This window comes from Carcharodon carcharias, chromosome 4 (genome assembly GCF_017639515.1).
Source record: "Carcharodon carcharias isolate sCarCar2 chromosome 4, sCarCar2.pri, whole genome shotgun sequence".
NCBI classification, from domain to species: Eukaryota; Metazoa; Chordata; class Chondrichthyes; order Lamniformes; family Lamnidae; genus Carcharodon; species Carcharodon carcharias.
The window spans coordinates 53,585,413-53,657,501 of record NC_054470.1 but is presented as its reverse complement, the minus strand read 5'-3'; positions in this window follow the sequence as shown (position 1 = coordinate 53,657,501).

Sequence of the window (72,089 nt, the reverse complement as noted above, 5' to 3'; positions counted from 1 at the left end):
TAGGAGTCATGATCGTCCCCTCCCATTCCAACCTAGAGCTTACCTGAGGGCTGCTGCTGACAACGCTGGTGGCCACAAATTGCTTCCTCCCATCGGGTGAACTGTCTTTGGGGGGTGCAACCTGCATCAGCAGCTCATCGCAATTATTCAAGGACCAACTTCTATCAATCCTCAGGCCTCTTGTTTCAGGTTTCTGTTCCTGGCTGTTCTGGGACTGAGATCTAATAATCTTTAAAGTTACCATTTTAAATTGATTTTTTCTCTTTTATTTTTACATTTGCTGTTCTGTAACCTATTGTCTTTTGTTGACCTGCGAATAATGCAGTTCTATTCCAAATCTTTGCAGTCTCCTTCCAGTCTCTTGCTATTTTAAAAGATGCATTATCATCTGCGTAAGATGTCTTGCAAGACAATTTATCAGGTTAGTAAAAAGAGAGCACAATGATGCACTTGGGAAGCAATGAGATCATCACATCACAGATCAAATCTACTCCAAAAGTGAGATTAATAAATAACACTAATAGAAATATTCTGGTAACCAGATTGTAAAATTTCATGCTGTGGTGCCTGCAGCATCTATTCTTTCAGATTGCAGTATTTTTCTTTGAAGAAAGGTGCTGCTGATTTTTGACTGAGTCTGAACATGGACAGGAAGTCTGCTGATAGCAGTGAAACCTCTTTAACTTGCTTCAACCTCAAATACAATAGATCGGTCAGTAAAGAAGTGAAAGGAAGAGTTTGAAGCCTGAAATTAGCAATATTCATCAAAATCAACCAAGAGGCAGCAGGTCACAGAATGTATGTGAAAAGAGATTATGTGCTGGAACTGGGCTCAAATGGGAAAAACAGAACTTTGGTGAAGTATAGCAGAGTTGAAGGGAGAACAGTGGAACCAAGTGAGTGTAGGATGGTGTAGTAGCTCAGTCTAATTAATATTAATAAACATGCAAGAAAGAAAAGATGGCAGGGCTTTGTGTATTCTAGCAGTAAAGTCATGCATGCTATTTTAAAGAAACTCGAGAGCAGAAGAGACATTTGCCTCCTGGCTCCAGAACAGATCATGTGTTAGCCATCTGGTGCACCAACACAATTTGATGTAGGTGTGTGCAGTACCCATCTTATTAGCCCCATATAGCGTTAATCATCATGATATTTATATTGTGTTATATCACATGTACTTATTTGGTAGTTTTTCAGGCTTGAGCTCACATCCATTGTTTTTCAGATTCCTAAATTATTTATGCTTTGGAAAAAGCTTGCGTGACTGCAGTGTGCTATAGATAGAACTGTTTTATTATTTAAATTAGTTCAGGGGTTCCTCAGAGTGCTGTTCTCTCTCTAGTTCTGTTCTCCCTTCATTTCAATGACCTCTTTCACTCATCATCTAATACTGTCCACTCTTTTAATGCAGACTCTAAATTGGCATTTTTTCAGATCACAGCTCCTTACAGGATACAACTTGCACACATCTCTCAGTAGAATGAAGAAGTCTTTACACCATTCCTTACCCTTCAATGGGTCATTTTAAATTTAGGAACTTTTAATATGAGGGCTCTGGCTACTCTTAAAGCTGTGTCTCTCTCAAAAATGGTTAGGGCAGAATAGTGGCAATCAAAAAGAAGAATTAGAGATCCTACTGAAAAAGATGACCCCATTTGGAGGAAAGTACTACTCTGAAATAAGGACTAGCACCAGACCTGCATTGTTAACAGGGGAAGTGTGCAAACATCTTAATAGTTTATCTTGAAAGCTTTGTTATTGCTCAGCACTATAAACATGGTGCACTAGCACAAAAGGAAATTACAATGCGCATTAACAACTAAATCTTTTTAACTGCACAGTCATGCTCATGTACTTTGTGATACTGTGTAATGTTGCAATTTCAAAGTCCTGACTGTGTTACCCATTAAATGTGATAAATAACACAATACAATGTCAGCACAGGGTTTCTTAATGCTTACACATGCTGGCTAGTGTCTGTGGAACTTGAGATGGCACATAGCTTCTGTCAAATTCCTCTTTCTAATTTATGTCCATTTTACATTGTTACAAGGACGTGCTTTTTTTTTTAAAAAATACAATTTCTAATTTTTCTTTTCTCTGGCTGGGTTTTTAAAATAAACTGGAACTCTTTAATGTCAATGGAGGCTACCCAGACAGCTACAAGGTACAGCTCGCATTCCATCAAGTGGGATGGAAAGAAAAGACACTCAACCCCCTGAGGAGCCTGAAAGACTCCATCTCCTGTTGGCTTCACACTATCCTGAAACTTGCAAATATTTCTGAGGTGAAACATCAAAATGCAGTTACCTGTTCTAAAACAATGACTGCAGCAGGCATGGGCTAATAGAATTTCTCTGGAATATACAGCCAGTGGAGTGCTTTAAGAGACTGGTATTACCAAGCAGGAGAGAGAGATCAAGAGCATGCTGTACTGAAACAGGCTGAAGCTGTTTGCCCTCTCTGTCTCTTTCTCTCTCAGAAATATTATGGCCGATTTGCAAAGCAAAGCAGCTTGAGAAGAGAAATCTACTGCAAACCAACATCTTTTGGAAATAAAATGTGGAAATCTGCTCCATACAACTACTCCCAGGAAGACAACTGAACAAAATGGCTGCAACGTGGAATCACTGCATCAAGACCAGCCACAGGATAGCTAACCGTATACCACTTTGTTTTAATCTCTTTCATAAATTGTAAAAAACCCTCAAGTCTATCCTCTTATTCTGCCATCTGTAGTGGTGTGTGTGTGTGAGCCCAGACGAGTGTGTGAGATGTGTGAATGGTGGTAGTCTTTTTTTTTAATTCAGGAAATTGTTTCAATAAACGTATCTTGTGCTTTGTTCGACCTGACTAATTCTTTACAATCTGAAGTGTAAATAGTTGGTCTCCTGCAACGTTAGAAAAGCACATCCTCTCGAAATTCATTAAAAAATCCGTTATGGTCAGACCTAGAGATTAGGGGAGTCATTTCACCCCTCCAGACATGGTGGTAACAACATGTTCATGTGGAAGAAGGCTGCTTATAACAGGAAGCAGTACATACAGAGACCAGGTGAGTCACCAAAGTTATGATCCTTGTCCCTTTATAAAGAGAGGGAAAAAAAGATTCTAGACATTGAGGCAATATTGGGAGGTGGAGAGGGAGTGGAGGAGGCTGGATGCCTTCTTCAATCTCATGTTTAGTACCCTTAGCTTTTCATTCTTTATCTCCTTACTAAATCATGTATTCATTCATTCAGATAGACATTTCAATATAATATAATGCTAAGTCTATCCACATGAAGCAAGGTTTCATGGGGTCTTACTCTCAGCATTGTAAAATATGTTCACCTTCTGCTCCTTCAGGTAACCAAGAGCAGGAGGTGGTTGAGCACAACGTACAGTCTCAACTAAAAATCTCACCATGTCTGAATCACCCATTCCTGCAGTGGCAATACCAATCTTCTTCATAAAAAAGATAAAAACAAAAAACTGCGGATGCTGGAAATCCAGAACAAAAACAGAATTACCCAGAAAAACTCAGCAGTTCTGGCAGCATCGGCGGAGAAGAAAAGAGTTGACGTTTTGAGTCCTCATGACCCTTCGACAGAACTAGGTGAATCCAAGGAAGGGGTGAAATATAAGCTGGTTTAAGTTGGGGTGGGGGGGGGGGGGGCGGGCGGGGTTGGTGGGGGGGTGGGGGGGGGTGGGTGGGGGGAGAGAAGTGGAGGGGGTTGGTGTGGTTGTAGGGACAAACAAGCAGTGATAGAAGCAGATCATCAAAAGATGTCACAGACAACAGAACAAAAGAACACATAGGTGTCGAAGTTGGTGATACTATCTAAACGAATGTGCTAATTAAGAATGGATGGTGGGGCACTCAAGGTATAGCTCTAGTGGGGGTGGGGGAGCATAAAAGATTTAAAAATATTTAAAAATAATGGAAATAAGTGGGAAAAAGAAAAATCTATATAATTTATTGGAAAAAAACAAAAGGAAGGGGGAAGAAACAGAAAGGGGGTGGGGATGGAGGAGGGAGCTCAAGATCTAAAGTTGTTGAATTCAATATTCAGTCCGGAAGGCTGTAAAGTGCCTAGTCGGAAGATGAGGTGTTGTTCCTCCAGTTTGCGTTGGGCTTCACTGGAACAATGCAGCAAGCCAAGGACAGACATGTGGGCAAGAGAGCAGGGTGGAGTGTTGAAATGGCAAGCAACAGGGAGGTTTGGGTCATTCTTGCGGACAGACCGCAGGTGTTCTGCAAAGCAGTCGCCCAGTTTACATTTGGTCTCTCCAATGTAGAGGAGACCGCATTGGGAGCAACGAATGCAGTAGACCAAGTTGGGGGAAATGCAAGTGAAATGTTGCTTCAGTTTAAAGGAGTGTTTGGGCCCTTGGACGGTGAGGAGAGAGGAAGTGAAGGGGCAGGTGTTACATCTTTTGCGTGGGCATGGGGTGGTGCCATAGGTGGGGGTTGAGGAGTAGGGAGTGATGGAGGAGTGGACCAGGGTGCCCCGGAGGGAACGATCCCTACGGAATGCCGACAGTGGGGGTGAAGGGAAGATGTGTTTGGTAGTGGCATCAATCTTCTTCTTCCTCTTTCACCTTTTCCTGTGTTACGTGGGGTTGCCACAATGCTGATTGATCACCTCCATATGAATCATAACTTTTTGGATTTGGTGGATGGTTTTATAGCTGGTTGCCCTTTCTGAGTGGCAAATTCCACTCTGGGAGAGTCACTTAGTACATTGCAGGAGAGGATATTTCTGAAGCATGAAGCACAAGTGAGACCGAGTTAGTTCAAGTGGAATTATAATAGCCTTATTCTGCTAGAGGGGTATCTCAAAGTCTACAGTGGTTGTTGAGCCCAGAGATTCTAGGAACATGGCAACACAGGAACATAGGAACAGGAGTAGGATAATCAGCCTGCCAAACCTATTCTGATATTCAGTGAGATCATGGCTGATCAGCAATCGAACTCCATTCTGACCTCATAGGCCCTGACTACAAACATGCCTTGGCAACTCAATATCAGGAAGAGCTGATGAAGCTACTTAGAAGTGTTCCAAGAATATGACCACCCTAGGTGCTTTGCAGCTGAACCCTTCTTCACCAACAACATAGTAGCAGCATAGGTACCATCGTGAATGGTCCGACTCGGCTCTATAGGCATTGTGGTCCAATCTATATTAGTCTGTTTTGTTTGGATTCATCAGGTGGCATCACAGCAGAAATAGGGTGGAATTGATTTACACCTGAGTATAGTTTCTGGAATCATCTTAACTGGCTTATTTGCAGTGAGCTCCAAATTCCAGAAACATTACAGACTCAGAGCTAGTACATAAGGGGATAGAAATTGTCATGTTATTATAATGATATAATACCTTGGGCTTATTTACTGTACATGACACGACACCAATCACTCATAGACGATGGGGTAAACACTTGGGTTTATTTATTAAGATTAGGCACATGGGAACAATTATACGTAAGTGCGAAACTTGAAGACATCAAAGCTGTGTGTGCTCTACTTAAAGCAAAAGTGAAACTAAGACTGGATCACATGACACATTTCACATCTAGTGATGTCATGCTGATATCGCTTAAAGGCATATTACAACATCTCCCTTTCTTCTTAAAGATAATTTCTCCTCTTCCAAAGAAGTCTAAGTATTTACAATGCATGTTCATGTTTAGTTACCATTACTTAAGTGTATAGGACTGGTGAATCTATGAGTCTCTGAAGTGTAAAGGTAATCTGCTGCTACACACAGATCTTGTGCTAGTAATCTTGTCTGGAGGTTTTTTAAATTGCTCACTGTGATCTGTAGGATTGTCATTCTTGTATGTTGCTCCTAGTTTCATTCGGGATCTGAACCTTGATGCAATAGGACTATAGAACGGTTCAGGAGCCGGAATAGATCTGATTTGCCCTCGGTTATGCCTCATTGTTGCACCTTTGTATGTAGTTACTTTATATGACCTTGGTTCCGAACCAATCCTTCTCACCTCAGTTGGTTGCCATATACCTTCTGTGGGATCCTGGGCATGAACTTCTTGTCCTAACTGTAAACTTGGCAATTCTATACCTGCATTTTTATCATGCACATTGGTCATTTTCACTCATAGTTTTAAAAGTTGCTCTCTAGTTTCTGGGAAAGTAGAATGGGGAAGAGTAGGTAAATTGGTATGCACTGGTCTGCCAAACGTGAGCTTTACCAGTGATGGAATAGTTGCTCTTAAAGATGTTGCTCTCAGGTGTAGCATTAAAATGTGCAGATCTTGCCTAACCTGTCTACATTCGAGAATTAGGGATTTCACCACGCAAATCATTCAGTCAGCTAGGCCGTTAGATCCTCCTTGAGGATGACTTCAATATCATTGTTCGGATCGGCCAATAGACTGTCTCTCTTGCAAGTCTTCTTGCCTGATCTATGCATCTATGCCCATGTGTGACTGGTGAAGTTGTTGAAGAATATCAGGTTGCAAAGATTCCAGTTTGATGACCTGCCTGCCTTTAAAAATGATTCCCCAGAAGATGCCTAGTTTAACCTGATAAGGCCAAAATGGTCTCACTCGTTCGTGGACATATGATTTGAATCAAGCCATCCTTTTATTGATGATTTTCCATGGTTTCTATAGTGTAGAATCTTTCACCATTTCTTCTTGTAACTGCTAGCATTTGTGTTGCGCAAAATGTACCAGATCAATTTGGAGAAAGTCTTCAAGTTCAATGTAAATGAAGTCAACTTGTAGATCTAAAGATATATCTTCTTTTTTCACTGGGTTAAGCAATCTTCTAATTCAATATCACCACCAAGTTACCCGACTTGTACCTAATCTCACAGTTGCAACCTTGAATCTTTATCAAGAGATGCTTCAATCTTGGTGGTGCACTGGTCAATGGTTTTTGCCAAATCATCTCCAGTGTCTAATGCTTCGCCTCTATCACAAATCTTTTGCCAAATAGATAGGTATGAAAATGCATGATTGCAAACACTAAAGCTAATATTTCCCACTCAATGTTGGAGTATTTGGATTGTGTTACAGACAGAGATTTTGAAGCAAATGCGATCAGTTTGCCTTTTTGTAGTATGCATGCTACAAGAACTTTCTGTGAGGTGTCAATCTCCAGGGTAGTTGTCTGCTTAGGATTGTAAAATTGCAATGTCGATGCTTCTGATAATGACTGTTTTAGTGTTTCAAAGAGGTGTTAGTGGCCTTCGTGCCACAGGAAAGAAACATCCTTTCTCAACAATTCCCTTAGGGTTGAAGATTTTTGAACAAAATTAAGAACATATGGAGGCAAGGAAGTAAAGGGATCTAGACATCTTCGAAGATTGTCCTTATCTTGAGGAGTTGGCATGGCCTTAATATTCTTTATTTTACTTGGATTGGGACATATGCCAGTACTGGAATAAAAAGAACCAAAAAAATTGATCTGCTGCACGTTGATGTCGCATTTCAGACTGTTGAGTTCCAATTCTTCATTATGTACCTCTTGCAACAATAGTCACATTATGGTCATGCTTTTGCTTTGATCTTCCTGTAACAGCTATATCATCTGTAATGCAGGTGCATTCTGGAATGATGCAAGTAATGTGGTCCATCTGAGCTTGAAAGAGATCTTGGCTAACAGCTCGAAAGGAAGTTGTTGAAAACAGTATTTTATGAATGGGGTACGAAATGTAGTAAGCACTTGGAACTTCTCCGTGAGATGTACTGACCAGTAACGATGCTTGGCATCAAGGCTTGAGAAGAGTTTTGCACTTGCAGATCTCTGGTTTAACTTTTCTAATGTGGGTATTTTGTAAGAGCAATGTTTTAAAGTTGTGTTTAAACATCGTGGATTGAGGTATACTATCAGTGATCTATCATGCTTTATGAAACATGTGACTGAGCTGCACCAATCTGTGTGCTCTTGTACCCTTCTAATGATTCCATCTTTCTCTATTTTGTCTAGTTCAGTCTTCAGTTTGTCTTGTATGTGGATACTGCACTTGTGTGGTGGATCAATTAATGGACTTGAATTATCCTGAAAGTAAGTTGCAGCTCCCTTGAAGCTGCCAATTCTGTTGACCATTCTGAATATTTCAATGTTAGGTCATGAACTGAGGTGATAGGAGAGGTTTCTGAAGTTGATCTGCCTTGTGATGTCTGACTGATTCTATGGAATGTTACAAGTGTGAGGTCAAAACTTGCCAGTAGACCTGCAATTACTAAGCCTTTGCTTTCCATGATGTAGAACGTTTTTGACACCCAGGAGGATTGATTGAACTGGTACTCCAGGAATATGAATCCTCCATATGGAATTAGTGAACCGTTGTATGCTGAAAATTTTGCAGTAGTAGCTTTCGCCATGGCCATCCACATCTGTGGATACTTGTATCTTATAATTCTCAGAGGTAGTATGTCTGCACTTGCTTTGTCAATCTTGCCCAATAACAAATAGTTACCAATTTTCCTAAGGCAGATAATTCAAATCTGGCAATCACTTTGGACGGAGTGATGGCATCTATGTTTTCCATGAGATTGACAGTTTGAAACATGTGTTCATTGCTCTTTGTCTTGTCATGCACATCATCATAATTTTCTGCTTAGTGAATCACCTCATGTATATATTTCTGACAGGATATTGGATGGTCATTCTTATTGCTTGAAGATGCCCATTGTTTATGGTCTGTTTGGATCAGTGCACAGCTCTTTGTAGCTGCATCGGCCTTTTCCCTAGTACACTGCTGCGGTCAATGCCTCTTTCTGCCATATGCCTTGCAGAATTGATGAAAATCTGGGCATTTCTTTGATGCATGCAGAAGTCAGCACCTCCCCCTTGCTAGGTTTGATTGGTCTAGCAACTGCGTCAACAATTGGGGTTGTACATAGGGTCTGTAAGCTTTGTTGACCTGTGAGGATCACTTCATATTTACATCCATCCTTGAATCAACTTGTAGAGATACTATACATTTGGGGTATGTCTACCAGATCTTTCTGGAATGCTTCCATGGGAGTGGATGTGATCACCAGCTCATTAATTCTGTCTGCTAGCTCTGCATTTGAAAAATCACAGAACGGACCCTTTTCTCTGCATCTGCTGACAAAGTGGTCTATGGATTGTAGGCAGTTGTCAAAATGACATGAACTCTAGTCGATGAATGTGTAATTTTAACCTGATCCTGAATCAGTCTTCCAGTGTAGTCCATATCTTTTGGGGATCTTTTAGCTCTTCTTCAGTTAATCCTAACATGTTCAGACTGTGTAGAACTCCAATCTCAATTACTAGGCGAATTTCTATGGCTTACTCGTCTGGTTCAGACACATCTGAGTCAATAAACCATAGCTCTGTACACTGTTTAAACATTTTGAATTCAGATGGTAAGTCAGCTACATCCCAATTCAAACTGAGGAATTTTGTGGACATTCTGACACTATCGCTTTAACTTTCCTTCTTCTATTGCACCTGTAGCCGCTTTCGCGTGCTTTTCCTTAACTCCGCCCAAGAAGATGTGTTTTGGCAGGAACGCATCACAGAGTAATAGTGTCCTTGCTTTTTATTCAATTTATTGTTCAGCACCTCCTAAAGCCATTATACTCACAACCTTCCCTGGTCTGATTTTGATTACAGTTTCGGGTTTTTTTTGTTTGACTCCCCGTTGCTCACTATCGATCTGGCCCACCTTCGCCTTTCCCTGAGCTAACCTGGTGCTGGTCCTTTCGACGCACTTTCCCACTCATGGAACTGCCAGGCTGTGTTGCAATCTCAACACAAGGGATCTATCTGTTTACCAGCTTTTTACTTGAGCATTAATGCAGCACTGTGTCTCCAAAGCTTTTTTTCAGTCACCGTGCTGTATTTTCAGCACTCTCCAGTGCTGCGACTTCATTGCAGCCTGACCAAAAGGTCAAGGGTCAAGTCATGCTATGTAGCATGATCTAAGACTCTTCACCATGTTGTATCTATACTTAATCTTGCTACCACCTATCTTACCACCACTGACCACCATGTCATGTTATATAATGATATAATACCTTAGGCTTATTTACTGTACAAGACACAAGGCACCAATTGCTCAAAAAGAATTGGGTAACATGTTGTGTGTTCATTTAGGCACATGAGAACAGTTACATATAGGAATAAAGCTTGAATGCATCAGAGCTGTGTGTGCGCTCTGCTCAAAGCAAAAGTGAAACTAAGACTGGATCACATGACACTGTTCCCTTCTAGTGATGTCAAACAGAAATTAGCGTTCAATGGCCTGGAATACATTCATAGGCAATTCACAGGAGGGTTGGAGGAGGTTGCTTAGAAAGAGGAAAGGTAAGGGCATGGAGGGATTTGAAAACAAAGATTGGAATTTTAAAGCAGAGGCATTTCTGGACCAGGATCCCATGTAAACCAGTAAGCATGGGGTGATAGGGTACCGTAACCTGGTGCAAGCTAAGGGCACAGGTAGTATTAGCTCAAGTTTACAGATGGTGCAAGGGGTAGGGCAGCCAGAAGATCACTGGAACAGTTAAAAGGGCAAAATATACAGAAAAATACAGGTCAAAACAGAACTAAAAGTGTTATTAATTAATAAAGTTAGATTTTCTAAATGTTCACCTATAGGGAGGTTCCTAGTCTAACGTGACTGCTCAATGGAAAATCACAGATCTACTCCTGATGATTTATGATCAATTTAAATGGTAAAAAATAGCATTTGGGATATCTCATCTCCAGTTGGTCATTTAAACAGCATCCCTACCTGTTTGAGATGGATGATACCCCAGACACTGGAAAAAATTGTGAAAAATTAGGTGGAACAGTAAGTGATGTAGATAGGAGGAATGTTATGATACAGCAGGTGATGTGTGCCAGACTGGTCAGATGCACAAGGGAAACTTGGCCATGCTATCACAATGGTTTTACAATTTGTATTTATTACAAAAAGGTTTGTGCACTGAATTCGGAAGTAATGAATCCACTGACACCTTTAGAGATTTTAAAAAATTAAATTAAAACACTTATTAACAAAAGAAAAGAATAAGACACATACACAAGATTACAGTTACATTGTTAGTTAATATTATAACAATTCCCAAAATTCCAACTACACACCCCCTTTAAGGTAACAACCCAAAATAGATTTCAAACTTTTAGAGACAATCCAGCAAAGTTGCCACAAGCATCCACTTGACAGTGGAATTCCAAAGGCTTTAAACACAACTTTGGTTACTGGGACAGCAGGCTTCTGTAAAGTAGCTAGAGGCTTTTCCCCAAGTTTGTTTCACATGGTGTACTTTTCAGATCTCACACGGCCACCCCCACACAGCCTTCCATCCTTCTTTAAATATATTTGTCCTTCTTTGATTTTTAAACCCCATTGCTCCCCTATGTCTTTGAAGTTTACTTTTCCCATAATATAAAAATCTTTTACATTGTCATTATGGTCAGCGCTTTTGAGAAAAATCAATGTAATAACCTTGTCCTATTTATCTTGCCAGTCGTAAAAATCTTATCATGTCTCTTTGAAAATCCAACCACTTTTCCCCTTATCTAAAAATGCTAATTCCCCTTTCCTTAGCTCGTCCATTAGCAAATGCCTTTTTACACCTAACTCTTTTGATAACTTCAACCTTGCAGTCTTCCCGTTGCTAATTTAATTAAATCAGCCACACATAGAACAACACACACACACATAAGCCTGCTTTGCAGTATCCCACAATAATAGTAAGAAAAATATGATAGCTTTGTGACAAGGAGAAAGTTGCAAAGGGACACTGATATCTTGGCCTGGATTTACATCCTTGAGGCGGATAGCAGGAGACAGGAAAACACCTATGACTTTCATCGTGGGGCCATTGGTGTGGGCTGGAATCTAGCCAGCTGACTTGGGCAAAAGTTTGGAGACAGTCACAGGGGCTGCTGGGTGTGAAGGTGGGCTGTTTAAAAGGCATGCCTCAGTGTTGTGGGGCTTTGTCCCAGTTATAATGAATCAAGTAAACCCTCTAGCCCTCACCCCTCACTTCCCCGCACCCATCACCCACTCCCCATGTCCCATCCATGCCTCGTCATGCCCCCTAAAGAACCCTATGGCCCCTCATGCCCCCCATGCCAAACTATGATACTTCCATGCCCATTCACCCACTGTATAGAATTAATGAACCCTATAGTGAGAGTAGTATGTATTAAAAAAAGCTTTAAAACAACTGTCATTAATTGATAACATTCCACTTTCTTAAAAAACAAACTACTGGGCAATAAAAGTGCCAATAATTCAGACCATTTAAAGTTTCAATTGCTGAAATTGTAGGCACTTGAAACTGCTTAATTTTGTGTAAATAAACATTCTGAAATTGACAGAACAGATCAGAGAGCAAGAGCTTTCAATCAAGCAAAGTTTTCTCTCGGGCTCAGGTGTTTTAGTACTTAATGGATGTCTGGGATCTCAGCCAAGAATGCATAATGAGGCTTGGCTCCCACAATATGCCAACGTCTTAGTGTTACTTCAGTAGTTATCATCTGCTGTGTATTTCTGTACTTCAAGTATACATTGCATGTAGACACCATTATTTTGATATATTTGTAGATGCATATCCAGTACACAGTCTTCATGTAGCTTCTGGAGAAGCTCTTCCTGCATCATTTTGGGTATGATTATTCTGGAGCTGGCTAGCAGTGAGATGTCATTTCTGAAAGACCAGTACAGCCATATTGCTGACTATGTTTGCTCTTCACCTTTGCTGGCCTCATCTCTAATTTGACTCAGTTTTGGTGGTGTTGCCTTCACTAGGTGACAGATCTTTATGCCTAGAACTTTTTTCTCATGTTTCTCCTACGGTAACAACCAAGATAGGGTATCTGTTAGCAACATTTTTCTTCCTGGCTTATATTTCAGAGTGAAATTGTAACTCTGAAGCCTCAGGTGTAAAATCGACAGTCTTTCTGGAGCTTTACAGAGATTTTTCTTATAGATCTGCTCCAGTGGATGACAGTCACTCTCCACTATGGATTCTCTCCCATAGAGATATGTATGGACTTTCTCACATCCATACATGACTCTCAAAACCTCTTTCTCTGTGTTGGCATATCCGGCTTCAGCAGATGTTAGAGCTTTGGATCTGAATGTTATCAGTCTTTCCTCTTGTATTAGAGCTGCTCCCAGTCCTTTTGTGGAAGCATCTACTTGCACAGTGGCAATCATCTTTCTGTTGTAGTATGACAGACATGTCTCCTTGAATAGTAATTCTTTGGGGGGAGTTTTCCCCCCATTGGGTGGTGTTGTGTGGGGGTGAGCAAGAGTGGTCGCCAATTGGTGCCCCCGATTGGGTCCACGCCGCCATTTTATGTGGGCAGGCCAATTAAGGCTGTGGACTTCCTGAGTGCAGAAATCTCCCTGAGGCGCAGAGGTGCCTCAGGGAGATTAGTTTGAGGTTTAAAAGTTTAAATAAAGAAAAGAATATTTTAAGACATGTCCCCTCCAGTGACAACGTCAGATGAGCTGGGACATGTCAAGGAACATTAATGAAAAAATTTATTTAATTTATTAACCCTTCATGGAACCTCATCCCGCCAGTGGATGAGGCTCCATGAAAAATGCAAAGGCCACCTGGGCTCTTTGCCTGCCCACCAACCGTAAGGTTTGATTGGCAGCTCAGTTAATAACTTTAATTGATATTTAAATGGCCTTAATAGACCTTCGACAGTTCTGCAGGCACACAGCCAACTGGGGTGTGCGCCCGCCGAACTGAAAGTCTGAATGACACGCCGTGATGTGAATGCATGCCCGATGTCACCACTCGTCATTTTACGCGTCGGCGAGCGGACCCCACCCCTGCTCGCAACCCGAAAATTCTTCCCTTTGAGTTTGTTGAAACTCCTCTCGTGAGGTTACCCATTGGTATTCAGCATCTTCTTTCATCAGCTCTCGTTGGTTTGCTATGTGTTCTGACATGCAAAGTATGAACTCATGTAGTGGATCAAGCGAAGTCAACTTCTGAACACTTAAATGCCTCTTGCAACTTTCATCTCAGAGGCATCTGTGACTTATTTGAGGATTCGGACGTTACACCATCCTGAAGGACTGACACTCTGTCACCTTCATAATGAATTTGTCTGTGTTTTGCTTGATCTCAGCTTTCCTGGTTCTCTCCATGGCTTCATGCAGAAGGTGGTCATGATTTTTTTCATCTACACCATAGCTCTGAATATCATCAGCTATGCTGACTGCTCCTTTACATCCTCTATATGACTTGTTCACTTGTTGCTGAAACAGATCCTGGCTCACTTTAAGGCCAAAAGTTGAAGTGGGAACTTGTATCAGGCCAAGGGTATGTAGAATGTTGTCAGCAGGGAAGATTCGTCAAGCTTCATGGTCCAGTAGCCATTTCTGGCATCAAGCTTGCTGAAAATTTTAGCCCCTGCAAGTGTTGTGGTGTTCTCTTCCAGTATTGAAATAGGGTAGTGATTCCTCTTTATTGCTTGATTGAGATCTTTGGGATCCAGACAAATTCTTAGCCATCCATTTAGTTTCTCTCTCACAATGATGGAATTTACCCAATCTGTATGCTCTGTGACTGTGACTGTGTTTCGGGTTTATTTTTCATCTACTTCCTGGCCTGAATGCTTGTGGGAATTTCTCTTCTCTGTGAACTGTTGCATCTACCCATTTCTTGCAGTTGCATGTTTCCTATGTCTATTGTGTCCTCAAACTCATTCTGAAGGATTTTCCCCTCGGCAATTTGGGGGCAGGGTCCGCTCACCAAGGGGAAAATGCCGCGGGAAGAACCCCCAATGTCATCCCGGTCCATTCAAATCTTCAGGAAGGCGGGTGGACAGCAAAATCAGCTGTCCGCCCGCTGACCTGTCAATGGACAATTAAGGCCATTAACAGGCTAATTAACTTTGTTAAAGACCTGCCCGTCCAAGCTTAAGGCTGACAGGCAGGCCAGGAGCACCAGTGGGCTCCATGTTATTCATGAAACTTCATCCACTGGCGGGATGAAGTTTCATGTCCATTTTTTAAAACATTTAATAAACTTTATATGTTTCTTATTAACATGTCCCATTTCATGTGACATTGTCACATGAGGGGGACATGTTAATAATTATAATATTTCTCTATTTTTTGACTTTTCTTACTAGTCAGTAAACTCCCTGAGACAGCACTTTGCCTCAGGGAACAGTGCGCTCTTTCGTGTACATGCGTGAAAAAGCACACTTTGACAGTTGGAGTTTCCCTCCCCCCCACGGCACAGGAAGTGCATAGCGCTTCCTGTCGGGCATGCCGCTGGGCAGGCCTTAATTGGCCCGCCCATTCAAAATGGCGGCAGCCCCCATTTCAGTGGTGGGGTCGGCTGCCTGTCCGCCACCAAGCCGGTGGGGCCCGCTCGCCCATCGAGGGCTAAATTCAGAACTCATGAACTGATAAGGAGTCTTACAGACTCGAAACGTTAACTGTATTCCTCTCTGCAGATTCTGTCAGACCTGCCGAGTTTTTCCAGCTATTTTTGATTTTGCCACAAAAGGATGTAGCTGACACTTTCCTCTTTGTTAGTGCCTTTTAGAAAGATACAGAATGTCAGCTGCCTTTCTTTTAAACATCTCAAAAGCACATCATGAGCTTCCCAATTCATCGTGGCCTGGAGCTGTGCGTTCAGTGCTGCGATGGCCATTTCATTTTTGCACAATTTACTCAATTTTTCTCTCACTGGCACTAATTCAGGTTAGTTTTTTCAAACTAATTCACCGAGTGGCCTACTCCTGCTCCTAATTCACGTGTTTGTACGTGCTGGCCTCCTCCAGAGTGGTCCAGGCAGCAGAAGTACTGTTTAAATATCCCAATGATCCCCTCAATGACATTCTGTGTGACAGTATGGCTTTCATTATATGTATACTGACCATGCATGCTTGAGTTTTGGATTGTGAGCCAGAGTACTGAGTTAGGTGGTCATGTGATAGTCCTTGTTGTCCGGTAGTCAGTTTCTGGCCTGATTTGTTGGCTCCAATATTGATGGTGCAGTGGACTAGCATGGAACAAGCCATCAAGACTGGTGTTGGGTGCTAGGAAGTAGTCTGCATAATATGCTACACAATGTCACACAGCATCCGTGCATTCAAGAAGCAAAAACTATTGCAGTCACAATACATTTCAGCATTTAGATGTGGCAAAATCACAACTGTGCAGTCAATGGCACCCTGCACCATGGAGAAGTCTGCTATACTGGTGAAACCGTGCATATGCCCTGCTTGCTTGCTTCTTTCTGGCAAGTAGAAAGAAATTGCGCTCCCTTTCCTGGCATGCAGAGCAGTGCTTCAGCTTGGAAGAATCCTGATGTGAAGAGGTTCAAGGCCACGGTCACCTTCACAGCCACTGGCACCAACATCCTTGTCCTGCTGTAAGGCTGCAGGTTTGCCTGCCATATGTGGCAGATTTCATTGAGCATCTCCTTTAAAAGAAAACATGTATGGATAAGTTCTTCTGCTGAGAGCCCTTCTCCTTCTCCTTCCCCTCCCTCTTCTTCTGTGTTGCCTCTGCTCACTCATGCTAACATACTGCAGGCCCGGGGGTGGGGGGTGGGGGGGGGCGGTGTTGGTTGTAAGGACAGTACCCATGACTGAGAGCTAGTGGTCAAAACTGAACCGCAGAATCACAGAATCTTTATAGTGCAGAAGGAGGCCATTCAGCCCATTGAGTCTGCATGGATCTCTGAAAGAGCATTCTTCCTAGTCCCACTCCCATACCTTATCCCCATAATCTTGCACATACTTTATTTTCAGATAGCCATCCAATTCCCCTTTGAATAGCTCGATCAAATCTGCCACCTCTGCCCTCTCAGTAAGTTTGTTCCAGGCTCCAACCACCCTCTGCGTGAAAAAAAAATTCTCACATCACTTTCACTCCTTTTGCCAATTATTTTATCCCTCTAGTTCTTGATGCCCCCTTGAGTGGAAACAGCTTCCCACTATTTACCCTGCCCATACCCCTCAGGATCTTAAATACATCAATCAAGTCTCCTCACAGCCTTCTTTTCTCCAATGAAAAGAGTCCCAACCTCTCCAATCTATCCTCATAGCTACAGTTCTTTATCCCTGGAATCATCCTTGTGAATCTCCTCTGTACTTTCTCCAATGCCTTCACATCCTTCCTCAAGTATGGTATGCAGAACTGGATGCAGTGTTCTAGATGAGCCTAACTAGTGTCTTACATAAGTTTAACATGACCTCTTCACTCTTGTACTCATTGTCCCTAATAATAAATCCTAAGATACTATATACTTTACGAGCTGCTCTCTCAACATGTCCTGCTATCTTCAATGACTTATGTACATATACACTGACGTCCCTCTTTTCCTGCACCTCTTTAGAGCTTCCCCCTTTATTTTATACTGTGTCTCATCTTCTCCCTACCAAAATGAATCACCTCACACTTCTCTGCATTGAACTTCATCTGCCACTTGTCTGCCCAATCCACCAACATGTCTACTTCCCTTTTGAAGTTCAAGACTATCCACAGCACAGTTGATAATGTTTACAATCTTCTTCTCATGTGCAATTTTGAAATCATGCTTTAAACGCCACAGTCTAGGATATTAATATAAAACAGGAAGAACAAGGGTCCCAACATTGACCCCATGGGGAACTCCACTACAAACCTTCCACCAATCTGAAAAACATTCATTAACCACTACTCTTAGTTTCCTTTCATTCAGTCAAGTTCTTATCCAAGTGCCTACTCTCCCTTTTATTCCACTGAAGTCTTGAAGTCAGCACCAAGGCTTTCACCACATACAATACCACTTCCTGCTGACTTCATGAGCTTCAAGCAGCAATAGCAATCTCACAGCGTATTTACAAACTCAGCAAGAGCCAGTAGAAATAAATCAGTAACTAACATGAAACTAGTTGATGATTCCTTTAAATAGCACTGATGGGCTCCTTCTTGCTGCTGAAAGCATGTTCAAGTGGTCATGTTTAAGAAAGGATATTTGCTGGAATGTTGAGTTTGAAAATGGCAGCAGTAGTGCCAAATCAGCATTACACACTGGCTGACTTCATGATCCCCCTATTTTACATGGTGACATGTTAACAACATCAAGGACAACTCGCACAACACCAGGAGCAACACACACAGCATCGTCTGTGCAGCATGACAGCTCATCACTGAGAGCAATGAATGCAAATCCACAAGATGGAGCACAACAAAATGCTTAACATTTGGATCAGTTCTATTAATATAGAGGCATTACAGCTTTATTTATATCTAAAGAAAGAGTAACATTATATTGTTTTATTATTATTATTCATAAAGAGCTAGGAAATAATTGTATGTGAATATATATCCCAGGGTGCTACATTCCCGGCTGTACTGCAGTCATGTGCAGAGGAACAATTTATCAGCCTATTAGTCTACCAACCATATGGAGAGATGCAAGAAATACACTCAATGAAATTCCAGCATTTTTGAATCTGAAGTGTGTTTATTTATAACTAATGAGAACCTGAAGACATAGGGCAGAATTTTCCCCTCGTCAGGGGGGAAGTTGATGTGCGGGCGCGCTTCCGATTGGCACGCCGATCGGAGGCGCGGCGCCATTTTACATGGGCGGGCCAATTAAGGTCCGCCCTGCGTGACATCCGCAGGGAAGCGGACAATGTCACATGAGTTGGGACATGTTCATAATTTCCAAAGCAACTTTATTAAAATTTTTAAAACCCTACATGAAAACTCATCCCGCCGGTAGATGAGGTTTCATGTTTTTTCTAGTTCGCGCTGGGGTTCCTGGCCTGCCCGCCAACCTTAAGATTGGACGGGCAGGTCCACTAATTACTTTAATTGATCTGTCAATGGCCTCAATTGGCTATTGACAGGTCGGCGGGGGTACAGCTGATTTTGCTGCACCCCCGCCTTCCTGAAAATTTAAATGGGGCACGGTGACGTCAAGAGTTCCGCCCAGTGTCACTGCGCGTCAATTCATGCATCAGTGAGCGGGCCCCGCCCCTGCTCGCTGACGGTAAAATCCTGCCCATAATCATGTTCAATTTCCAATGGTACAATCCTTAATGCAGCTACCAATTTAACAGACTCCCATTTCTCACTTTAAACACCACAAATGTATGGATTATCTTTCTGGGATAGGGTTTACTACTGGAGTAAAGTCATTAATATTTGAAATGATGAATATAATTAACCCACCTAAATAGACAGTTACAAATGAAAGACAGCAACATTTGGCTCATCTTAAAGTAATTCCGTATTGATATTTAAAGGAATCTCTTTGAAAAATACGATTAAAAATGAATGGTTTTAGCTCTTACACCAAACCTGTCTCCACTGAAAGAGCTGAAACAAGTGTGCTTGTGTCCAACAGACTGAAACTCAAACAGTGCAACACACAACATTAAGCTTGTTGCCATGTCTAGAACTGTGCAATGCAATAATTTTGCAAGGCTTCATAGGAGTTTGTAGTTACCTTAAAAACTTTAATTTTATCAAAGTGTTACAGATAGAAGGGGGGTAATTTAATTAGCACTAATTTCTCCTCTCACCACCTGTCTGTAAACAGAAAGGTGTTTTTGATTTGCTTCCCCTTTTATAAGAAATGGTGTATTTTCCAACCCCTTGGTTTTGGTGTGATCCAATTTTCTATTATTAACCCCAGCAAATTCGAGATAGGATGAACTCAAAGGGTTAGTTTATTTGCAGACATTCAAATGTGGGAAGAGGGTTCACAGCTTCCCCCTCTCCCCTTTGCATTCATACAGTAAGAGCGAGTTAGAGAAAAGAAGGTTTTACAGTGCAGAGATCACAGAGAAAAAGAAATTTTGGTTCATGTGGGTTCCAGAGCCCAGAATCAAAATCCAGTGAGGTATTCCTTCACGGGGGTCAGTGCACTGAAAACCAATGCTGTATAATTCACTTTTCTGGTGGTGACTTCACATGATGATACAGGCACACAGAGATGAATCAGTCTTATAGGTGATGGTACAAAATTTCCAACAGATGCAGTGTAGATAGGGCTAGGTGTCCAACCTGGGCCAAAGCCCCTTGCCTGTGATGCTGCTAGTCAGATCATTAAAAAGGCAGACAAAGACATTGCAGTTCAGAAAGGCAATATTACTGGTTCCACAAGCCAGAAGCCCATGTCACATGACTCCCACCTATCTTCGACAAAGGACATCCCTCATCTTGGTCCCTGAGATTGTTAAAGATCTCAACCATGAACAATTGAAAGGAAGGTTGTGGAGCCCTTTGTCTTAGGAGAAGAGCAGACTCCTGTTGGCCAGTCTGGGTTATGAAATGCAGACAGTCTTTGTATAGCTTTCTTTGAATTTGGTGTGTGCAGCCCACAGGAGGTCATTAGTGGCTCTTCAGGGATAATAATGTGCAAGTTTCCCCGATACTGCCAAGCAGATTCCTTTGTTCAGGGTCACAGACAGACATAGATTTAGCCAAAATAAAAACAAAAAACTGCGGATGCTGGAAATCCAAAACAAAAACAGAATTACCTGGAAAAACTCAGCAGGTCTGGCAGCATCGGCGGAGAAGAAAAGAGTTGACATTTTGAGTCCTCATGACCCTTCGACAGAACAGTTCTGTCTCAGTTCTGTCGAAGGGTCATGAGGACTCGAAACGTCAACTCTTTTCTTCTCCGCCGATGCTGCCAGACCTGCTGAGTTTTTCCAGGTAATTCTGTTTTTGTTATAGATTTAGCCAATTTAGGTATTTGACATTTTTAGGGATAGCAATGAGCATATCTATCTATATATTATTTAAAATTATATAGGGTGAGATCTTAGTCCCTCACAAAGCTAAGTTAAATTTGAAAAAGGGTTACACTACCCTCCACAGGGGTATGAGCAAGTAAATGTTTTCTACAATGTTTAAAATTGAAACCATTAAGATTCTATGATTTAAAAAAAATTAAACGTTTCTGTACCATATCACACATAGTTTATTTTAATTGAGGGATTAATCAAATGGTAATGGTTATATATAATCACCTGCAGCAGTAATGGGGATATAAATAATCAGTATTATTCCTTTATAGAAGTGTTGATAGGATAAGTAACATTATTCTGCTAGTCTGAAGGCATTATTATCTCTACTGGGTATTATCATTCCCACTGCATATGCCTGAAAGGTTCAAATATATCAAGGGATGCAGCTTCCCCTCTGTCATTACTTTATTGCTGTGGTGACAATATACCATGGCAATACAGCATGCACAGTGGACGGCTGAAATAGTCCAGTTGTTTCTCCTAATAAAAATGACATTTAAGACTGAGTTTAGTTTATGATATGGCAGTTGAATTGTTCTTCTTTAAATAATAAGGCAACAATTTGTTTTTTTAGATCCAATGTAGACTACCTCCAACTTAACAAAAGAATAGTCCTCTGTTTGACTTTCATTTTTTTAATCTTGATAAACTTGGAAGTTAATATATAGTAAACAATAGACTCCCTGGAGGCTGTATGGGGCTGTAATCTAATCAAGGGGCTCAGATAACCTCATAAACTGCAAGACTAGTTTACAGCTACCTAGGATTAGATTAGAGCTATGTAGTCACTTCAGGCTAGCTATTATTTTTTGACGAGTGTTTCTATTCAGTTTTGAATCGGGTACCATGGACTACATAGATGCTCAATATCAAAAGGATGTGAAGATATCCACAAGAGAAAGAAGGAAGGAAGAAAAAGGGGATGATTTACTTATCAGTTTATTACAGCTTTCACAAAAATTACAAAGTACTTCACATGCAAAGAATTACTTTAAAATAACAGAAAAGACTAACGAGTGTGCCAAAGTCTCTGTAAGTTTATCAAGCAATAATCAATGCTTGAGTGCCAGAAAGTAAGTCAGTGGAGGTATTTTTCAAATTGGCACAGGCTGATTTTCCTTACAATTGAGTTGATGTATATGGAAATCAGCCAGGGTATGTAATCCACAAATCACCAAGTTTCTGACCATTAAAGTAAAAGCAAAATGCCGCAGGTGCCAAAGGTCAGTTCCGAAGAAGTCATATTGGACTTGAAACATCAACTCTATTTCTCTCTCCACAGATGCTACCAGACCTGCTGAGTCTTTCCAGCACATTCCATTTTTAAGTTTCCGACCATACTCAAATAAACATTTCTCCCATGTTTATTGTATTAGAATGATGTACACAAAATTCTTCAGCTTGCAATTTACATATTTTTGCACTAAAATAGGCTCTATATTTTGATATAATTTTACCTTTAGTGCAATAAGCCTTTGATTCACCATTGCCAGTGACCTCAATGCCTGAATATTCATCTTACTCAGATTTATTGCGTACATTGCCAACGGGGAAGGTGACGAGCTGGAACAGCTGGATACCATTTCCACTATTATGCCATCATACTCTAGCAACTGGTGTTTTTGAGCATAATTGCCATCCCAATGATATTTTTGAGTATCATTAACGTGTGTTTGTGCCAAACTGCATTGAATACAGATGGTAGCTTTTTAACACCAGGCATATCTCAGGAACAGTATGAGGTACCATGAGTGTTTCAGATGAATAGATCATGAATTGTATGTGCCAGGCTTGTAGGCTCCAAAATGGTTTCAGTCCACATCCTATATATAATAGCTCTGACCAGCTGTTATTCTATATTTATAGCATTTTTCACTCAGAATTGATCTAAATCAAATAAAGCATTCAGAAAAATTAGACTTATTTTGAGCATCTAATATTGACATGGTTTCACAGAAAATAGATTGCTGGAATAAAAGAAATAAACTTTTAATACTGGCTCCTGATTCATGGAAAATAAGTACATACTATCAATCTTTACATCATTTGAAAAATTTCTGCATATGATAGCTGAGCAACATTTTAATGCTTGCAAGTACAATTTCAACTGTCGGCACATATATTAGGAAAGAATCCCAAACGTATCTTCATTGTTGCATTACTTGGTTGAAAATGCATTCTGAGTTGAGGAATATATAGTCAGTTTCAGTTCACTTTACGGTTCATAGTTCACTTTACTTGCTCATTCGCTGTGAGATATTAACAAAAGGAACTGCCATTTTAAATTTGCACATTGCCAAGCAAGTTTGGTTCTAACCCCAGCTGCTTTATTGAGGTGCTTCCCCAGGAAGCTTGTGGCACATTGCTTTTAGAACTCTGCGCTGGATAACTGACCATTACTTCACCAGCTTTGTGTTTGATTTCCATTGAATCACAGAATCACATAGTGCAGAAGAGGCCCTTCGGCCCATCGAGTCTGTACCGACACATGAGAAGCACCTGACCTACCTACCTAATCCCATTTATCAGCACTTGGCCCATAGCCTTGTATGTTATGACGTGCCAAGTGCTCATCCAGGTACTTTTTAAAGGAGACAACCCGCATCCACCATCCTCCCAGGCAGCGCATTCCAGACCGTCACCACCCTCTGGGTAAAAAAGTTTTTCCTCACATCCCTCCTAAACCTCCTGCCCCTCACCTTGAACTTGTGTCCCCTGGTGACTGACCCTTCAACTAAGGGGAAGAGCTGCTCCCCGTCCACCTTGTTCATGTCCCTCATAGTCTTGTACACCTTGATCATGTTGCCCCTCAGTCTTCTCTGCTCCAATGAAAACAACCCAAGTATATCCAAACTCTCTTCATAACTTCCCTTTGTAAATAGAGGAACCACATTAGCTGTTCTCCAGTCCTCTGGCACCTCCCCCATGGCCAGAGAGGAATTAAAAATTTGGGTTAGAGCCCGTGCGATCACCTCCTTTGCCTCCCTCAGCAGTCTGGGGCACAAATCATCCGGACCTGGAGATTTGTCCACTTTTTAGCCTGCCAACATCTCCAATACCTTGTCACTCCCTATATCAATTTGCTCCAGAACCTCGCTGTCTCTCTCCCCAAGTTCCATATCTTCATCCTCATTCTCTTGGGTGAAGACGGATGTGACATATGACAAGTGACATGTGATTGTTTGTGACGAGCATGCCATCTCTCTGCAGTGTCATATATGATATAGTGACCAGAGCTGTTAGGGCTGTATGGTATATTCCCAAGGAACAAGACCACCAGATAATGCTTACACAGACTAACATGATGAATTTTGGTGACGTGTGATATTTAAAACATTCTCACACCTAGTCCGTAGACATTTTGTTTTTCCAGCCACATATATATTTCTCAGGAATATGTGTGCAACCTAGCAAATTTATAAAACTAATTATTTTGTGTGCATTATACTGTATGCATTGCATGGTACTGTGCACCACACTTTTAAGTGTTTTAATAAAAATTAAGCCTGGTGGCAGTGAGTTTAAAAAAAACTCACTGCTGTGCCCTTTAATTTCAGCACAGATTCAGAATGTTTCTTTGTTCAATAATGACACATCTTTAACTGGAATATAATGTTCCCATGCTGCTGGTGTCTGATTAATGCTCGCAATAATACACAGCAATTCATTTCATCCTTTAACACCTCAAGTCCAGGGAAATGAGATGAGCAGCTGATAAAAGCTTCCCTAGAACAGCTAAGAATGATTTGTTTCACAGGAAAATAGAGTCTGATGCTTATCACTGAATGTTAACTCTCCATTCACCGTTTTTATAGCTAATTTGGCTTTGACACATTTAATAATTAACGGACTATAAAGTTCCCAATCATCCATCTAGTCCTGGGCTGTGATCCTCTCAAATGTTTCTTTAAAAAACTTCAACATTTTCTGCAGTTCCATTCCAATTATTTTCATTATATTTTTATTGTATTCTAAATTGTCCTGAACTATTGGCTCCAAACACAAAATTATATTTGTCTCTTGTGCTCCCCTGACACGTTAGAGTGCTGCTTCCTTTCTGTACCATTTCCTTTTTATCCAGGGAATTTTCAAATCGTTCTCGAAATGTGGGTGTCATTTGCAAGGCTATCATTTATTACCCAACCATTGTCACTCTGAGAGGATGGTGTTGGGCCATGTTCTGGTGTCAATTTGAAGTAAATGAGTGGATTGATGGGCCATTTCAGAGGAAAGTTAAAAGTCAATCAATGTTTAATGTGGGAGTGGAATCACATATTGGCCACAGTGGTTAAGGACCACAGGTTCCCCTCCCAAAAGGACATCAATGAACCAGTTGGGTAATTACAACAGTCCAGCAGCTTTATGCCAATTTAGTGAAAGCAGTATTTTATTTCCAGATATTTAAAATGAACTCAAATTCTGAAACTGCCAAGGTGGGATTTGAACTCACATTAGACCATAAGACCATAAGACATAGGAGCAGAAATTGGGCCATTTGGCCCATTGATTCTGCTCCACCATTCAATTATGGGTGATACGTTTCTCAAACCCATTCTCCCGCCTTCTCCCCGTAACCTTTGATCCCCTTAACAAGCACCTATCTATCTCGGTCTTAAATACACTCAATGACTTGGCCTCCAAAGCCATCTGTGGCAATGAATCCCATAGATTCACCACTCTCTGGCTAAAGAAGTTTCTCCTCATTTCTGTTCTAAAAGGTCTTCCCTTTACTCTGAGGCTGTGCCCTCGGGTCCTTGTCTCTCCTACTAATGGAAACATCTTCCCCACGTCCACTCTATCCAGGCCTTTCAGTATTCTGTAAGTTTCAATCAGATCCCCCCTCATCCTTCTAAACTCCATTGAGTATAGACCCAGAGTCCTCAAACGTTCCTCATATGTTAAGCCTTTCATTCCTGGGATCATTCTCGTGAACCTCCTCTGGACCCTCTCCAGGGCTAGCATATCCTTCCTGAGATACGGGGCCCAAAATTTTTCACAATATTCTAAATGTGGTCTGACCAGAGCCTTATAAAGCCTCAGCAGCTCATCCCTGCCTTTATAATCTAGTCCTCGCGAAATAAATGCATTCATTGCATTTGCCTTCCTAACTACCGACTCAACCTGCAAGTTAACCTTAAGAGAATCCTGGACTAGGACTCCCAAGTCCCTTTGCACTCCGGATTTCTGAATTCCCTCCCCATTTAGAAAATAGTCTATGCCTCTATTCTTCCTACCAAAGTGCATGACCTCACACTTCCCCACATTGTACTCCATCTGTCACTTCTTTGCCCATTCTCCTAACCTATCTAAATCGTTCTGCAGCCTCCCCACCTCCTCAATACTACCTGTCCCTCCACCTATCTTTGTATCATCTGCAAACTTAGCCAGGATGCCCTCAGTTCCTTCATCTAGATTAATGTATAAAGTGAAAAGTTGTGGTCCCAACACTGACCCCTGCGGAACTCCACTAGTCACCGGCCGCCATCCTGAGAAGGACCCCCTTATCCCCGCTCTCTGCCTCCTGCCAGACAGCCAATTTTCTATCCATGCTAGTACCTTGCCTCTAACCATGGGCTCTTATCTTACTGAGCAGCCTCCTGTGCGGCAACTTGTCAAAGGCCTTCTGGAAGTCCAAGTAGACAACATCCATTGGGTCTCCTTTGTCTAACCTGCTCATTACCTCCTCAAAGAATTCTAACAGATTTGTCAGGCATGACCTCCCCTTGATGAAACCATACTGACTTTGCCCTATTTTATCATGCACTTCCAAGTATTCTGAAATCTCATCCTTAATAATAGACTCTAAAATCTTACCAATGACCAAGGTCAGGCTAATCGGCCTGTAATTTCCCATCTTTTGCCTCATTCCCTTCTTAAACAGGGGGGCTACATTAGCGATTTTCCAGTCCTCTGGGACCTTCCCTGACTCGAGTGATTCCTGAAAGATCACCACTAATGCCTTCACTATCTCTTCAGCTATCTCCTTCAGAACTCTGGGGTGTAATCCATCTGGTCCAGGTGATTTATCCACCTTCAGACCTTTCAGTTTTCCTAGCATCTTCTCCTTGGTAATGGCCACCATACTCATCTCTGCCTCCCCGACTCTCTTGAGCTTTGGGGATGTTACTCGTGTCTTCCACCATGAAGACATGACCTATTCAGTTCCTCCGCCATTTCTTTTTTCCCAACTGCTACTTCTCCAGCGTCATTTTCCAGCGGCCCAATGTCCACTTTTGCCTCTCTCTTACCCTTTATATATCTAAAAAAACTCTTGCAATCTTCTTTTATATTACTGGCTAGTTTACCCTCATATTTAATCTTCTCCCTTCTTATTTCTTTTTTAGTTGTCCTCTGTTGGTCTTTGTAGGCTTCCCAGTCCCCTGGCTTCCCACTGCTCTTCACCACGTTGTATGCTTTCTCTTTAGCTTTTATGCTGTCCCTGACTTCCCTTGTCAGCCATGGTTGCCTTGTCCTCCCTTTAGTATGCTTCTTCTTCCTAAGGATAAATTTTTGCTGTGTCTCCCAAATTACTCCCAGAAACTCCTGCCATTGCTGTTCCACTGTCTTTCCTGCTAGGCTCGCCTCCCAATCAATGCTGGCCAGCTCCTCTCTCATGCCTCTGTAGCTGCCTTTATTCAACTGTAATACCGTTACATCTGATTCCAACTTTTTCCTCTCAAATTGCAGGGTAAGTTCTAGCATATTATGGTCACTTCCTCCTAAGGGTTCCTTCACCTTAAGCTCCCTTATCAAATCTGCCTCATTATACATCACTAAATTTAGAATTGCCTGTTACCTAGTGGGCTCCACCACAAGCTGCTCCAAAAAGTCATCTCATAGATATTCCATAAATTCCTTTTCTTCGGATCCACTACCAACCTGATTTTCCCAGTCCACCGGCATATTGAAATCCCCCATGATCACTGTAACCTTGCGTTTCTTACACACCTTTTCTATCTCCTGGTGTATCTTGTGCCCCACATCCTGACTACTGTTTGGAGGCCTGTACATAACTCCCGTTATGGTTTTTTTACCTTTGCGGTTCCTCAAATCTACCCACACAGATTCTACATCATCTGACCCTATGTCATTCCTTGCTATCGATTTAATTTCATTTCTTACTAACAAAGCAACCCCACCCCCTCTGCCAACCTGCCTATCTTTTTGATAGGACGTATATCCTTAGATTTTTAGCTCCCAGTCTTGATCCCCTTGCAGCCATGTCTCCGTGATACCCACCACATCATACCTGCCAATTTCAATCTGTGCCATAAGTTCATTTACCTTATTTTGTATACTGCATGCATTCAGATATAACACCTTCAGTCCTGTATTTCCCATCTCCCTGCTCATTGTCGTCCCTTTATCTGATGCGCTTGAAGTTAGATTCCTAGCCCTTTCCAAACATTCTGTCCTATTTTGTGTTCTGGAGACTTTAATAGCCTCTCCTGGGCTCTCCTTTCTTTTCAGTTTTTTCATAATTTTCCATGAAGTTGAATTCGCCCCCCCACATGCTAACCTGCTGCTTTGTTTCCCATTAGTCATACTTCTTGAAGTTTTACCCTTCCCTTCCCCCCCACTTCCTAGTTTAAAGTCCTGTTGACTACCTTGACCACCCTATTTACCCTTTTCGCTAGAACATTGGTTCCAGATCAGTTCAGGTGGAGACCGTCCCAACGATACAGATCCCTCCTGTTCCAATACTGATGCCAGTGCCCCACGAAATGGAACCCCTCTTTCCCGCACCAGTCCTTTAGCCACATGTTTACTTCCCTTATTCTCGCGTCCCTAAGTCAATTTGCACGTGGCTCAGGTAGTAATCCGAAGATTATAGCCCTTGAGGACCTGTTCTTTAATTTAGTTCCTAGTTCCTGATAATCCCCAAACAGGTCCTCTTTCCTAGTCTTACCTATGTTATTTGTCCCGACATGGACCACAATAACTGGATCTTCCCTCTCCAATATCCTTTCAAACTGGTCAGAGATGTCCCTCACCCTGGCACCGAGCAGGCAACATACCATGCGGGACTCCCGATCCTGCTTACAAAGGATGCTATCAATTCCCCTAATTATAGAATCCACTACAACTACCACTTGTCTTTTTGCTCCCCCCTCTTGAATGGCCTCCTGTGCCACGGTGATGTGGTCAGCTGGCTCATCCTCCCTACAGCCCTGTTGCTCATCCACACAGGGAGCAATTACCTCGTACCTGTTGGACAAGGTCAAGAGCTGAGGCGCCTCTGTTGCTGATCACAGGATCCCTCTACCTGCCTCACTTGCAATCACATCCTGCTGACCCTGACCACTGACCGAATTAGAGGTACTTAATCTACCGGGTGTGACCGCCTCCTGAAACAAAGCATCCAGGTAACTCTCCCCCACCCGGATGTGCTGCGGCGTCCGGAGCTCGGACTCCAGCTCATCAATTCTGAGCCGGAGTTCCTCCAACAACCAACACTCGCTGCAGATGTGGTCACTGCGGCTCATAATGGGATCTGCCAGCTCCCACATCATACAGCTACAGCACATCACCTGCCCAGCCATCTCTACTTAGTTAATTAATTTATTAATTAGCTTTGCAGTGTTTTCTTTCAAATTTGGTGCAGATTTCCTACCAAACAATCAGGTTGCAGCTTTCCTGTGACATCACTTTTTCAGTTTTGGCTTCAGTTACTCTGTGCCCCAAGGTCACCCTCCATTGCTCCTCCCTCTGAGTCTTCTCCCTGGAGCAAGGACATTCTCTGGATTATGAATTATTAGTCCTGCCCCAAACGTTTGTTCTAAATATTCCATAAATTGTGCAGATATTAGAACCATAGAAAAGTTATGGTGCAGAAATAAGCCATTCAGCCCATTGAGTCTGCTCCAGCATTAAAAAGAGAAAAAAGAAACTAGCCGCTCATTTTTACTCCCACTTTCCAGCACCTGGTCCGTAGCCTTGTAGGTTACAGCACTCCAGATGCATATCCAGGTACCTTTTAAAAGAGTTGAGTGTTTCAGCCTCATCCACCAACTTTGGCAATGTATTCCAGATGCCCTCCACTCTCTGGGTGAGAAAGTTTTTCTTCATGTCCCCTCTAATCCTTCTACCAATCACCTTAAATCTATACCCCACCCCCCTCCGGTAATTGACCCCTCAGCTAGGGGAAACAAGTCTTTACTGTCCACCCATCTAGGCCCCTGATAATTATGTGCACCTCAATTAGGTCATCCCTTAGCCTCCTCTGTTCTATGTAAAACAACCCTAAGCCTATCCAATCTTTCTTCATAGCTGCAATTTTCAACCCCTGGCAGCATTCTTGTAAATCTTCTCTGCATTCTCTCCAGAGCAATTATGTCCTTCCTATAATGTGGCGACCAGAGCTGTACATAAAATTCCAGCTGTGGCCTAGCCAGAGTTTAATACTGTTCCAGCATTACATCCCTGCTTTTACATTCAATACTGCATCCAATAAGGGAATTCATTCCAAATGCTTCCTTTACCACCTTATTCACCTTTCCTGCCACCTTCAGGGGCCTGTAGACATGCATTCCAAGGTCTCTCACTTCCTCGACCTCTCTCAATATCATCCCATTTATTGAGAATTCCCTTGCTTTGTTTGCCCTCTTCAAATGCATTAGCCCACATTGATGACAGAAAATTTTCAGATTCTACAAGAATTTTTTTTTATTCATTCACAGGATGTGGGCTTCACTGGCTAGAACAGCATTTATTGCCCATCCCTAGATGCTCTTGAGAAGATGGTAGTGAGCTGCCTTCTTGAACAGCTGCTGTCCATGTGCTCTTAGGAAGGGAGTTCCAGGATTTTGACCCAGCGACAGTGAAGGAACGGCAATATATTTTCAAGACAGGATGGTGAGTGACTTGGAAGGGAACTTGCAGGTGGTGGTCTTCCTATCTATCTGCTGCCCTTGTCCTTCTAGATCATAGTGGTCGTGGGTTTGGAAGGTGCTGTTGAAGGAACCTTGGTGAATTTCTGCAGTGCATCTTGTAGATGGTACACACTGCTGCTACTGTGTGTCGGTGGTGGAGGGAGTGAATGTTTGTGCATGTGGTGCCTATCAAGCAGGCTGTTTTGTCCTGGATGGTGTCAAGCTTCTTGAGTGTTGTGGGAGCTGCACTCATCCAGGCAAGTGGGGAGTATTCCAGTCCTGTAGTTGGTGGACAGGCTTTGGGGTGTCAGGAAGTAAATTACTCGTCATATTATTTCTAGCTTCTGACCTGCTCTTGTAGCTATAGTATTTATATAGCTAGTCCAGATCAGTTTCTGGCCAATGGTAACATGCAGGATGTTAATGGTAGGGGATTCAGTGATGGTAATGCCATTGAACATCAAGGGGTGATGGTTGGATTCTCTCTTGTTGGAGGTGGTCATTGCATGATTCTTGTGTGGCGCGAATGTTACTTGTCACCTGTCAGCCCAAGCCTGGATATTGTCCAGGTCTTGCTGCATTTGGACATGGGCTGCTTCAGTATCTGAGGAGTCACTAATGGTGCTGAACATTGTGCATTCATCAGCGAACATCCCCCATTTCTGATTTTCTGATGGAAGGAAGATCATTGACGAAGTAGCAGGAGATGATTGGGTTGAGGACATATAATGGGCTTATAATAATCAGCATAATAGTTAAGCTGTTGTATGTACAAACATATGAATTAGGAGCAGGAGTAGGCCACATAGCCCCTCGAGCCTGCTCCACCTCAACCCCACATTCCTGCCAACCCCGATAACCTTTCACCCCCTTGTTAATCAAAAATCTATCTATCTCTGCCTTAAAATATTCACAGACTCTGCTTCCACTACTTTCGAGGAAGAAGGTTCCAAAGATTCACAACGTTCTGAGAGAAAAAAATTCCCCTCATCTCTAAAGGAGCAACTTCTTATTTTAAAACAGTGACTTCTAGTTCTAAATTCCCCCACAATTCTCCAGGACCAGCATGTGTGTGGGGAGTGTCTCCAGCTGCAGCTGCAGCTCCTGGAAGCCCAAACTGTGGAGCATCGTGGATAACACTTGTAGAGAGGTGATCACACGCAGGCTAAGAATCCACAGGCAGGAAGGGAATGGGTGACCACCAGGCAGAGCAAGAGGACTAGGCAGGCAGTGCAGGAATCTCCTGTGGCTATTCCCCTGCATAGCAGATATACCGCTTTGGATATTGTTGGGGGGAATTGTCTCTCAGGGGAAAGCAACAACAGCCAAACTTGTTGCACCATGGTTGGCTCTGCTGCAAAGGGGAGAAGTAAAAAGTGTGCGACTTTTTCTTTAAATTTGATATTGTCTTTAACTTTTTAGTAAACCACAGATAGTGGGCCCTCCCCTTGGAACTCTTCTTTCTCATTGAAATGTATACATTATGTGTATTCTGAAGTATCCCTTTAAATGTCTGCCACTGAATATCTCTTGACCTATCCCTTAACCTCATTTGCCAGTTCACTTTAGCTAGCTCCTCTTTTATGCCCTCATAACTGCCCTCATTTAAGTTTAAAATACTAGTCTTGCAAGCACTTGTCTCTCCCTCAAAATGAATGTAAAATACAATCATATTATGATTGCTGATACCTAGGGGTGCCTTCACTATGAGGTTATCAATTAATCCTATCTCATTGCTCAACACTAGGTCTATTATAGCCTGCTCTCTGGTTGGGTCCAAAATGTGCTGTTCTAAGAAACTATGCCAAAAACAGTCTATAAGCTGCTCACCTACACTACCTTTGCCAATCTGATTTTTCCAGTCTATATGTAAATTAAAATCCCCCATGATTATCGCCGTAGAACTTTCTGACAAGCTTCCATTATCTCTTTTTTTATTTTCTGTACTACTGTGTACTTACAATTGGGAGCCTATACATCATTCCCACACGTGACTTCTTGCTGTTATCATTTCTCATCTCAAGCTAAACTGTTTTTATATCCTGGTTTCCTGTCACCCCCCTCTAATGTGCTAATACCATCATTAATTAACAGAGCCACCCCTCCACCTTTTCCTAACTTCCTGTCTTTCTTAAATGTCACGTAGCCTTCAATATTCAGGTCTCAACCTATGTCATCCTGTAGCCATGTCTCTGTAAAGTCTATCATATCATACTTGTTTATTTCTATTTGCACTATCAGTTCATCTGTTTTGTCTCAAATTCTACGTATGTTTAAGATACAGAGCCTTTGATTTTGTCCTTTTATTATTTTTGTAGTGTCAAGCCTTACCTGCTGATTTACCCTTAGATTTGTACTCTCTATCCCTTCCTATCACAGTCTGTTTATCATTTCCCATATTAGTAACATTCTCTCTTGCTTTGTCTCTACTCTTTGGTTTACCACACCTTCCCAAATTTGATTCAGTTTAAAACCTTCTCTACTTCCTTAGTTATGTGGCTCGCGAGGATACCAGCCCTAGCACGGTTCAAGTGTAGACTATCCCAATGGTACAAATTCCACTTTCCCCAATACTGGTGTCAGTACAAACTGGAACCCACTTCTCCCACATCAGTATTTGAGTCATGCATTCATTTCTCTAATCTTATTTGTCCTATGTCAATTTTCACATGGCTCAAATGTAATAATCCAGAAATTATTACTTTTGAGTTTCTGCTTCATAATTTGATGTCTAGCTCCTCATACTGACTATGCAGAACTTCCTTCCTCATCCTGCCAATGTCATTGGCACCTACATGGGCCATGACCACAGGCTCCTCCCCCTCCCAATGCAAGTTCCTCTCCAGCCTCAGCAAATGTTCCAAACCCTGGCACCGGGCAGGCAACATAGCTGTCTGGGCTCTCACCCCTTGCTACAGAGGACAGTATCAATCTCCCTTGCTATACTGTCCCCTACTAACACTACATTCCTTTGTGCTCCCCCCACTTGAAAGGCTTCCTGTACCACAGTGCCATGGTCAGTCAGCTCATCCACCCTGTAGCCCCTACTCTCGTCCAAACAAACTGAATGAACATCAAACCTGTTTGACAATTGCAGAGTCTGACACTCCTGCACTCCTGCCCTCTGGATCCCCTTACCTACCTCAGCTACAGTCATCCCCTCCTGTCCCTGACCACCTTCCAAATCTGAAGATTCTATCCTAATGGGTGTGACTGCCTCCTGCTACAAAGCATCCAGGTAACTTTCCTCCCTCTCTGATGTGTCTCAGTCTCCAGCTCAATGACCTTGAGCTGAAGATCCTCAAGCCATCGACACTTTCTGCAGACATGTTTGCCCTGGATAACACTGGTATCCAGGAGCGCCCACATGCTGCAACCATGACACAGCACCTGTCTTGCCATATATATGTGCTTTAATTAATTACTTAATTATTTAATTCAATTATTTATTTTATTTTATACATTTATTAATCTTATCACAAATTCCTATACTTTTTTAAACCTTAGGAATAGAATAGACCATGACCACTTATCAGATACTCGCCACACAGCTTCTTCCCTTGTGGTAGAACAAGAACCAGTTCGTACAGGGCAAAAAAGTTAGAAAAAGCAAAGGGGAACCTTTCCCCTCCTCACTGAACTCCCTCAGCTCTCCAAACTCTCAGACTCCATTACGGTCGCACACTCAGTGCTGATTGCACTGAGAATGTCTGAATTTATATGTTCTGAACAAAAGACTATCTGAGCCCAAGGACTGCAAGACCAGATCAAGCTTGTTTCCTTCATTAACTGTTTCAGCTGCTGCCAGAGGATTGCTTCTACCTCCCTGCTCAGGCCCCTGAGTAAGACTTAGAATTTAAACAGTACTTGCAGTTGAACAGAACATGCTGTTAAATGTTAAATACAAACAATGTTAGATTTTTAAAAAGATACTTAACTTTCCCTCAGCTCACCAAAATCTCATACTCCGTTGAGGTCACACACTCTGTCTGCTATTTTCCATACAAAGAACCAAGATCTGAAGCAACTTTTGCTTTTTACCATGCTCTTCAGTCCATCTCCTCTCATCTCCCTTATTCAGTAGCAAAAATTATGTTTAACCTCCTCATGAAGTGATTTCAAAAATGGAAGAATTTTGTCCATTTCAGGCAGTGAGTTATGAGTGTTTGGACCTGGGATTCCCACCTTCCTTGTTCATAAACAGCAGTCATTTAAATGGGTACCAGAGACCTGTCAAGATTGGGAGAGCCATATCCATGCATGAGTCAGTGAGAATACAAGTGATGAAAATTAGAGGGAAAAATTAAATATTTATTTTGAGAGTAAATTCTGAGTGGAAATTATTATTGACTTGAAGTGGGAAATGTAAAATAAAGCCAAGGCATTTCGAAACCACAACTCTCAATTGTTAAACTGCTAAAAAATACTCTGAGTTTGCTTATTTATGAAGTGACAAGAGTCAGCACAGTTCAGGCTCTGTGCTACGTGAGTAAATGCCTGATCTGCCCCCAGAGCTCTGCACAGCTGTCAGAAGTGCTGCTGTGTGATATGCTGACATGAGGTGCATTTTCTTTGCTTTTGTCGAACAAACAAAAAATCACAGATCTCAGCCATTTTCAGTCTACTCCTCCAGCATGATTAGTGCACACTACGATCTTTATCGAATGCTATTAGGGAATCCTCAGCTGTGGTTCCACAAAGTTGGATAGTTCCACCAAGTGACAATGTCTGGTTTTACACCCTTTGCAGCTAGGGAGGTCTGGTGTCAGTCTTGAATATAAATAGCAATGCTTCTCCAGGATACAATGATTGCGTCGTGCTATAAATTTCTGTTGTTCAAAGCTTACTTACTCAGTACCCTTTACCACAGCACAGATGTTGTGGTCCGAGGCAGTGGAACGGTGCTCACTGTTCATTATGTTTATAGCTGCCAGCAGACTTTCCATGGGTTTGTGGACAGTGACATACAGGGCAGGATTTTCAGGTCGTCGGGCAGGCAGGTGGGCAGGCCCAGGAGTGGCCAGGAAATGGTCCGCCACCCTTGATGGGCTCCTGACCATGATTTCATGCTGGCTGGCCAATTAAGGGCCAACTTGTACGAAACACGTGCTGAAAGGCTCAGCGTTGCCGGGGTGGGAACGGGAGAAGGACAAGTGCTGAAGTCTACACAGGCACGGAGGAGTGCACGATGAAAGCTCCCCGAAGGCAGAGAGCCTCAGGAATGTAGAATTCTGCCCATAATGTTACAGACACCTTTCGGTGCGACACCTTCTACAGGGAAATAGGGTGCCTGTGTGAATAAGACAAGTAGCCGTGAGTCCCTTTGGATTGAAGAATCCTCACTGAGACATGCAGGGGTGAAATTGGGCTTGATAGCATCTGCTTTTTGGACACTATGAGGTTCTTTAAGCTTTCAAGATGGCATCCATGGTGCCGAACAGCATACTGTTAAAAGTAACTCTTTCGAGTACAAACACATTTCCAGCTGTTCCTATTCAGATGAAGTTACATTGTTTCATAGTTTGCCATCATGAGATTTGAACTTTTGATACTCTTTTTGAGTAAACCTGTTTCCATCTGTTTCAGATGAAGTTACATTGTTTCATAGTTTGCCATTGTGAGATTTGAACTCTTGATCTTAGGGTTACAAACCCAGTACCATAACCACTTGGCTATTTAGGCCAAGCCCAATAACATTATTTCATAGTTTGCCATTGTGAGATTTGAACTCTTGAGCTTGGGGTTACAAACCCAGTACCATAACCACTTGGCTATTTAGGTTGGCACTTGCACACATTACCTCTGCTGGAAGTATGCAGTGAAGGTGATTGCCTATCAGTGTGTAACACTAATTTGATGCCATTTTGAAGCTCAAACTGCAGCTGATGCTCTCAATTAACCTTGCAGACCCCCCTCCCCCTCACATTTAATGAGATCATCAACTAATTACAAATGAATTGCTAATTTATTTCTTTGGCTGTTGTTATGATTCTACATGACTGGGTGCTTCCCCATGCATGCTAAAAGTTGCAAGATTGTATCTTGAGTGGTCTGTCTGATGCTAAGAATTCCTTTGGTTGTTCTGGTGTTGGTGAGGCTGGGGGGCCATGGCCAGGTACGTATGCCCGGCACTGAGGTCAGCATTGTTCTCCCAACAGTCATAGCACTGCTGAATATTCAGTGATTGAAGTTTGCAACATGGCTTGACCATTGCTTATGGAAGGATGAGTACATAATGATCCGGGGGACAGGGATGCACATTGACACTGTCTCCACGTTAACTGATCCAATGTCCTTGTTCTTCCTTTCAGCATCAGCGGAGCAGGGCCGGGAGGAGGAGCAGCAGAGGCCCCCTCTCACACCTGTGGGTCCTGAAGTCTCACCAGCGTCACACCATCTCTGCCAGGCAGGCACCAGCGCATATACTAGCACTTCAGTGGGAATTAGAACATCAGCTAGTGTCCCAGGGCACAGTGGCGAGGGCACTTCACAGTCACTGGAGGAGCTGGCAGAGACAGAGAATGCCCATGGTGCCTGCAGTTGGAGGACTGCAGGGATCAGGTATATGCTCAGTCAGTGCCTGATGATGTGCCTCTGGAGTCGTCCACGAAGCAGCAGGGGCAGCAAATGTGGCCGGGTGTAGGGAAGCATCTGGTGGAGATACATGAGTCTATGCTTGGCTTGGTCTCCGTAGTGGAGAAGTCTACGCAGACGATCACCGATGCAATGAGCCATATGTCTGAGCACCATGCATCCTCCATGGAGAGAGTGGCGACTCTCATGAAGAGGCTCCTCCAGGAGACCAATCAGGGCTTCCTGGGGATGCGCTCGGACCAGCAAGCCCTCACGTCAGTATTGACCTCAGCTGGTCAGTGCCAGTGTGAGAGATGGTGTGGGTACCAAGTTTCCCAGCTTGGTGCCCATCCATCTACAGTGAGCAGGGAGGTCCAAAGTGACCTCACATCAGTGTAGCAGCTGCCTGCCATCTCTGCGGGCACCTCTCAGGGCACTCCGGATGAGGGCAGCACCTCCTCCGCCCCTTTCCCAGTGACCATAGCATCCATTGAGGCTGCGACGACTGGGGAGATGCCAGCTGTGGAACTGGCAGCTCCCTCTCAGGCAGGGCCAGCACAGGCTCCACGGTCAAGAGGACAACCGCCAAGGTCATTGAGGCCAACAGGACAGCAGAGTCAAACAGGCTGTCTCAGATGCCACTCCCAGCGATGGGTCAGCACCAAGACATAACACCCGAAAACGTAAACAAAAGGCACCTTAGGCAAACCAAGGGTTTATCACTGGTGCTTTTGTGTTGGCCCAAGATGAGGTCTCTGTGATTTGCATTGAAGTGGAACACCATTGTCATTTCTTTGGTTTAAGTTTCTTTGCTTGTGGTGTTAAATTCAGACATGTGACCATGACTGAGTGTGCCCCTTTTCTTTTGCATTTGCATGGTTTCCAAAAATGTTATAAGTGCTTTATGGGACATTCAGCTTTATTAACAAGGCCCTTGGATACTGTTCCTAACCTGGTAGATTTGGCACTTAGGTATCGAGTATGGAGCCTAAAGCCCAGGCTTGTTCTGGAGGTCCATCTGTGTTGACTAGCTGAAGGTTCGTTGGAATTAAGTCTCTGGAGTGTCCCTGTCTCCTTGGAGTATGCCCGGGTCAGCGTCTGCCCCCTCAGCGTTCCCCTGTGCATGCTCAATCTCGGACTATTTGCTGGACTCAGCGTGTGCAGCCGCAGCCAATGTGCCGATGTCTTCATCGTCCACTGTGTCCCCCCTTTCCAGCACAGATTGTGGAGAGTGCAGCATGCAATCACTACCACAGAGACGCGATCTGGGGGGTGCCGGAGTGCAACCCCTGAATGTCCAGGCATCGGAAGCACACCTTGAGAAGACCGATGGTTCTCTCTGCCACAGCCGTTGTGGTGCCCTAGCTCCTATTGTACCACTGCTCAGCTTCTGTTCTTGGATGGTGGAGAGGCGTCATGAGGGGACAGCCCTTGTCACCCAGCAGCCATCAATCCAGCCGGGCTGGAGCACTGAAGAGCCCCAGCACCTGGGAGTGTCTGAGGATGTAGACGTCCTCATCCAGGGAGCTGCCTGGGTACCTTGCACAGGCTTGTAGAATCAGCATCCTGTGATCACACACTATCTGCACGTTCATAAAGTGGAAGCCCTTCCTGTTGACGAAGACACCGGGCTCACCTGCTGGCGCCTTGATGGCCACGTGTGTACAGTCTATTGCACCCTGGACGTGGGGAAAGCCAGCAATGGCAGCGAAGCATCTGGCTTGCTGTGTCTGGCTTGCCTGGTCCCAACAAAAGTGGATGAAGGTCAATGAACACCTGAACAGAGCGTCCGTAACCTGCTTGACACAAGTGTGGACAGCTGATTGGGAGACACTGCAAAGATCATTCATCGAGCCCTGGAAGGAGCCAGAGGCATTGAGGTTGAGAGCAGCTGTGACCAGTGGTTTCCACCCACAGTTAGCGGAGATCTCAGGCCCAATCATCTGACAGATATAGTTGACTGGTTCCCTTGAGAGACGGAGCCTCCTTCAGCACCGCATCTCAGAAATGTTGAGGTAGTTGCTTCGCCACCTGGCAGTGGGATAGTGACGACTTCTGTGGCCCCTTCTGCCTTGCTCTACCTCTTGGTCCTGCGCCCCTTGTGACTGCACTTGTCCTCCCAAAGCTGGCTCCCCTGGAGGCTGAATGTGCCCTCCTGGCCTCCTCTGCCTTCTAGCCCTCCCTTCCTCCTCAGAGGAAGTGCCTCCAGTGGACAGTTCAGATCTTAATCCCAGGCTAAGGGAAGGCTTCCTGAAACCGGCAGGTCCAAAAAACATTCCTCACTGCAGAGTGCTGACCTGAAAGTTAAGAGTCCAGACAAAGCTGCTGGTATGCGTTTTGAAGTATTGCTAATCACACAGGCAAGTTCCAATAACTTTGAAAAATCAATATTTGACAGAGCAGATTCATGACCCCACTGAGCCCTCTTATGCTGCCCGTGGATAAGGTTTGTACAAATGTGTCCTACCCGCCTGCCCGTTGTGCCCGTGCACCGACCCGAAGATTGCACGGGTGCTGAAGAATCAGTGTCAATTGGTGTGTTACGGGCCTTAAGTGGCCCGTTAATTAATGGCGGGCACACAACAGATATCATCGCGCACCTGTCCAATGAAATATCGCGGCAGCACACGGTGATATTGGGAGACTTGCCCCATGCCACCGCGTGTCATTTTACGTGCGGATGTGCGGGGCCCGTTCCTGCACGCAAATGGGAAAATTCTGCCCTATATGTTTCAATAAGATCACCGCTCATTATTCTAAATTCCAATTGATCCAGGCCCAACTTGTCCAACCTTTCCTCAAAACTTAACCCCTTCATTCCAGGAATCAGTTGAGTGAAACTTCTCTGAACAGATTCTAATGCAATTATACCCTTTCTTAAGTAAGGAGGCCAAAACTGTACATGGTACTCCAGATGTGGTCTCACCAACACTCTGTACAACTGCAATAAAATTTCCCTACTTTTATACTCAATTCCTCTTGCAATATATATCCACATTCCATTTGCATTCCTAATCAATCCCAACACTTTGGCCAGGATTTTACAGCTCTCCCACCCAACGGGATAATACGGTCCCACTGAACTGAATGGAGATTTAAATGGCTTGCTGCAACCAGCAGGGTTGGCATGCCGCATTGGCGCCATAAAATCCTGGCCTTTGTGGTTCATGTACCAGGAAACCCAGGCCCTCTGTACCTTAGAGCTCTGCAATTTCCCTCCATTTAAATGATATATTGCTTTTTTACTTTTCCTGCCAAAGTGAACAAGTTCACATTTACCTATGTTATAATCCATCTGCCAAATTTTTGCTCACTCACTTAACCTATCTTTATCCCTTTGCAGGCTACTTGTGTCTTCTTCACAAACTAGCCCCCTATCTGTCTTTGTGTCATCAGCAAATTTAGCTCACATACATTCCATCCCTTCATCAAGTCATTGATATAAATTGTCCCAGCACTGATCCTTGTAGCACTCCACTAGTTACAGCTTGCCACACTGAAAATGACCCATTTATCCCTACTATCTGTTTCCTGTTAGCTAACCAATCCTCTATCCATGCTAATATGTTATCCCCTAACCATGAGGTCCTATGTTGTGTAGTAACCTTTGAACAGGCACCTTGTCAGATGCCTTTTGGAAATCCAAGTAGCACATGTATAGTTTCCCCTTTATCTATGTTGCTTGTTACTTCCTCAAAGAATGCTATTCCCTTTCACAAAACCATGTTGACTGTGCCTGATTGCATTAAGATTTTCAAAGTGCCCCGCTACAACCTCTTTAATAATAGATACTAGCATTTTCTTATGACAGATGTTAGGCTGGCTGGCCTGTAGTTTCCTACTTTCTGTCTCTCTCCTTTCTTGAACAGAGCAGTTACATTCACTCTTTTTTGATCTGATGGGCCCTTTCCAGAACCTAGAAATTTTGAAAATTTGGAATCACTATTTCCATAGCCATTTATTTTAAGAGGCTAAGATGTAGGCCATCAAGTCTTGGAGACTTTATTTCTAATCCTTTTCTCAGTACCCTTTCCCTAGTGATTGTGATTGTTTTAAGTTCCTCCCTCCCATTCACCTCTTGATTTAGAAGTATTTCTGGCATGTCATTCGTGTCCTCTACTATGAGGACAGACAGAAAGGCTGGAATTTTCCAGCCCCTCACACCGGCTGGATCTTCCAGTCCCGCCAATGTGAATGGAGATTTCAATGGCTTGCCAGCCCCACCGCTGTGGGGAGGGGGCTGGAAAATGCCAGCCAAAATATCTATTCAACACTTCCACCATTTCCTTATTTCCCATTATTAATTTTCCATTCTTTCTCTCTCTCCTTTAATTACTCTTTTTCATTTTTAAATGCTTGAAGAAACTCTTACTGCATTTTTTTTATATTTCTGGCTCGCTTTCTCTCAAACTCTAATTTCTCCCTCTTTAACTTTTTTATCACCATTCTTTGCTGTTTTTTTAAAATTCTGTCCAATCTTCTGACCTATCATTAATCTTTTCAGAATTGTACACTTTTTCTTTCAATTTGATGCTATCTTTATCTTCCTTAGTTAGCCGCAGATGGTACATCCTTCCCCTAGAGTCTTTCTTTCTCACTGGAATGTTTCTTTGCTGAGTGTTATGAAATATCTCCTTAAATGTCTGCCACTGCATCTCTACTGTGCTACCCTTTAACCTAATTTCCCAGTTCACTTTAGCTAGCGCTGTGTTCATACCTTTGTAATTGCCTTTCTGTGCGACAGCAAAAAACTGTGGGTGCTGGAAATCAGAAATAAAAATGCTGGAAATACTCAGCTTATCTGGAGCACCCATGAAGCGAGAAACAAAGTTAACAAGCAGAATTTCCCTAGCCAGGTGGAGGCGGATTTGGGAGCAGCGGGGTGGAAAATCCCTTGAAATTCCCAACATGATGCTGCCCTCTTCTGGCTATCCCCAGGGCAGGATTGAAGGACAGCAGAGAACCCCCTTGGGATCTGTTGGGTAAGTAATTAAGAAGGGGCTGAGGCTGTCAAGAAGCCAATTATGAACTGATTTAAGGCCATAAGGCCATAAGATGTAGAAGCAAAAGTAGGCCATTTGGCCCATCGAGTCTGCTGTGCCATTCAATGAGATCATGGCTGATCTGCTAATCCTCAACTGCACTTCCCTGCCTTTTCCCTATAACCCTTGGTTCCCTTACTGATTAAAAATCTGTCTATCTCAGCCTTGAATATACTTAACGACCCAGCCTCTACAGCCCTCTGTGGTAAAGAATTCCACAAATTGACTATCCTCTGAGAGAAGAAATTCCTCCTCATCTCTGTTTTAAATGGGATCCCCCTTACTCTAAGATTATGCCCCCTGGCCCCAGACTCTCCCACAAGGGGAAACAACCTCTCAAGATCTACACTGTCATACCCCCTTCACCCTGGATTTTGAATTTCCAAGATATGGAACCTGTTTCCTGAGCTTGTCCACCACTCACAAAGGTGAGTGCACAGTTGGAAGAGATTCAGTGAAACAGACAAACAGGGAAGGCTTTAATTAGTGAAACTGAAGATCTCCAGCCACAGCCTGGTGAGAGGCTTCTATTTGCAGCACTTCCTCTCTCAGAGAGTGTGATCATTGCTTGACAGCTGAAGGTAGTTCACTCACCTTCAGCTGCACTTCCTTTCTGTCAGCCTTTATCACGACATGGGAGCAGCTTATGTAGCTCCACCTTTTCCCCACAACAGCACCAGCAGCAGCAGGAGTAACACAAGCAGCACCAACTGCCTCCTTCTCAGTCACATGCCCCTCCATAGGCTGAAGAAAGAATGGGCACACAGACCAAGCTCCAAGGAGGTGAGACTCCCAACACAGGATCTGTAGGCAGCGAATCAGCTCTTTCGACATGGCATGTGCACAAAATGACTCAGGAGTCTTGGGCTTTCATGGCAGGTTGCTGCTGACCAAACTTCCTGTCTAGTGAATCAGGTGGGCATGCAATGCCAATGGCTGCAAAGGTGTCTGTCACTGGAGGGCCCACACAACTACCACCCCCACCCCCACTCCCCCACCTCCCTGGGTTTCTGCCCCTTTCCAAGTTGTGTGCCCCGTTCTCTTGTCAGAAGAGAAAGCAGAAAAGTGTGAGTGCTCATAACAGCTTGCGTGGAGAGAAGGGGACGACCCTATTTGTGGAGAGTGACTGTGAGGCATGGGTACAAGAGGCAATAGGCTGAGGGTGAGTGTGAGTGTTGGCTGTTTGGATGTGGATGTGAAGTGCCTGGAGAGAAAGGAATGAGTGGAGCTGCAATAAGAAGTGAAAGTTACTAATGATATTGGTCCCCCTGCTGTTGTGTGCAGCCAATGACCAGCACAAGGAGGCTGCACATAGAAGTCATCATAATAAGCAGGCAGCAAAAAGTTGGCATGTGTCCTGCATTCTACTCCACAGGCATGGGTTAATCATTCATCACAAACACCATGGCCAGGACTTTTCAGATGGCGGGTTTTCCCGTCCCGCTGTCAATGACGTGGATGAGGGGAGTAAAGACATAGTAGCTAAATTTGCACATGACACAAAGATAGGTCGGAAAGTATGTTGTGAAGAGGACATGAGGAGGTCACAGATGAATATAGATAGATTGAGTGAGAGGGCAAAGATCTGGCAGATGGAGTTTAACGTGGGAAAATGTGCAGTTGTTCACTTTGGCAGGAAGAACAAAAAGCAGAGTATTACTTAAATGGAGAATGGCTGCATTATTCTGGGGTGCAGAGGGATATGGATGTTCTAGTACATGAGTTATAAAAAGTTAGTATGCAACTACAGTAAGTAATTAAGAAGGCTAATGGAACGCTATCCTTTATTATGAGAGGGATTAAAGATAAAGGTAGGGATGTTATGCTTCAGCTATACAGGGCATTGGTAAGGCCGCACCTCAAGTACTGTGTGCAGTTTTGGTCTCCTTATTTAAGCACATATTTAAAGGCACTGGAGGCATTCAAAGGAGGTTTACTAGATCAGTACCTGGAATGAGTGTGTTGCCTTATGTAGAAAGGTTGGACAGACCTGGCTTGTTTCCGCTGGAGTTTAGAAGAGTGAGGGGTGATTTGATTGAAGTATACAAGATCCTGAATTGTCTTGACAAGGTGGACATCGAAAGGATGTTTCCTCTTGTGGTTGAGTCCAGAACTAGTGGTCACTATTTTAAAATTAGGTGTCGCCATTTTAGGATAGGGATGAGGAGTTTTTTTTTTCTCTGAAGGTTGTGCGATTTTGGAATTCTCTGCCTCAGAGGGTGGTGGAGATGTGGTCACTGAATATTTTTAAGGCAGAGGTAGATAGATTCATGTTTGGCAAGGGAATCAAAGGTTATCAGAGTTAGATGGGAATGTGGAAATCGAAACACAAGAAGATCAGCCATGGCCTTATTGAATGATGGAGCAGGCTCGAGGGGCCAAATGGACCACTCCTGTTCCTATTTCTTATGTTCTTATGTCCACCCAAAGAGTTGGCATGGAACACATCCTCACCGACTCGGTCTGTCCTGCAGCCAGTTCACACTCAATTGAGTGTCAATTGGCCGCAGGCAGGACTTATGCTCCTCACTCGGGAGGTTGTCCCGCTTTAGAGAGCAGCCCTCTCTAGTCCCTGCAGCAATAGAAGTTGCAGTGGACACAAGAGGAACTTACTGAAGATATCAGAGCCCAAGTCCAGGATTGAACAGAAATGTAAACTTTTGGGCCTCGGGGTGGGGAGGGTAGGGAAGGCCTCGGCGGGTGGATAGTGGGCAATTGGAGTTTCAGGGGAGAGGGCCAAGTGTGAGGGAGGTCCTGCGGCTACCAGACTCTAAGTAGCAGGTGCACCTAAAATTAATAGGGGGCTTCTGATGGAGGCACCCCCTCCCCATTCCTGTCCGAGGCATAAACCTGATCATTCTCAGGCTTCCCCACACCCAGGAAATCCTCCCACCAGCCTAAAAATTGAGGCTGGGCAAGAAACAGCCCTTAAGTGGCCAATAATTAGCCACCTAAGGGCCCCAATTGGGGCAAGGATGGGCGGCCTGTCCAAGGCCTTGCCGACCCCAGCATAAAGTCACTGAGAGGTCGGGGCAGGCAGGAAGCCCATTTGATCAATTTCACTCTCCCCGCCCACCTAAAATCCCTCCGGCGTTGGAGTGTGAAATTCAGGACATTTCCAGGGGCTAGCCAATTTCTAGCCTAGCCCAGGAATATAAATTAGAATATTTAATTCAATCATGTACACCACAATAATGTCATCCTTATAGGAAAAGATGAAGAGAAATCTTTTCTCTCAGAGCGTTGTACAACTTTGAAACTCTCTGCCTCAGAAGGCAGTGGAGGTGGGGTCATTGAATATTTTTAAGGGAGAGGTAGATAGATTCTTGTTAGGCAAGGGAATCAAAGGTTATCGGGGGTAGGTGGGAATGTGGAATTTGAAACACAAATAGATCAGCCACGATCTTAATGAATGGCAGAGCAGGCTCGAGGGCCCTTATTTTGTTTGTTCATATGTAAAAAGATGGAAAGAAACATGAGTTTGAGCGAAAGGATAAAAAGACAAACATCTTTTTTAAAGTATTAAATGTTTTTAATATCTCCAGCAATAATTAAATTATGAAGGAATGAGACTCCACACCAGTAAAATTAATTTTTCAGTGCCATTAAAAATGCATTTGTAACTGAATGCACCAGCACTCAGTTTTCTGCCATATTTAGCAGGTAACTAGTGGGTAAGTGCTGCGACTTCACGCCCTTCAAGTAGATTAATGTCAAATGTCTCAGCAAAATGCCAGTGCAGTGGAGCCAGCAGAGAAGCAGTGCAAATCGGACAGTGTTTCACTACACATGTGGGGACACCAGAAATCATTGTCTGATCTAGCCCATAATAACACTTAGTTGTCTGATAGTCTCTCAGTTACCTCTATCGCAAAATCCAGGCCCATGTTTGTAATAGATTGCACACTTTTCTGGACCACCCACACAGCTGCTGCTGATTTTGTGCACAATTGATTATGTCTGGGTATTTCTCTCCATTCCAGCAGTGGGTTGTGAATTCCTTTACTTCTTTCTTTGGAAGTGATATTTAACATGCAGATGACAAACACATGTATCTGTTGCTCGTGACAGTCAATGGACAAAGTGTCAAAGTTTTTACATCTCTCATTTCTGACAGAAATTGGTTGGGTTTATTTTCCCAGTCAGGTTTGAGTGTTGGTAACTACCAGTGGTGTTTTGTCTGTGTTACAAGCAACAGCACTGCTATGCTATAGGACGTCCATGAATGAGGTATTGTCTGGCTTGCAACCAAGATACAAGTTAAGATTAAAGCACTATATAATAGCATATAAATCATTTCGATGTAGGTAACCTAAGGCATACATTGTGCCAGAAAAGCAGCGTTTGCTGCCTCTTCAATACAAATCCCTTTTGCTTACACTTAAGGCCATCTCTGATAAAACTCTCCTCTTTAGGTTATCTGTAGAAGTAACAGTGTCTTACAACTTACAACAATATCTTACAACTTATATAGCTCTCCTTTCTAAAAACTTTCTATTTGTTTCGAAAAATTATAAATTATCATTACACTGATATTTAGAATAGGAAATGAAACTGTGTCTTAAGGAGGTTTGTATTGATGTGTCATACATTTCTCTTTCAACGACATATGCTTTTGTGAACTACAATTGTTTGGCTGGTCATCTCTGAACAACTTTCTGTGTTGAAATACGTTCTAAACTTTAGCTGTTATAGGGGTCATGAGAGGACATAGGAGTGGGTAGAAGGGCAGAGCTTGTCGTAGGGGGCATGAGGAGCCTGAAAGGTGGGCGGGGGGCATGACATGGCTTGGATGGGGCACGAGGTGTGTTTAGAGGGTGAAGAGGTTGTGAGGGGTGGAGGGCCTTTGCATTTCTTTTCACTGGGACTAAGTCCCATAGCACCGAGGTGAGCCTTTTAAACAACACGCTTCAACACCTGGCAGTCCCTGTGGCTGCCTCCGCTGTTCTACCCAAGTCAGCAGCCCGACTCCAGCCCACACCTGGCTCCCAGCAATGAAGATCCCAAGGCGAGAGGGCTGAGCCAGTTTTTTTTTCTGATTCCCTCTACCCACCTCAAGGATGAAAATCCAGGCCATTTCTCAACACAGACTGGAGATGAAACCTTCTGATCTATGGCTTAATATTACATCTTTGCTTCACTGAACAAACAGGGAAGCTTCTAAATGATGCTTTCTGATCAAAGCGGCACAATCATTTTAACAGACTACAATGATTACTGACTTTACAAATAAAGGGAAGGTAGTGATAAATTTTTCAGCATTGCACATGGGCTGAGTACTATTGATGTGTATTTCCAGCATCTTCTGTTTTTACATGTATTAATAATGTGATGGTTTTCTTTAAAAAAAAATGCAGAAAACATGAGTATAAACAATTTACTCACTTCAGTACTTTGTATAGTTGTGTCAGCCTCTCAACTACTGTACATTAAATAAGTTTCATCCTCATCATATAAGAGCTATGCTAGCGATCAAGTAATTAGTGCTGGTCCAGCATAATTCTTAGAACAAAACTGAATTAGAAACCTGAACAGTTCTGACTTCGTCTGTTACATATATTTTTCCCACAAAGTTTGATATGCTCTCATCCTGAACTATTTCATGTTAGCTATAAAAAAAAGACAAAACTGTATAAACTAAAAATCTGAAGTAAAACAGAAACTGCTGGAAAAATAGCTCAAATCCATATTTAAAAACAAAGCGTAAAACTAGCTTAGTGTGTGTGTGTGTGTGTGAGTGCCTTGCACAAACATAGAAGAAAGAAAAATCCTTTTGTGTCTACATGCTACCAATGTGTGCATCCCCATCATGGCAGTTCCTGCTGTGATGGTGAACCAATAACTATTGCCTATGGCTGAAACAACAGTAAAGTTGCATTTTATTTTTATTCCTTTATTGAAGTCTTTTTGAAACTACCTGCCAGTTCTCAGTCTAATGGTGTGTGTTATAATATTTTTGGTACTTTAGGCTAATACAGAACATTTACGGGCCTGAATATTTCCCTTGATGGGCGTGCGCAATTGGTGAGCCCGGGAGCAGTCGGGAAACAGGCCACCGACCACGATCGGGTCATGACCGCAATTTCACATGGTCTGGCCAATTAAGACCCACCCACTGTGCAACAGGTCTTCCCAATGGTCGGGAAGGGCTGGGCTGGGGTGGGGGCCTGTCGGGTCATCCAAAGGCGACCCGGCAGGTGGTTTAAAAATGGCAGAGGCAGCTCCTTGAAGGCTGCCGGGGGAGAATCTTATTCTATGTTCTGGAGACTAGAGCAATGGCCTCAACAACAGCTGGAGACATCAGGCGAGAGGGCAAGTCAGGTGGGCACTTGCCCCCGCTCACCCCATTTTTTGGACGAGTGCCTTGTGGTCCTTGCGGAGGAGGTGGATGTTAGGCGGGATACCCACGTTCCCAGGTTTGGCAAAGGGAGGGCACTGCATCAGGCTAAAAAAGCTTGGGAGGAGGCAGCAGCTGAGGTCAGCAGCCACGACATCGTGAGGCACACATGGGTGCAGTGCCGCAAAAGGTTCAACAACCTGCTGTGCTCGGCAAGAGTGAGTAACAATTTGGCATGGAACAGTGTGGAAAAGTGTTAACGGCTGGCTTTCCCTCTGTGGGGCTCAGGGGTCAACTGTCAATGACGCTGGAGCTCGCCAAGGGGGTGAGCCCTGGCTGTTTGGACTGAGTGCCTTGTGGCTCGAGGGCCATGACTCGGATGTGCCCTGCGAGGTGTTCCTCAGGTGGATTTGTCCAGGCTGCAATGATGCTGCAGGTAGAGAGTGGACTGATCCACACTCCACTCCCTTTTCAGGAGAAGAGGAGCCATAATAACATAAAGAGGTCAGGGACAGCGGAGGCCCTCTCAAAACTCCTAATTTGACGAGGTTTGAACTGGACGCTTTGGAGCTGGGCAGCTGCCACCCACCTCATTCAGCTGATCAAGGGTCTCTGCTGAAGGTAAGAGTGCAGTGTACAAAGGTGAGAGTTTCGGATTATGCAAATATTTTTGTGTAGTCTCTTCATTGATCGGAGCCACAGCACTGGAGTCCCCATTGATCATTGAAAGATGAGGGCACCATGATGCAGATCTCCACTGTCCCACCAGGGTGCCTGGCATGCACAGTGACAGTGTGATGACTTAAATTAATGACACGTCCTCCTTCTCCCTTAGATTCACCAGCATGCACTCATTTGCAGGACCCCAAAGAGCCACCCCTGATGCCAGAGGACTGCCGGACTTCAGCTTCACCTGAGTCATACCCGCTCTCTGAACCAGTCACCAGCAACTCGGTGGACGTTAGATCGGCAGCTAGAATGTCAGTGCACAATGGTGAGGGTACTTCACAGTTGCTTTAGGAGCAGGCAGAGGCAGAAAGTGCCCAGGACACCGGCAGTCAGAGGACTGCTAGAGACCAGGACAATGCTGAGTTGAAGGCAGGTGATGAGCCTCTAGGGTCGTTCATTAGGCAGCAGATGCTGGATGTCCAGCAAGATGTGCAGGAGGATCTGGCGGAGATTCATGAGGGTCTGCGTGCAATAGTCTCTGATGTGGAGGAGTCCATGCAGAGCATGAGCACTGCGTTGACCCTCATTGCCCAGCGCACTGCCTGCTCCATTGAGAGAGTGGCGATTCTCATGGAGAGGCAGCTCCAGCGACAGAATCAGGGTTCCTGGGGTTGTGCTCTGACCTGCAAGCCCTCACACAGGCACTGACCTCAAGTAGTCAGTGCTAGTGTGGGAGATGGATGAGGCACCCATTATCCAGGCCAGGTGCCCGTCCATCAATGGTGAGCAGGGAGGTCCAGTGCAACCTCACTTTGGCACACGACCTGTTTGTTGTCTCTACGAGCTCCTTTCAGGGTGCCTCGGCTGTCGGAAGCAGCTCCTCCACCCCTCCGCCAGTGACCATGGCATCTTAGGAGGCAGCGATGACTGGGGAGATGCCAGCCATGGCACTGGTCACTCCCTCCCAGGTAGGGCCAGCACCAGCTTCACGGGCCAAAGGACATCCACCAAGGTCATTGAGGCCAACAAGACACCAGAGTCAGCAGGCTATCTCCAATGCTCCATTGTCACTGCCGGGGGGCAAGGGGCGGTGGGGACGACACATCACTCATAAATGTAAGTTTAAGGCACCATGAGCACAAGAGGGAATGTTCACGAGTGATCTTCTGTTCTGAAGTGTTTGCTGGTGTGGGCATTAACCCCAGATTTGGACATTTTCATTTGTTTTGAGTGTCAAAAATTATATAAATTTTGCTTTTGTCATAATGGCCTGAGAATGCTTCACCTTTGTTTTGGTGCAGGGTTCACCTATATCCAAGGCAATAAACTTTGTTACAGAGGCACTGAGTGGACTTTAGGTTAAGAAAAGAGGGACTTTTCAGACATCCGGGATGGAGGCGGCAGCCCTGGAATGAGGTGGAAGCAGATCTTTGGCAGCCCTGGCTGAAGAAACGTTGCATCAAGGCATCCCTAGCGTCCCTGCCTCCCTGAAGGATGCAGAGGTCTGCCTACATGCCCTCAGCATTCTCCTCACTGTGCTTCTCTAATGACTCACTACTGGATTCGTCCTCTGTGGCCCATGGAGCTGCCTCAAGATCCTCTTCCTCCAGTGGGTCCCCCCTTTGCCAGTGCCAGATTGTGCAGAGCGCAGCATGCAACCACTGTCGGTAACACCCGCTCTGGGGGGTATTGTAGTGCATCCCCTGAACAGTCAAGGCATAAGAACATAAGAAATAGGAACAGGAGTAGACCATTCAGCCCCTCGAGTCTGCTCTGCCATTCAATAAGATCATGGTTGATCTTCTTGTGTTTCGGTTTCCATATTTCCATCTAACCCTGATGACCTTTGATTCCCTTGCCTAACAAGAATCGATCTAACTCTGCCTTAAAAATATTCAATGACCCCACCTCCACCACCTTCTGAGGCAGAGAGTTCCAAAGTTGCACAACTCTCTAAGAGAAAAAAATCTCCTCATCCCTGTCCCAAAAGGGTGAGACCTAATTTTAAAACAGTACCCCCTAGTTCTGGACTCAACCACAAGAGGAAACATCCTTTCGACTACCACTTTGTCAAGACCGTTCGGGATCTTGTATATTTCAGTCAAGTCACCCCTCACTCTTCTAAACTCCAGTGGAAACAAGCCCAGCCTGTCCACTCTTTCCTCATAAGACAACCCACTCATTCCAGGTATCAATCTAGTAAATGTCCTTTGAACCGCTTCCAATGCATTTACATCTTTGCTTAAATATGAGATCAAAATTGCACACAGTATTTGAGGTGCGGTCTCACCAATACATTGAATAACCAATAACTGAAGCATAGCATCCTTACTTTAATGTTCAATCCCTCTCGTAATAAAGGATAGCATTCCATTAGCCTTCTTAATTACTTGTTGTACCAGCATACTAACTTTTTGTGACTCATGCACTAGAACACCTAGATTCCTCTGCATGTCAGAATTATGCAGGCATTCTCCATTTAAGTAATATTCTGTTTTTTGTCCTTCCTCCCAAAGTGAACAACTTCACATTTTCCCACATTAAACTCCATTTGCCAGATCTTTTCCCACTCACTCAACCTATCTATATTCATTTGCAACCTCCTCATGTCCTCTTCACAACATACTTTCCGACCTATCTTTGTGTCAGCTGCAAACTTAGCTACCATGTCTTCACTCCCCTCATTTAAGTCATTGATGTAACTGATAAAAAGTTGAGGCCCCAGTACAGACCCCTGTGGGACCCCACTTGTCACATCCTGCCAAGCAGAAAAAAGACTCATTTATGCATTCTCTGCTTTCTGCCAGCCAGCCAATCTTCTATCCATGCTTATATGTCACCCACTACACCATGCGCTTTATTTTCCATAATAATCTTTGATATGGCACCTTATCAAATGCCTTCTGGTAACCCAAGTACAGTACATCTAGAAACTCCCCTTTTTCCACTGCACATTTTACTCCTTCAAAAAACTCCATTAAATTGGTTAAACATGATTTTTCTTCCACAAAACCATGCCGACTCTTCCCTATTGCCTTGAGCTCTCCTTTGTGCCCAGTTATAACCTCCTTAATGATCATTATAATAACTTTCCCATGACAGACATCAAGCTAACTGGCCTATAGTTTCCTGTTTTCTGCCTCCCTCCCTTCTTGAATAGAGGGGTTATATTTGCTACTTTCTAATCTGATGGAATGTTTCAAGAATCTAACGAATTTTGGAAAATTAACACCAGTGCATCAGCTACCTCATTAGCCACCTCTTTTAAGACCCTAGGATGTAGTCCATCGGGATCCAGAGACTTGCCAGCCTGCAGCTCCATCAACTTGCTCAGTACCATTTCCCTAGTGATTTCAATTTCACCAAGTTCCTTTCTCTCTTTCACCTCCTGATTTGCAGCTCTTACTGAAATGTTTTATGTATCCTCTATAGTGAATACAGAAGCAAAATATTTGTTCATTTCTTCCACCATTTCCTTATTATTTACTATTAACTCCCCACTGTCAGTCTCCAGAGGACCAACGCTCACTTTACTTACTCTTTTCTTTTTTAAATACCTGTCAAAACTCTTGCTATCCATTTTTACATTTCTTGCCATTGTAGTTCCCCGGCGTCAGGTGGTTTATCTGAGGCCCCCTCTCAGGAGTTATCTGTCCACTAGGCTACCCAATAGGAACCTGCAAGTTTGCCTCTTCGACTCTCTTAGGCTCAATGCGTTCTGCAGGTACTTCCAAAGCAAGAGGCGTTCCTTCCTCCTGTGGTATAGACTTCAACGGGAATGCCTTCACCCTCTTTCGGTCCCAATCACAAGTGCTTCTGCTGCTCCTCCCCTCCTAGTTCAACAATATGAGGCAGCTTCTCAAAGTGAGGATGTTGGGCAAGCCTAAATTTAACACGAAATGATCAGCTTCCTGTTGTGTAAAAAAAATTCGGGACCTTGTCAGTAATTTCGCTTTCTCATCTTCCGTGTCTTCTTTTGATGGGTTTTCTTCTTGGCAGCACTGAATTTAATCTTGGCTAGGCTGATGTATGAGCTCAACTTGAGTGAACTCAGTGGTTGAGTCTTCCAGCATTTCCTCATCTGTCAGCTCCTTTGAAAACTCAGGGGTCTCTATTTTTAAGGCTTCTTGGCTTCTGTGTAGCTGATTCTTCAGTTCTTCCATTTCTTTTTTATATTTGTTAGTTATTTCCTGGAGAATGAAATATTCTTGTGCTTTCTCAGCTAATTGATTCTTCAGCTTGGCAAGGGATATGCAGACTTCTTTCTGTTCTTCCTCATAACTTTTTAGTGGTACAAATTGGGATCTGAGGGAATCTTGCAATATGTGAAAGTCCTTCAGCATGTTTTCTTTTTCTTTTTGGAGGTAACTGACTTCAACTCGAATTCTGTCCTGAAACATCAGCTCTATGAGTTCCTTTTTTTGAGTCTTTACATGCTCCTTTTTCCAAACAGTAACATTTCCTGCTTCTAACTGAGTTCTCAGTAATCTCTCAAGATTGCTCTCTCTCTTAAACAGTTTCTTCTGAGGGAACTTGATCCTCTACCTGCTATCACCATGAGGGGTAGATTAGCAAACTGGCTTCCATATTGTACTGGAACTTTGCATATACCTTTTACTCGTATGCTTTAGTCTGGCATCTGAGTTTTCCAGCTTTAGTGAGTGACCTCCTTCATTCAGTTACTGAAACGTGTGTTCCCCTCTGACTGCCGTGGATGTGCCTGTATCCAGCTTCATTTGAATGGGTTTTCTGTTGATCTACTGTCATATAGATTGGCTCCATTTTACCCATTTTTAAGTTATGTACCAAGTAAATATCCGACTCTGTTTCTCCTGGTTCCTCATTATATAAGTTTCATGACTTCTGCATTTTTGTTTGCAATTTTGCTTCACTCTCTCTTTATAATATCGTTAAATGTGTCCATTGCGATGGCAGTAAAAACACTCGTTTTTTCTAACTTGTCATTCGTTTGCAGGCTGTCTGGCTCAATTTTTGCCGTTATTATTGTGGGTTTTCTCTGTTAAACCATTGCTTTTTGCTGATCTGTTAATGGCAGCTGTTTCTCACCTTTCCATGGAGCCCCGTGCTTCTGTACCATTCCTAGCTGATGGCACCCTCCCGACGTGATGAACGGCGCATTTTGTGCTGCCTTGATTCTTTCTGAATCTCTGACTGCGCTTTCCATTGCAAGCGCCAACTCCAGCACCTTGCTGAAGCCTAAATTCGTTTCTGACAACAATCTTTTTTAAATATAAAAATAATAATAATAATAATAAAAATATAAAAACAAAAAAACTGCGGATGCTGGAAATCCAAAACAAAAACAGAATTACCTGGAAAAACTCAGCAGGTCTGGCAGCATCGGCGGAGAAGAAAAGAGTTGACGTTTCGAGTCCTCATGACCCTTCGACAGTTCTGTCGAAGGGTCATGAGGACTCGAAACGTCAACTCTTTTCTTCTCCGCCGATGCTGCCAGACCTGCTGAGTTTTTCCAGGTAATTCAATCTTTTTTAAATGGCGTCTTTGTTAATCCCACACACTGATCGATCTCTTAACATGTCGTTAATCGACATCCCGAACTCACAATGCTCTGTCAGTTGTTTTAAGGCTGCTACATACCAAGTGACTGTCTCTCCAGGGGCACGACACCTCGAAATGAATTTAAAACACTGCGTTGTTACCGAGTGTTTCGGCCGAAAATAGCTTTTCACAAGGTTTACCAGCTCATCAAAGCTCTTGGAATCTGGGGTGTTGGGTGCCGTTAGGCTACGAATTAGGCTGTATGTTTTACTGCCACATAACGATAAGAGGAGCGCCCACCTCTTCTCCTCCCCCGATATGTCGTCGGCCAAAAACAAAAACGCGAGGCATTCAATATAATGTGATTAATCATCGGTGGTCTGATCAAACGGTTCAATACGGCCAAGTTGTGGCATACTGGAGGGAGATAACTTTGACGACTATGGTGAGGGTTTACAATTGTAATGTACTTACAATCGGCCTGTAAGGCACACCTGATTCATTACGGTTGAGTTTTCATGGCTTTCCTTGCTGTCTTCAGCTGGTCATGTACTGCCTCGTTGCCAGTTGTTATCTACTAAGGTTCGGTTTGCTTGCAAACCGATTGCACGATTATCTGTCGGCAGGTGAGTCGATTACAAGATACTGCAGACGCAGAGACCAAAATGAAATGAAGCATATGCTATTTATTTACACAGACAACAGAACACTAACATAATGTGTGTTTCTCCAACCGGACCCAACCCTAGACTAACATTAACATGATAGCCTGCACTACACAGCTCTTGGGTCCTACAGTCATGTGGTCAATATGCTCACATTCTCTTAAAGGTGTATTACACCTCAGATTACCATACATATTACACAGTTAGAATTAACCCCTTACTACAGTTGTCAGCCTCCTGCCAGGGAATGCACACTTAGTAGTTACTAGCCACCTTATCTGTACAATGCGACTCTAGGTACACATTGGATATTAGATTTTAGTTTGGTTAACACAAATAGCTATTTTTTTTTAAATATAACTGCTTAAATTTGAAGAAAATATGATTCTGAGTTATATAATATACGTCTCTCTTACAAATAGTACAACAGAGGTCCTGCATAATCACCATGCATGACACATTTACCAGATGTACTGTACATATGCAAATTGAATGGAATCCCACTGCCTTTCACAAGAGAATGGTGAGTGCTATATTATTCCACCTGATATCTGGGTCAACATTTAACTTACAGAAAAGAGCACAAAGACACAGATTTGAAATAAAATGTGGAATTCGTCCGGTCCGGTTGGTGGTGGGTGTGAGTGAACAATATGGCGAGAAGGCCAATAATCAGCTTTACACCATCGTGAAACGAGTTGTGATTGTCCATTCCATCTGTCAATGATGTGCTGCATTTCCCGCTGTCCAATGTTGGGAACCTAACTTAAATACTTTAGTATCTCATTATAAACGCTGCTCGCTGGAATCATCCCCCCACACTGGATCATCTGGGCAAGTCGGCGTTTCACAACTGTACATAAGCGATGTGCACTTGATGACCTGCATTTTGTTCTGGACTGAAGTTCGTTTACCTACTTTGCTTCAGGCAACACTCATGGTCATCAGTGCCAGGCTTCACAGGCAGCACCACATCACTTTTAGTGGCCCTCATAGGCAGGTCTCTTCCTACCGGATCAGCTGTAAGACAGGGGTAGCTTTTCAATGGCTGCAGTGCTAGAGCTTCCTTAAGAAATGGGGAGAAGTGGCTTCAGGCAAGAGAAGAGGCTGCAGGGCGAGGGCTGGGGAAGGGGGTATCCCAGGGTGTGTGGGGACACATGCTGATCTGTGCAAGTGGCCTCAAGGTGGTGAGGGCTGAGGAGGCAGTCGCCAGAGGAGATGGGGCCAGGTGGAGATGTAAGGGTGTATGTGAGAGACTGAGTGGTGATGTCCCTTGAGCTAGCAGTGAGTGAGATGCCAATGAATTGGTGATGGCCTTGTGAGTGTGTGAGTTTAGAGTGATGAGATGTTTGCCTTACCCTGGCGGCAAGGATGAGATCATTCATCCGTTTTCTGCACTAGATGGCCAACCTCCACTGTGCAGCATTGGCACAGATCAGCTCTGCCACTGCCTCCCAAGCCAGAATGGCGAGACTGATGGGCCTCCTGCAGCCAGAGCACGGGTAGAGGACATCGCAGTGGGCATCCCAGGGATGTACCATTGAATCAGGGTCTGTACTTTCCTTGGATTTTGGGGCCATGTCTTCACTGGAGCAGTTCTGGGCTGCAAGCTTTGAGAAGTGTGTGCATGACTGTAGTTTAGATATGGCGCCAGCATGAGGAGGAAGCAGTGAGGTAATGGCATGGCAGGCCAATTGGAGGCTGCCCATCAGCAAACTGATGTGTTCCCTGTGGCTGCATAATTAATGCGGTGGGAAGGGGATGATACCACATGAAAACACACATAGCAGCCAGCAGGTAAAACTTTTTTATCACACCCATTACTGCACTTAAAGTCTTGGACGATTCCCGTCAAAGTCCAAGCCTGGGCTTGAAAGAAATCTGGAATGTCATATTGTATAATTATTTTAATGAAGTATGTAATATGAAATATCACAGTCTACTAATTAACAGTAGATTGGAGAAATATTTTCTATCAGGCTTATTACATATGCAGAAAACAGAAGAAAATGCAACAACCCAGTGAAAATAAATATTGTTTTGTCGGGGTAAGCATGACAATGGATATTGCAGGAAAGTTGCTATCCACCTTGCAATAAAAGGTTATCTCTCCACCAATTCCCAACTCCCTAAAGTAATTGAAAATGCCCATTTACAAACATTTGAAATGTTGGTTTTGTGGCATGTTCTACACAGGCAGATTAATTAGCATACTTACACTTAATGCAATGCTTAGCAATGCGGATACTGTTTTTGTGCAGGAGGAGTGTTGATCTGACTGGAGTTTGAAGCAGATGCTTTTACCCTTCCAAGGGTGTGGGTGAGACCCCAATGGCACAAGTAACTCATATTAGTCTCAGTCACTTCTCTCTTTAGAGTAATGGGGAACAGATCACTCCGGACCCACGAGGCCATGCCGCCCTTATGACTGGAAGTAATTTACAAAGAGCTTGAACAAAACAGAAAACACCTATAACATAATATAATATATAATATACAAATGAAAATGTTCCAAAGAAGAGTCATAATGGACTCGAAACATTAACTCTGGTTCTCTTTCCTCAGATGCTGCCAGACCTGCTGAGTTTTTCCAGCATTTTCTGGGGGGTTTTTTCAGATTTCCAGCACCTGCAGTATTTTGCTTTTATCTTAGAAGACAACTTTCAATGGTTTTCTTGAAAACGTCATGCTCTGGCCTGCTGCTCCCCATCATGTGCTGCTGCACTGTAGAAAAATTGCACTCCTAATAGTGTTGCAGTTTTTCACCATGAAGGTGACAAGCATTCATTCTTCTTCAGCAGTGCCTGCTGGGGAATTACGACACTACAATAGACCAGTGTGATGATATAAAATAAAAGGCCCTAGGTAATAGGTACTATCCACAGACCTTCATTGCAAGATAATGTTCTGTATATCAGATAGCTCGGTACATCAGTCCACAGGCAATGAGTGCACATCTGTTCGTGTAGAAAAAAATTGTCATCAAAACCTCCACTCTGGCAGTAATAACATACTATGTTAGAAACCTTCCCTCAGTGCAAGCATTTAAAGTAAGTACTTACATTTTAATAACCTTGAACCATGTGGGGATGATCATAGTTGTCTTTACATTTCTCAGGATGGGAAATATCCAGTTCATAACTATGAAAATGTGGAGCCACTTTAAACTCACGATGCAGCTATCTGATCATTTTCCATTTTACTAAAGTGTGCAGAATTCAATGATCCACCACCAATTATTTCTACACAATAAAGAAAAACATGTTTGTAATTTAGGAAATCTCGTGCTGCAACTGTACAGGAAAGGTTTGTTCCATACGGGTTTGAACTATACTGCAGTATGAACTTTTATTGGCAGCCATCATGGATGTTGATGTTATCAGGGAACTTAGCAGCAAATTGTTTTTGTCTTTGTCAAGAGTAGCTGAAACAACCTAAAAATGCCCAATGAAATTACAATGCCCTTTAATATTGTCCAGAAAAATAAATTAGGTTACCATGAAAGTGTTTCCAGATTCCTATTTGATTTAGAACCAAGGCACAAATGCAGCAGCTCCATGTTTCTAAGGACATAGTCTATTTGGCTCTTAAAGTTCATTTATCACTGGGGGCAGAACTTTTCCTTGAGTGGGCGGGCGTACACCCGACCCACTCGAGACTAAAATGACATGTGATGATGACAGGCGAGTGTGCCAACATCATCACGTACTCATGCAAAATTTTGCTCAGCGGCCACGCATGGGAGTCGGAACCGGGCCTGCCATTAACTAACAAGCCTGTTAAGGCTCTTGACAACCCAATTGATGGCAATTTAACATTGTCTGTGCGATTTTTCATTCGTCGCATGGGCAAAACGGGCAGACGGGGAGGCTTCAATTTGCAAAACCTCATCCACAGGCAGGATAAGAAGGGTCAGCAGCATTGTCAATGTGAGTAGAGAGGAGCTTTGGAGATAACTAGCTGCTGGTGGCTTATTGGTACTTGTCAGCTTAATCTCTGATTGGGTCTTCATTCTTAGCATTTCCAGGCTTCATTTCAGGACTCATTGGTGTCTTCCAGGCCCCCTGAGGATTCGGACCGTGTGGATCCTCCAAGTATCAGACAGCCTTTCCTCACTCTGGTAATGGGGATTGTGATCTCCACTGAAGGCACCTCCTTTGAAGAGGAAGCGGGAGGCAGAAGGGCGAGGAGGCCATGTGTCCCAATGCAGCTTCCAGGGGAGGGTCCTGTAGGAGGAGTGGCACAGGCACAAGGGGCGCAGGGCCAGCAGGAAATCCAAGGTGGAAGGGGCCACAGAAGACGCCACTATCCTGCTGCCAGGATTTACAGGCGGTGATGCAGCTACCTCAATATGTCTGAGGTGCAAGGCCACAGGGGGCTCCATCTTTCAAGGGAGAGCGCGATCTCCATTTGTCAGATGATCGGGTGTGAGATCAGCTTCAACTGTGCGGAAGGAAACCCCATGCCAGTGGCTCTGAAGGTCACAGTGGCCCTCAGCTTCTAAGCCTCCAGCTCTTTCCAGGGCCCAGTGGGGGAATCTGCGTGGAGCCTCCCAATCAGCTGTCCATAGTTGCATCCAGCTGGGGACAGAAGCTCTGTTCAGGCAGGTATTGACATTCATTCATTTCCTTACGGATGTGGCCAGCCAGGCTGAGTGAGCCAGAGGGCTTTGCAGTGATTACTGTGTTCGCCCACGTCCAGGGTGCCATCGGCTGCACACATGTGGCCATCAAGGCACCAGTGGGTCAGCCGGGTGCCATCGTCAACAGGAAGGGCTTCCACTCTATGAACATGCAGATAGTGTGTGACCACAGAATCCAGATTCTGCAAGTCTGTGCAAGGTACCATGGCAGTTCCCATGACACGTACATCCTGAGACACTCTCAGGTGCCGAGGATCTTCAGTGCTCCAATCCCCAATCGCTGCAGCCTCATCAGATGCCATGGTCACTGGCAGAGGGGCAGAAGAGCTGCTACCATCATCCAGTGCACCGTGAGACGAGCCCACAGAGATGACAAGCAACTCGTGTGCCAACATGAGGTCGCTGTGGATCTCCCTGCTCGCCACTGGTGGACGAGCATTAGCTGGGATACTGGGTGCCCCATCCATCTCACACACAGACACTGACCTGCTTAGGTCAGTGCCCTTGTGAGGGCTTGCAGGCCCGAGCACAATCCCAGGAACCCTGATCTGTCCCTGGAGCAGTCTCTTCATGAGAGTCTCCATTCTCTCCATGGAGGAGACATTGCACTCGGCCATGAGGGTCAACATAGTGCTCACACCCCACAGAGACTCCTCCACAACAGAGACCATGGCACGCATATGCACTTGGATCTCCGCCAGGTCCTCCTGCACATCCCACTGGACGTCCAGCATAAGCTGCTTAATGGACGATTTCAAAGGCTTATAATCTGCCTCTGGCTGAGAATCGTCCTGGTCTTCAGCCATCCTCCGACTGCCAGCGCCCTAGGCACTCTCTGCCTCTGCCTGCTATTCAAGCGAGTGTGAAGTGCCCTCACCAATGTGCACCGAGATACTAGCCACCAGGCTAATGCCCACATAGATGCTGGTATCTGCGCTGGTGCCTGGTTCAGGGAACGGATGTGATGCAGGTGATTGGGGAACATGGTGGTCCTCTGGGGTCAGGGGTGGCCCTTCAGGATCCAGAGAGTGATCGCCTGCTGGCGAACCCAAAAAGAAAAAGAAGGACACACCATTAGTTTAAGTCATCACACTGTCACTGTGCATGCCAGGCACCCTGGTGAGACAACGGAGAATTGCATCATGGTGCCCTCGTCTTTCAATAGTCAATGGGGACTCCAGTTTCAAGGCTCACATCAATGAAGAGGTTACACTAGAATGGTTGCACAAGCCGAAATTCTCACCATAGTGCACTGTGCTCTTACCTTCGTCTGACACCCCAGCCTCACCGCGGCCATTTAACTGAAGTGCATGTTGCCTCTCCAGCTCCTAAGCCCCCTGCTCCTCCCCCAGTCCACAACCTCGCAATATTGTTATGGGATGTCTTTTTTCTGAAAGGACAGAGGAGAATTGATTAGTCCACTCTCTACCTGCAGTGCCATTGCAGCCTAGGCAACCCCAGCTGAGGAGCACCTTGCAGGGCACATCTGAGTCGTGGCCCTTGAAGCGCAAGTCAAAGCAACCAGGGCTCACCTCCTTGGCCAGCGCCAGCATCATTGACAGTTGGCACTCAGACTCTATCACCCCTGAGCTCCACGGGGCAGATGGCCAGCCCAAAACAATTCAACACACTGACCCATGCCAACATGGCACTCACCCTTCCTGAGCGCAGTAGGTCATTGAAGCACTTCCGGCACTGTACCCATGTGCGGCGCACCACATTGTGGATGCTCACCTGGGCTGCCACCTCCTCCCATGCCTTCTTTGTGAGGTGCGGTGTCCTCCTCCTTCCATCTCTGAGACAAGGATGTCCCTTCTGGCAGCCACTTCCTCCAGGAGGGCAGCAAGGCACTCGTCAGAAAATGGGGAGCCAAATGCCCACCTGACCTGCCCTCCTGCCTGGCGTTTGCTTTTGCTGCCACACTTGAGTCCATCTGTACAATGTCAGACAGACATCCTTCCCTGGCAACTTTTCTGGGGCTGCCTGGGCCATTTTCAAACCGACTGCCGGGTTGCCATCAGCCCCAGCATTCCCACCCTCGCTCAGCCCTTCCCGGCCCATGATGGGCCATGTTTCACACTGGACAGGCCTTAATTGGCCCACCATCGTGAAATTGCGGTCAGGCCCCAATCGTGGGCGGTACTTGTTCTCCCAACAGCCCCTGCTGAGCCCGCCCGTCTTGGGCAAAATTCGGCCCCGTGTATACTCCATTCATCGTGTGAATAAAATTGTTAGCCAATGTTGGTACTATACACATAACATATTTTACATTTTATACACATAACACATTTTACATTTAGGCAGGAAGGAAAAGGATTTGGTGTAGCTTTGTTAGTAAAGGAAGGGATCATTGCCAAAGTGAGGAATGATATAGGCACTGGAGAGCAAGACGTAGAGTCAGTCTGGGTAGAAATAAGAAGTAGCAAGTGAAAGAAATAATGGGAATAATGGGAATAAAAGTGGGAATAATCTATAGGTCCCCAAACAGTAGTTTTGCAGTAAGGCACAGTATAAATCAGGAAATACTGGAAGCATGTAAGAAAGGCACGGCAATAATCATGGGTGATTTTAACATGCATATAGACTGGACTAATCAAATTGGCAAGGGTAGCTTCGAGGGAGAGTTCATAGTGTATTAGAGATTGTTTCTTGGAGCAATATGTTGTGGAACCAATCAGGGAGCAGGCTATTCTGGATTTGGTTTTGTGTAATGAGATGGGATTAATTAATGATCTCATAGTAAATGATCCTCTAGGGAAGAGTGATCATGGAATGCTAGAATTTCAAGTTCAGTTCGAGAACAAGAAACTTGAGCCCCAGACTAATGTTCTGGAGTTAAACAAAGGTAACATAGGCATGAAGGCAGATTTGGCCCAAGTGGACTGGGCAGGAAGGCTACCAGGCAGATATAAAAACAAAAAACTGCGGATGCTGGAAATCCAAAACAAAAACAGAATTACCTGGAAAAACTCAGCAGGTCTGGCAGCATCGGCGGAGAAGAAAAGAGCTGACGTTTTGAGTCCTCATGATCCTTCAACAGTTCTGTTGAAGGGTCATGAGGACGCGAAACGTCAACTCTTTTCTTCTCCATCAATGCTGCCAGACTACAAGGTAGGACAGTTGATGAACAGTGGCAGATATTTAAGGAGATATTCAATTCTTCCTGAGTAAAATATATTCCAAAGAGGAAGAAAGGTGGTAAGAGGGGGGAAAAGCATCCATGGCTAAGCAAGGAGATTAAAGATAACATAAAGGCAAAAACTAAGGCCTACCAATTTGCAAAGGTCAGTGGCAGGTCGGAAGATTGGAAAACTTTTAAAGATCAACAAATGTTTACTAAAAAAAAAAAGAGCAAAGGTAAATTATGAAAGAAAACTAGCGCAAAATGTAAAAACTGATAGCAAAAGCTTCTACAAGTATATAAAAGGAAAGAGAGTAGCTAAAGTGAATGTTGGTCCCTTGAAGGATGAGACTGGGGAGTTAATAGTGGGGAACGCAGAAATGGCAGAGATGCTTAATCAATATTTTGCCTCTGTTTTCACGGTGGAGGACACTAGTACCACCCCAATAGTAACAGGTAGTGCAGACGGTATAGAGAAGGGGGAACTTAGAACAATCACCATCACTAGAGAAAAAGTTCTGAGCAAACTATTGGGATTAAAGGGTGACAAGGCCCCAGGACCTGATGACCTAAATCCCAGGGTCTTAAAGGAATTGGCAGCGGAGATAGTGGATGCATTGGTAATAATATTCCAAAATTCACTGGATTCTGGAAAGGTTCCAGTGGATTGGAAAAATGCTAATATAACACTCTTAATCAAAAAGGAGGGGAGGCAGAAAGTAGGAAACTATAAACCAGTTAGTTTAACATCTGTTATTGGGAAATTGTTGGAATCCATTATTAAGGAAGTAGTAACGGGGCATTTGGAAAGTCAAAATGTCATCCATCAGAGTCAGCATGGTTTTATGAAGAGTAAATTGTGTTTGACTAATTTGTTAGAGATCTTTGAAGATGTGACAAAAAAAGTGGATTATGGGGATCCTGTAGATTTAGTATATCTGGACTTCCAGAAGGTCTTTGATAAGGTGCCACACAAAAGATTAATACACAATAATAGATCACACGGAGTTAAGGGTAATATATTAGCTTGGATAGAGGATTGGCTAACCAACAGAAAGCAAAGAGTCGGGATAAATGGGTCTTTTTCTGGATGGCAAGCTGTAACTAGTGGGGTGCCACAGGTTTTGGTCCTTGGGCCCCAACTGTTTACAATTTATATTAATGACTTGGATTCAGGGATAGAAGGTACTATAGCTAAATTTGCAGATGACACCAAAATAGATGGGAAAGTAAGTTGCAATGAAGGAGTAAGAAATTTACAAATGGATATGGACCGGTTAGGTGAATGGGCCAAAATTTGGAAGATGGAGTTTAACGTGGGTAAGTGTGAGGTTGTCCATTTTGGTCGGAAGAATAAAAAGGTGACTTATTATTTAAATGGAGAGAAACTTCAAAATGCTTCAGTGCAGAGGGATCTGGGTGTCCTCGTGCATGAATCACTGAAAGCTAGTATGCAGGTACAGCAAGTAATAAGGAAGGCAAATGGAATTCTGGAATTTATTGCTAAAGGAATAGAGTATAAAAATAGGGAAGTGTTGTTGCAACTGTACAAGGCATTGATGAGACCGCACCTGGAGTACGGTGCACAGTTTTGGTCCCCATACTTGAGGAAGGATGTGGTTGCATTGGAGGCGGTTCAGAGGAGGTTCACTAGATTGATTCCAGAGATGCAGGGCTTGTCTTATGAGGAGAGATTGAGCAGTTTGGGCCTATACTCGCTAGACTTTAGAAGGATGAAAGGAGATCTAATTGAGGTATAAAAGATGCTAAAGGGGATAGACAAAGTAGATGTGGAGTGGATGTTTCCGCTTGTGGGGCATTCTAGAATGAGAGGCCATAGTTTCAGGCTAAGGGGTGATAGATGTAAATCAGAGATGAGGAGGAATTACTTTTCTTACAGGGTCGTGAATCTGTGGAATTCACTACCTCAGAGTGCAGTGGATGCCGGGGATGCTGAATAAATTTAAGGAGGAGATAGACAGATTTTTAATTAATAACGGTTGAAAGGTTATGAGGAGAGGGCGGGAAATTGGAACTGAGGCCGAAATGAGATCAGCCATGATCGTATTGAATGGCGGGGCTGGCTTGAGGGGCTGAGTTGCCTACTCCTGCTTCTAGTTCTTATGTTCTTATGTTCTTATCCATTGCTTTGAAGCAAAGTAAATTCATTTATATTGAATATTTTATTACTTTCCCTAAAACATCCCATGTACTTCAAGGCGAATGAAGAACACTTTGAAGCATAGTCGCTGTTGTAATGTAGGAAAATACAGCAACCAATTTGCATACACCAAGGAACCACAAGCAGCAATAAGATAAATGACTGGATAATGTATTTTGGGTGGTGTTAGTTGAGGGATAAATGTTGACCAGGACACCAATAGAATATCACCAATCTGCTTGAAATAGTGCTATCTTTTAAATCCACTTGAGAGGAGACAGAGCCTTGATTTAATATTTCATCCAAAAGATGGGATCTTTGCTGCCAAAGCACTCTCAGCACTGCACTGAAGTACCAGTCTAGATATTGCCACTGATTTTGCAGTCAGTAGTAAAGGTACGTCACTTGCCACTGACCTCAGAAAAGACATTTAGCATATACTTCATCCAATCCACCGACACTTTGAATTTGGTACCTTATAGAACTGTGGCATATAACAAGTATGGATTACAATTCACATTTTACTCATTACACCGAAAGTGATATAAAGCTTGATACATGCACATAGGGTTAAGGGAGAAGCTGAATTATCATGATAAAACTCGAATAAAAATAAGTAAAAAATAATTTTTATTATTTTAAAAATTGTCCATCTTAAACGTTCTTCAGGAGGAATAAGATTCCACATTTTATAAAACTAGTTTTTTAGGTCGGAGAGATTATTCATCAGTAATTATGACTGAGTGCACAGTTAAAAGCTCAGTTACTCTTAATTGAAAAAAACTTAGCATTTTCATTGTTTTTTACAGCAAGAATAGTCAGCAAAAAGTTGAAGTTCACATCAAATCAGTGACTCTGTGCTGATTGTATCTGCAAAGACTGCAACAGTGCACCTTAATTGTGGAGGAGTGCATCACTGACAGCAACTTTCAGATTTTTTTGCATTTAATCGCTCATGTGCAGATGCCAGAGCTTGCTGTCAGTTTTACACAGTAATGACAGCAAGCACTATCAGTCTTACATCATTACAACTGCAAATTCCAGGCCTACATGCTCATGTCTCTAGACTGGAGGTTGAACTGCTGATTCAGAGGTGAGGGTGCTACCACTGAGCCAAAGCTGATATCTTTGATACAGATTTACCTCAACTTTTGTCATCATATTGCATAATGTCTGTGTTGATTATCTGAGTGTACTGTAGACACCTTGTCACATTACGTAGTGTTAGTTGCTCCTATAAGTGGTTTCAGCATCATATCTATCATATAATCTATTCTTATGATAACATAACCCAGTAGGGGAGGTTAAAAATAATAGCTCTTTGTGACCTGAACTGGCTTTCTGTCTTTTGCACATATACTTCCTTAATTTCTCCAATGGTGGAATGAACACATACTTGGGTAATGCAATGCTTGATACAAAACAATAAGCTGCTCTATTTCAGTGACTGAACATACAGGGCAACAATTATGATCGGATTCACTTTGTTCAATCAGTGCAACTTATCTTACTGTAATACAAAATGTAATGCCATGTTTGCTCACATTATTGCTTGATTAAAACCAGATGCTATCTATCTTCTATCAGTTCAATCCTCGTCATATGCTGACAGTGTTGCCTTTAACAAAATCTGTCTGCCTTTTGTTGCTTTCCTGTACATTCTTCTATCAGCCTGATTCGAACATCAACTTTCTGTCAAACTGACTACCCACTACACAAGAGTGGAATCTACTAGTCTGAATTGGCAATGACCCCTGCTTCATTCAAATGAATAAGAGTTGTTGCAATGGCAATGAATGTGACTGATCCCTGGACTGCTAAAATATAATTCATTGTCTCCAGCACACTAGTTATATGGAGCATCAGCATGTTATCCCTCAGCCCTGCTGTGACATAAATTTAACCTCATGAGAGCTAAGCTTAACTCAATGATAGCATCTTTAGTATATATTAAACCAAGATCCTCACAAACGCCCCTCCAACCTACCCATGATGCATAGTCAGAAATTCTAAAAGATAACAGCCTGAGACTGGTAACTGTACACAGTAGAATTATTCGAAAACTCGTGATTCAGGCCTTTAAAGAAATGAGGACAATGATGGATCATTTTTAGTGTCTATCATCAAAAAAAACTAATTGGTATGTTATCTGAATTGAAAATTACTTGCTTTGATTATCTGTTCAATATTGCGTGGTCATCATACAATAATATAGGCTGAAGAGGGACAGTAGGTTAGATGTTCTGAAAAGCCATGTAGTCTTGCAACCAGGACCAAAAGCAAGTCCTAAGCCTGCGCAGGTGGACAGCAGGAGCCAGCAGGAGGTGGGGTTTCATCAGCGGCTGCCAATTAAGAGAATGCCATTAGGACTGCCGCCCAATTAGAGACAGTGGCCTGTCTCAGCAATGCCATCAAAAGAGGTATCTGTGGCTGCAGGGGGATGGAGAGAGCACCGCCATGTGTTTTTTTAATTCATTCATGGGATGTGGGTGTTGCTGGCTGGGCCAGAATTTATTACCCACCCCTAATTGCCCTTGAGAAGGTGGTGGTGTGCTGCTTTCTTGAACTGCTGCAGTTCCTATGGAGTAGGTACACCCACAATGCTGTTAGGAAGGGAGTTCCAGGATTCTGACCCAGCGACAGTGAAGGAACGGCAATATATTTCCAAGTCAGGATGATTGAGGTGCCGTCGAAGGCTGGGAAAGATTTTTTTCATGTGCTGGGGCCAGGCAGGCAAGCCCTGGTGATTGGAGGTGCAAATCCTCTGCGGCAGCATCTGAGCCGTGAGGATGGCTATTTTCACTGGGTGGGGGGTCCCTCCATGGGCTGTGGAGTAACCAGAAAGGAAGGCCCCGCCCACCAGAAACCTGCTAGGAGGGTGCCACAGTTTTCCAGGTGCCCTCCTCACACATTGGTGGAAAGGGGAGCTGTGCTAATACCAGCAAGATCCCAGCGTTATTGTAAAATAGCCATTGATTAACTAGTTGGAATAATTACTCGCCCATCTCTAGTCAGCAAATAGTTGAGCTGCTGCCATTCCTGCACCTGGATATAGCCCGCGGCAGCAGGAAAACATTGGGCTTCCCTCCCAATGCCTTCCACTGCCATTTTGCAACCCCAACACCCCCCCCACCCCGCCACCCCACCGGCCCCCACCAACCACCTGTCTGCAGAAAGCTCGTAAAATTCAACCTAGAGTGGTTTTCATTACAATTTTTCTTTTTGTGAAGGACAGTAAGGGACAGAAAAGGGATGTCATTATCCCTTGAAAAGTCATGCCTGTGGTCAGAGTTTTTATGTAGGTCACCTCAGGTATAAATTTTCTCTAACAATACCTATTTAAGTCAAAGCTCAGCCAATTACCAGTTTTCTAAAGGTTAGATTCTACCTCTGTCTGATGTGCTTATCTTCCTGGCTAGAGTTGAACCAAAATGAATAGAAGGTACCAAGCATCTTGGGCTGGATTGCTGCTTCAATCCTGTCCCAAACAGGCCTGAACTTTTTTTCCTTTATAGATGGAGTTTAATTTTTTTTAGCCCTATCATTTTTTTGCCGCTTCTCACCACTACTGATATTGAATGTGATCCAAAGTGACATAAAACTCACAGAATATATGACATGAGCGCCCACATAATTCTTTCAAATGGTGAATTATAAAATAACTCCTTGCTTTCCATGTAACAATATTTCTAAGTTTACCTGAAGGATCCTCAGGAGGTGAAATCAAAAGACAGCTCATCATGAAACAAGCTGAAAGGGAGTTTTATTTACAAGGCCTGCATGTGGGAATTTTTGATGTGTTAGATGGGCTGGATAAAGGTAAGCTCAGTCATTTAACATAATGATTTTTAGTGTGAAGCAACCACTTTCCCTGATTAATCCCGAGGGCTATGAGCAGACTTCAAAGTTTCAAATTATAACTATTTTCATGGCACTTTAATTATGAGTGCTTTTTGCATATCTTTGAATGTTAATCATGGCAAACTAGTATAGCTTGCATTTTTGTGAACCACAGGGAATATTTAACAGTAAATCAACATTTTATATCAGCAATCAAAGATTTTCAAGGGGTATGTAGAAATGTCAGGTCATGTTACAAAATAAATAAAAACATTGAACTTTTCATGAGATATACAAATTGATTAAGTGTGTTTTTTTTATTAGTCATGGTCTTCCCAATACAGTGAATTCTCCCCCATAATAGTCCAACCCCTTGTCCAGTCCCTTCCCTGTCGAAGGGTCATGAGGACTCGAAACGTCAACTCTTTTCTTCTCCGCCGATGCTGCCAGACCTGCTGAGTTTTTCCAGGTAATTCTGCTTTTGTTCTAAATATATTTTTATGACTTCCACATCACTAGGCAACCTGAATAATAAAACAGCCTTGCAGCATACTTTGCTGTATGATTCTCAGAAAGAAACCTATAAAGAAATAATTAAAATAATTTGTATTTACAGCACTGTTCATGACCTCAATATGTTCAAAATCCTCTACAGGTAGTTGAATGATTTTTGAAATGGTTTTAATGAAAGATTGCAGCCCTGAAACTTTCACTCTGTTTCTCTCTCCACAGGTGCTGCCTGACCTGCTGAATATTTGCACCATTTTCTGTTTCTATTTCAGTAGAATATATATTTCCAGGATCAACAACCAATCAAGCTGCAGAAGGTGGGTGGCAGGGGTCTGCTGAATGTAGACAATTCTTAAAATAACTGATTATTCAACTCTTGATCGTGTCCTCACATAAATTGCTCAATTGATCTGATCAATACAAAATATATAAAAAGCCAATATTTCCAAAATGGGGATGGGTAAGAAATCAGCGCCAATTTTTGGGTGCAGAATGTTCATCATAGAAGGACCTATTTCCAGGTGCAATTTCCTGCACCCATATCCCCCCTCTCCAGAAGTGTCAGGGTTAAATGCCTATAGCAGGTGTTAGGCCCTTGAATACGCTATCAGGTGCCTAACAATTGTTTCAGGATCCCAATGCCAAGTTTGGCAAAACAGAGCCAAACACAGTCTTTTTGGTTTCCAGATCCATGGGGTCTAACCAATGACTATAGGAGGCCTCTAAAGAACAATTTTTCAGTTTTCACTCTCCTTAATGTGGAGCAGGGAGGTGCAGGAGTTTAATCCACTTGATTTCAACTGTATATTTTATATTCCTTTTCACAAAGTGCCACTTAAGAATCATGTTTGTGTGAATATTAATGAATGCAGTAAGGAAATACAAGAATTTATTGAATTATGGTTATGTATGAGACATAACTCACAATGAACTTCCCAGTCCGTGCCTTCACACAGCATTTCAAACCCAGTTTAATTGTTTATGAGGTGGAGGATAAAAGCCTTCCTAACAAGAAAGAAAGAGTTTATATTTGTACATCTCTGAAGGACCTTTCATGACCACTGGACTTCTCAAAGCTCTTTATAGCCAATGAAGTGCTTTTGTAGTGTAGTCACTGTTGTAACATAGGAAACACGGGAGCCAATTGTGCACAACAACTCTTATGAACAACAATGTGATAATGACCAGATAATCTGTTTTTTTGTGTGATATTGATTGAGGGATAATTATTGGCCAGGACCAGGGATAACTCATTTGCTCTTCTTTGAAATAGTGGCATGAGATCTCTAACATCCACCTGAGCAGGTAGATGGAACCTCAGTTTAACATCTCCTCTGAAAAACAGCACCACTGACAGTGTAGCAAACAGTCAGTACTGCACCAGAGTGTTTGAGTGTAAATTTTTGAGCTTAAAGCCTGGAGTGAGACTTGAACCCAGAATGTTTTGACTCAAGAGGTAAGAATGCCACCCAACTGAACTACAGCTGACACCTAAAAAATGGAGTAATATACTTTACTTGAATTTAACATTCAGTTTTGGCACAGTGGGCAGGATTTTCCCGTCAATGAGCGGGTGGCAGGGCCCGCTCGCCGACGCGTAAAGTGATGCGCGGTGACATCAGGCGAAACTCCCGATGTCACTGCACCCCACTTAAATTTTCAGATAGGCAGGGGTTCAGCAAAATCAGCTGTGCACCCTCCGACATGTCAGTGGTCAACTGAGGCCATTGACAGAGTTATTTAAGTAATTAATGGACCTGCCCGTCCAACCTTAAGGTTGGCAGGCAGGCCAGGAGCCCTGGCAGGCATTAGAAAATGCATGAAACCTCATCCACGGGCGGGATGAGGTTTCATGTAGGTTTTAAAAATTTAATTAAAGATTTTTTAAAAGTTATGGACATGTCCCAACTCATGTGAAAGTATCACATGAGGGGACATGTCAGGGATTTTTTTTTCTATTTTTAATAATTTGTACATTAGAGATGATCTACCTGAGGCAGCACTTAGCCTCAGGGAGATGAGTGCACTCTTTTGTGTGCATGCTTTAACTGGCCTGCCCACATAAAATGGCGGCACGCCCCCAACAGGGGACACCAATCGGATGCGCACTTCTGCACTTCAACGATCCCCCAACGGGGGGAAAATCCTGCCCAGTATCAAGTTGTATAAAAAGTTATTTACACCAATGCCACTGATTTGAAGTTTTCATCAGAAAATAGATGGAACCATGGAATACCATCCCTAAAGCATTGGTGGAAATCCCGTGTAATAAAAATGAATTTGATGTATTCGGACATCACAAAGCAGCTAAACTGATTATAAATTTATAGAGATATAGTAATGAAACCCAAAAATGCCAGGAAATTTTTCTGAAACCCATTTAAAAAATGGAATTTGGCT